Source organism: Homalodisca vitripennis, chromosome 1 (assembly GCF_021130785.1).
Source record: "Homalodisca vitripennis isolate AUS2020 chromosome 1, UT_GWSS_2.1, whole genome shotgun sequence".
Taxonomy (NCBI): domain Eukaryota; kingdom Metazoa; phylum Arthropoda; class Insecta; order Hemiptera; family Cicadellidae; genus Homalodisca; species Homalodisca vitripennis.
Window position 1 is genome coordinate 133,438,384 of NC_060207.1, and position 72,089 is coordinate 133,510,472.

General features: G+C 32.4%; 3 protein-coding genes across 4 annotated transcripts; 1 reads left to right on the forward strand and 2 right to left on the reverse strand.

The window, feature by feature from the left end:
- Window positions 1–238: 238 nt before the first annotated feature.
- On the reverse strand, window positions 239–18,578 carry LOC124371595 (phosphoglycerate kinase-like). Its single transcript, XM_046829945.1, has 8 exons — window positions 18,421–18,578; window positions 17,094–17,297; window positions 6,755–6,899; window positions 6,454–6,653; window positions 3,900–4,038; window positions 2,222–2,478; window positions 1,156–1,355; window positions 239–426 (listed from the first exon to the last, which is right to left on the reverse strand). The coding sequence occupies exons 1-8, from the start codon at window positions 18,480–18,482 to the stop codon at window positions 386–388; spliced, it is 1,248 nt and encodes a 415-aa protein (XP_046685901.1). The 5' UTR covers window positions 18,483–18,578; the 3' UTR covers window positions 239–385.
- A 2,782-nt stretch (window positions 18,579–21,360) lies between these two features.
- LOC124371604 (serine protease snake-like) lies at window positions 21,361–33,249 on the reverse strand. 2 transcript variants are annotated; one of them, XM_046829953.1, is made up of 5 exons: window positions 28,866–29,001; window positions 27,836–27,946; window positions 24,034–24,281; window positions 22,422–22,570; window positions 21,361–21,608 (listed from the first exon to the last, which is right to left on the reverse strand). In XM_046829953.1, the coding sequence occupies exons 2-5, from the start codon at window positions 27,874–27,876 to the stop codon at window positions 21,423–21,425; spliced, it is 624 nt and encodes a 207-aa protein (XP_046685909.1). In that variant the 5' UTR covers window positions 27,877–27,946; window positions 28,866–29,001; the 3' UTR covers window positions 21,361–21,422. The 2 variants fall into 2 exon arrangements, with proteins under 2 accessions (XP_046685909.1, XP_046685914.1); XM_046829958.1 differs by lacking the exons at window positions 21,361–21,608; window positions 22,422–22,570 and adding an exon at window positions 33,059–33,249 and having other exon boundaries at window positions 24,102–24,281; window positions 28,866–29,005.
- Window positions 33,250–52,056: 18,807 nt separating this feature from the next.
- On the forward strand, window positions 52,057–68,212 carry LOC124371617 (venom protease-like). Its single transcript, XM_046829967.1, has 7 exons — window positions 52,057–52,159; window positions 54,154–54,339; window positions 58,518–58,669; window positions 63,564–63,676; window positions 63,803–64,074; window positions 66,825–66,991; window positions 67,962–68,212. Exons 1-7 carry the CDS (start codon window positions 52,081–52,083, stop codon window positions 68,124–68,126), a joined length of 1,134 nt encoding a protein of 377 aa, XP_046685923.1. The 5' UTR covers window positions 52,057–52,080; the 3' UTR covers window positions 68,127–68,212.
- The last annotated feature ends 3,877 nt before the right edge of the window (window positions 68,213–72,089 follow it).

A 72,089-nucleotide genomic window follows, 5' to 3' on the forward strand; every position in this document is an offset into this window, starting at 1 on the left:
GTTTTTCGAATGTAAATGTTCTGTTTAGTGACTTTGTCAAAATATATGAACGTCTGTATGAGACACTTCAATTAAACTGACAGAAAAAAAAAACAATAACATTTTAAGTCTATATTCCTTTCCATATGTTATAAAATCTATTTTAGCACAAATATATTACGACGTACGAGATTATGTGCAGCACTCGAATGCTACACAATAGTGGAAAAGTTTGATTTAATAATAAAAAACACAATAGTCGATTTTAAAGATATAATATTCATTCAAATTTATATTCACAACTGAAAGAATAACTATTCTATTAAATATTACAAAAAATGTGATTTCAAATTTCCATTTCCTCGTTGTTAAGTATTTTGTAGATTACAGATTTAGCGTGGAAGAATCACTTATCCGAAAGAGCTGTTACACCTGGCAAATTCTTACCTGCAATAAAATAAGTAATAATTAAAAATATTACATAATGGTTTAACATAAACATCTTGATAGGAATTTTATTAGTTAAATCTACAGGTTGCATACGGCTAAAAGTATACCAAATAGTTTGTACGAGATGTTCCTGTCACACACAAGGTGCCAAATAAAATACAATTTCTGAGTGATGATCACACACTTGATACCAGACAAACTTCTAAACCAACCCGCCAGTAGTTACCTCTCTCTTGGGAATTATCATACACTTTGTAGCAGATTCTCTCAAATAAACCTGCGTACTAAAGTTGAAATCACACACTAGATACAAAAAAAACTCGTATCGTCAGATAATTAGTAATATTTATTTTCATATCCGTTTTTATCACACACTCTATAACAGACTATTAATCCAACAAACTTTGGAGAGTATAAGGCTCCCATCTTACACTTGGCATCGGAGTACTCAAAACTATAAACCTCCATCAGATGTTCTTCGAATATTTTCCTCCTCCATGGACACATTTCAGCCCTAGACAATAGAGATGCTCAACAAACCAACGCCAGAGAACACACTTTTTATCACTGCTTCAAGGTTAGTTTGCTCAGAGCATTATTGCAAAGACTCATTTGGCGTTGTTGAAAGCAATAATGATGCTTAGTTATAAAGTAATTGGTGTAATTGCCAGTGATCGAGGTGTATTTTATATCCACATGGCTATCATTGTCTGCCAGGGAACTTACCCTCTAGCAGTTCCAGGGCGGCGCCTCCTCCTGTAGATACATGACTGACCAGCGGCTCGGTGTTTAACTTGGCAGCGCACGTGGCCGTGTCACCTCCCCCGATGATGGTAACGGCTCCTCGTGCGGTAGCCTCCACCACGGCGGCCATCATGCATTTCGTGCCGTTAGCGAACTTCTCATATTCGAATACTCCTGGGGGTCTGTTACCATTGTAAAGTTATTAACCATGGATTAATGCTTACGTTAGTTTGAAAGCAAAATGAATATTAGCTAAGGCAATAATTAGAGAGTTTTCATGAGTCATGACATTTACTTTATTTGCGATATCTGTTTAGTCCCTGATATTTAACGCTTCTCGTCTATTCCTCACACGAATACCCCGAGTCGTAACATTATGCAAATAAGGTATCACGGGGTTCGTTTGTAAGTTACTTAGAATTTACTATTATTAAACTTAATTGGCATTGTGTATGCATAACTTAGTTCTCCATCTTACCATTATTGTGGAACAGTGGGATTACGAGCACACTTAAATTTGAAAACTATAAATAAATGTCATTTTCTAACCAAATCCCATCACCCTTAATTAAACATAGTTTGTACTAAATTTATTGTAACTCTGTGCAATAGATTACCAAACTATGTTATTTAATTAAAATCACAACAATTATTGTTACTTGCGCTTTCACCAAACATCTTCAGAATATCATATTGAATAAATTTTAAAGTAATATTTTTTTTCTTCAATGATTTCTAATGATGAAAAGTTGTTTATTTAATGATTTACAAGGCTGATCGATAAATGTGGGGTATTTTTACGGTCAACAGCTATTATAAGAACAACTGTCACAAAGACACTCCCCCCCCTTTATAAGAGATTTTTAAAGATATGGTTTCTTGGACATGAGAAAATTCAGTACACTATGAATATTAAAGAAAGGAAAATATTTACAATTATGTATGTATGATTTTCACTACAAATCGGAGCAGTAATAACATAGAAGATATTAATACGTCCCCCTTGTTTGGATTTAATGCGTCCGTTATTTAAATAACTCTTGCTTACCCATTCCAGACGATAAGTTTTGCCTTCTTGATTGGCTGCACGAACACGTCTACCGTGCCACTGCCGATGTCAACCCCCATCATGCCGTCCGGTATTCCCGCTTCCACAGTGCTCTCTCCGACCGCAGCGTCATCAGCTATCTTGCTCGCCGTCACAAAGTCCACTGGCAAGTACAAGTTAACTTTGTTCTTGTTGGCTTTGTTCACTAGGTCCTTCACTATCTTTGCACCTTCGGGGTCGAACAGAGAGTTCCCAATCTTTAAATAAAAACATCATTGAGTAGCTTAGTAGATAAATAAATATATTTGTAACAAATTAATTAAAGCTAGAGCATTAAATTTAATAGCAATTTGAAACTATAATTTTGGGCTCACAATTTGTTTTTCGTTAAAATGTAGCCACGCTAATTTAGTTAATACGTCAATGTCTCTTAAGACTAATACATTTTTAACAACAGCTTTATATAACTTATTTTAAACTTAAACTTTTATACTTTTAAAGTTATAAAGAAATAAACCAAGTTGGAAAATCTTTCGCATGTCCAAATTCCATTTCCATAATTAGGAAAACTTGTACAAGGGAGCGCCACCAGTTTACTTGACAAAGCGTTCTTCTTAGTTATACGCACCCTTCATTCAATTTCATGCTGTTCATGAATATTTAAGTAATATCAGGAAAGGTCTAAACTTAGTTTTAATTTCCTTGGCCCGGTAACTTATTGGGGTATTTAGGGTTATTATTAATTTGTAGTTAGGAAACAGTAATTAAATTCATAACCCATCAATAATGATGACGTCTACACTACAATATATATTCCGACGTAACCTCAGAGCCTGCAGTATAGTCACTTTTCAATTGTAATAATATTTTTTAATCTTCAAAGAATTGAATAATAATCTTCAATTATTGAAACACAAAAAACATAAAATATTATTTTGATTCTTTCACCAGGAGAGGGAAGCAACTTAATTTGTAATTAAATAAAAATAGTTAGAGATAAAATTGTAAGGTTTTATAGTGTAGAAAAGAAAGAAAACTGGAGTGAATTAAATTAGTTTTATTTGTAAGAAAATAATGTCATGATCTAAGCGTGTTTGTTATTTTCTTCAATTAGATTTCATTTATAAATGAAGTTATATATAAGTCACTATAAGTCATATATAAGCACTTAAGTCATATATAATTACTCATAAATATGTAACTCTCTGAAGGTATAAAACATACACATGCTGTAAATATTCACAATTTTATCTTTTGTAGTTCTTATTAGTGCCTGTTTAAAGATTGCCTACAGCTCTTATTCTAAACGCTAATAATATCTCTTGAAGTAATAAAATCCTGTTTCAACCCGTTCTCTCTTTTAATAAGTTATCTTTAAGTGGCTTTGTTATCTTAACGAAAAGCCGATGGCATCATCATGATTTGCAGGATCATATGGATCATATAGTAAAATTATGCTCAAAACTAAACACTGGTTCTATCTACGCCCTCTGGGTGTATGAATAGGAGTTAGCATTTAGGCAATATAGTATGTGATGCCCTGCTCATACCCGAGAAAGTTCTATGTTTTTTGGGGACAACAGGAGAGATTTATAAGTATAATAATTAGTCTACTCTATTCATAATAGTTTTAAGAATCAATAAGCAATATAAATGAAATACCACTGAAGCATCTTACCTTCATATTCTTCATCTCTTTGAGAAATGTAAAAGCCATTCCACCGCCAATAATCATGTCCGTTACTTTATCTAAGAGGTTTTCAATTAGGAGTATTTTGTCCGCAACTTTGGCACCTCCTAATATCGCCAAAAACGGTCTGTCAAAAAAATCATGTTGTGAGCGAAACACATTAATGCATTAAAGGAACGGGAAATCATCGATAATTATTTAAGCTGTGGTTTAGTAGTCTAATTCTACTTGAAATCTTGGAGAGAATTCAGACGAAGAGGCGAGGTCTGACTATTATATTTTTACTTTATCAATAAGCCTGCATGTTGTCCTCACGCTCGAGTTGATCGGATAGCGAAATATACAGAGTGTTTAGAAAAGAGGGACACAAACTTTTGTGGCACTCATAGTTTTAAACAAAAACATATACTATACTATAGGTTAAAAAATTTGTTGTATAGCCACTAGTCCCCATTTTGTAATTTTTACAAAAACATATTTTCTCTAGAACTAATAAAGCAACAGATAACAAACCTTGCACCTAGTTTGAGATTTGAGAATAAAAAAATTTAGAAAAAATTAGAATTGCAATAAAAATTATAAAATACTTGGTAGCCTATCTTGTAAAGTTCTATAACCATACTATTTGTTACTATTTAACTTTAAAGCTTTTGTTAAAGTTTTACCGTCCCCATTTCATAATATTAAAGCAAATTACACAGCTATTTTTTTGACGTTTCTATTTTCTTATTACAACGTATGTAAAAAGTTAAGCACCTGTAACTTGACTAATATTTATTAGAACGTGGTGGCTAGCGGCCTAGTGGCACATTTTTACCTATGTTTGTAAGAAACGTTTAGTTTCAAATAATGAGCACAAATAATCATCTACAAAAGTTTGTTACACCTTTTCTGAACACCCTAATAATGAATTATGCTGAATACACTAGTCTGGTTGTCGGCACAAACTCTCCTTCTACTCTCGAGTTTCACACTTCTCAAGTTTTAGAAATATAAGTAAATGAAATGATTTTGAAATTAATAACTGTTATCTAAACCTTGAGAAACCACAAAATTAAACTTAAGCCTGTAAGGATTGGTTTAACTTTGTTGCCATGCTTAATGCTAAAATTACGTATGCTTCTTGGCAAGTAAATTCTGTAAATTCAATTGTTTATTTTCCTTTTTTATATACGAGTATTGATGTTGAATTTAGTTGTAGTAAATGGTTTTACACACATAAGTTTCAAGTGTTGGTTGACTGATCTCTAGTTTTCTTAAACCTTTTGTAATTTATATATATATATATATATAATATATATATATAAAATTACAAAATATATATTATATATAAATATATTATTACAATATATATATATATATATATATATATATATATATATATATATATATATATAAAATGAAGTATTTAAATTAGTTTACTACTGTTACTTCAACCAGGTATTGACTTTAATTACTAATGATTTGGCACTTAGCAACAAGTATTTTAGTTTAAGGAGGATTTAACCTGACCCCCAGAGTTCAAAACCACCACACGCTCAAAATGATGATATGAATTGGTACAACAAATACCTTGTAAATAAGTTCGTTGACCAGCATAGTACGTATTTTCCATTTAATATACAAGAGAATATATTATTAAATAACAGAAAGTATTTTTGAATGCTTAGAGCATTAACTGAATATTTTGTATTTAAAAATGTTTTCTTTTCATCTCGAACAGTGTTATACAAATAGTACATGTAAATCCTATGAGAATAAATTAATATTTCAGCTATCCCAAAGGCTACTTACTTCTTTTGACATATCTAAAAAGGCAATTTATATTTACAATGTCACATTTACTAGAACAATTAGGTAGAACCAGTTCATGAAAATAATTTTGTTTCTTAATCCTGATTCATAACCTTTAAAAACAGATAGTGTTTTAAGATAGTTTTGTTTTATTTAACAGCATACCCTTATGTCATAAGTAATACAAAAGTTTAATTTTCTGTTTAATTACAAAGAACGATTGATATAATTAATGATGAAAACTTAACCACTATATAAACTACATTTTTAGTACCATATTATTATTTTTAACAAATTGCAATGTTTCAGAAACCTTTACAATTTAAAAGATTGAGAATAGTCATTCTTGTTTATCAATCGGACCTCAACCAACACGACACGAGGATTAAATCTGTCAATCAACCGATACTGATAAGTCAATGCGTAGATGGTTGCGAGCTCACGTTAAAAAAACTGTAGTTACCTTAGTTTTAGTGGTCCCACGTCATGGTTAGCTACTAATTTTTAGATAAATTTAACTAGACATTATTCACAATGAAGAGACAAATATTGGCGTTTTAAAGTAAGAAATAAAACAGTTGTTGGAACACAAGTTTAATTGTATTTTTTTTTAAATCAACGGCCCCTGCAACTTTTTAAGTACTAATTGATATTAGGTTGTAACAATACATACACAGATGTTGGACATGTGATGTTCAGACTATAACAGATTAAAATTGGCAAATTATTAGCGATCTGTAAAACTCACTTTTCTGGATTTTCAAGAGCCTTGGAGAAGTAATTCAATTCCTTCTTAAGAAGGAAGCCAGCAGTCCTCTGATCGAACCCTTCGCCCAACATTGAGCTATGTGCGCGGTGCGCCGTCCCAAAGGCGTCATTTACATACACGTCACCGAGCTTCCGTAAAGACTCTCTGAACTTCTTGACGTTCTCTGGGGAAGCCTTCACCTTTAACACGGGTTGCAGAAAGTTAATAGCATTAAATCCTGAAAACGGCCATACATAATTCAAGATTTATGGTAGTGTTTACGTGTATTGCCCAAGCGTACCTTTTCACCCTTCTCGTTCACACCCTTTCCTTCTTCTTCTATGTGAAATCTCAGATTCTCCAACAGAATAACTGAACCAGGTTTTGGATCAGCGCAGTAGGCTTCAACCTCTGAACCGACACAGTCGGACATAAAGTGCACGTACCTGAAACATATTTCTTATCTTGATGCAAGTAAAAATGAAATCAATAATTTAAAAGTGTTTTTCAAATGAATAATGTTTCCCTGTGAACAGCTTTTAAAACATTAACAGCGCTATAATTTTTGCTGTCCTTGCAATGTGAGAATAAGTGGTGTTCGAAAGAAATACACATAAACTTTGGCGATTCGAGTAGGACAAATGCCAATTTGACCAGCGAGAGACCTTTTAATTTATTACCAAGAAAGTCGTTTTCCACGCAATTTAAATTAAAGCTTTCCTTATTAGTTGTATGTATAAGTTGAGAAAGTATAGGAATATTAAAACGTCTCATTATTTTATCTCAGTCTATTGTGCGTTAAATTTGACATGACTTTTTATAGAAACCCAATTGTATTTTTTAACTATAATGTATTGAGTAAAAAGCCTATATATTTCGATTTTTTCAAAATTAAAAAACACTTATGAAAAAGTGAAACAAATATTCATTTAAAATAATACATTTTTCAAAACTTGACTTAAATTAAAAGAATAAATGGTATAAGAAATAGCATCCAACGTACAAATATAAAGTTAAGTAACGGTTTGGTAACGGTAAATGTGTTCAAATACATCATTTTCCCAAAGACTCGCCAAATATTATTATACGACCACTTTCTCGGTCCACAATTTCTCATGAGATTTTCGCCATAAGTAAAATAAGTATTTGGTAACATTAAATATGCTTATTACACCATCGGATCAAAAAAAGTTTTAAGAAAACTAATAAATTGATATGATAAAAATATACGATACATAATTTTATATAAGTCCTTATCAAATTGTATGTTTGACGTATTTGTAAACATAAAAAACAACGATATTTCATTGAGCCTTATATTTGAAGTTACTTCCACCAAACCACAGATACTTTAAATTAGTTTAAGCTGAGTTTGGTAGGGGGGAATAGCGAACCGAATATTTGGAAATCAGAGCAGTAGTTGGTTAGACTGCTATATTTGGTTATTCCGCCAAAACCGCCTTTATTTCACATATGACACATTTAGATTTACAGAGAAACCTGAAGGAATTAAATTCGAATGGATTCCTACCCTATAAAAACAACAGTGAATTGCTAATAGTTGTTAATATCTTTTTATTAATAAATCATGTGAGATTTTCAGTTCCATTTTAAATGTATAATTAATTGTATCACGAGCCCATATGAGAAAATAAAAATAAAAATATGCACTCAAACGTAATTTATTTACAAACATTGTTCGTAACTTTTCTATTATTTTACTAAAGAAAAACTCACAATTATCCAATAATTTGTGTATTTTATCACGAGGCCTTTCGACATCGAAGATGCCATCATCAGGTGTGAATAAACAATTGAAAATAAACATTAAAAAAACATTTAAAGAACACGAAAGATATTATAAATATGGGCAAACTGAAAAATCAGCTATTGCCAAACATGCATTTGAAACAAACCACACCTTTAAAAACTTTACATTATTAAAACAAGTCCATAAACAAGAAGAACTCGAAGCATATGAAACATTATACATAACAAAACATAAAGAAAAAATATTAAACAATGATTTTGGACCGATTCAAAATTCACCATTCCTTTAAAATATAACTAAATTCTTTTTTGACCAAAGATTTTATATATATATATATATATATATATATATATATATATATATATATACATATACTAATATTTACTTTATTTTATTTTACTTTTAACCATATAAATTTTGTATTAAGTTTGACTCAGCTGATATTTATTTTCAATTGTTTATTCACACCTGATGATGGCATCTTCGATGTCGAAAGGCCTCGTGATAAAATACACAAATTATTTGATAATTGTGACTTTTTCTTTAGTAAAATAATAGAAAATTTATATTCCAATAAGGAGAGCTCCTCCTCCTTCATTGTTCGTAACGTTTATAATTTTGTGTTTTTAAACAATAAATTGAAAAAGGTTCAACGTGTTATTGAATTTGTATAATATAAGATAAATATTAAACGTTTGGATTTGAATTAAATATATCTCATAACTGGGAGTAAAATGCTAATTCAGAGTCTTCACTAATGGCTTTACGCAATCTCATTGTATCTTGAGAGTACCGGACAATTAATCGCATATTACTCTTATATAATAAAACTCTTAAATTACAAAGGAATATATTTAATTATAATCAATATTGCGGTAAATTTACAGGAAATAAAACCCTGCTTAACAATCATTGATCGCAACATCTCAAACAAGAAAAATAAACAAAGATAAAATAGTTCTGTATGTTCGTAATATTTTATGTGAATTATTAAAAACTAATAACATCAACTTACAAATTTACTATAAAAAGTATCATAAACCCTAATAGTATTGTAAAAAAATTGTAAAAGAAACGTAAGACTTTGCATTGAAAATTACATCGCAACCAGCCGCCCCAACAAAGTCCAACTACAGGGGAAGCTGTTGATTGAGTTAAAAAAAAGAATAAATGCCAACCCATCCAGTTACAAAAAAAATAGGTGAATACTCAGAATAATATTATGCTTAGCTTTCCAAAAAGATAAAAACGAAGTATACGAGTGTAATGATGGATAAATAAAGAACAAAATATATCCATAATAAAATAAAACTGTGAAATTTAATAAATATTGAAGTTTTCTAATGAAAGTGATTTATTTTAGTAGTAGTAATCGAGTGTAGTATTAATGATAAAAAACACTCAATTACCAATTCCTGGGGAGGGGAAGACACTGGCCCGGCGGCCTTTAAGTCACGGGTATCAAATTCGCATTAATTATATATAACCATTAAGAGCAACGACACATTGCCTCCTGAACTAAGACAGACTCCATGTCACAACACTATCATCCGCTACTGAGTTATATAGCGTAATAGATGCCATGATGTGGGAGGAGGCGTGTGCTACAGACCTAACAACAGCCCAGAAACAACGCCCTGCTAGCTCTGCCACCACGTGTCGGCACGGGGACCAGCGTCTCCGTATCATCGATGCCCCAATCGTCACACATCTCAAGAAACACAGATGAGCCACTGTCCGCCTCAATTCTAAATAAATTTAGCAGAAAACTATATCTTAGAGGCGAAATGTGGTTCATGCAATTTCTAAACTTGATATATAAAGCTCTTCAAAATCGTTTTTGCACTTTCTCTATGAGTATACAGAAATATACTGAATATACTGTATAATGGAACCAAAAAACACTAGCAAACTCAAGTTTCGCTCAAATTAAGGCTTTGAACAACCTGACAAACGTGTTAGGATCGTTAAATAGTCTGTTTGTAAGCGTGATAAAGCCTAACGTCTTGTAAGCACTGTTGGAAATGGTCCTTACATGGTTTTTAAATTGCAATTCACTTATCTTCAATACGCCCGTATTATGAAACTTATCCACTCAAAGAAGATTAACTTTGTCAAAAGCCTTATAGAAATCCGTATAAATTGTGTCAACTTGAATGTTTTTGTCCAGCCAATGTAAAGTGGAGTTTATAAAATGCACTAAGTTTTTTACTATTGAACGAGTTGGTATAAACCCCATATTGCTTACGACTTTTGTAAAACTTCTTAGGAGATAAAACACCTTAGCCGTTGTTGATAGAACCGATACTGGCGTATAGTTCAAAATATCTAATGGATTTCCTTTCCTTAATAATGGCGTGATTTTTGTTATTTTCTAAATCTCCGGAAATTTACTTTATAAAATACACAAATTAAACATATCGCAAAGTGGTTTTGAAATTATGTCCTTGAAATAACATCCTTTAAACATATAAACTTGTATGAGATCGGGTCCAAATGAACGTCAAGAAAGAAGCCTCCAAACTGCAGCGATAACCTGCTTCACAGTAACATGGTTGATATCCAGATGCTGAACACCCAATATCAGCTGAACGCAGACCCAGCCACCATCATATCGAGGCTCTCCTGTTCGTCACCGAACCAAAATACAGCGCAAACGCCGACTCTACACGCAAGCCATTAGAAACTTTTTCAGCCGCCCAAGAAGGTCCATTTATCGAGTTCTATTTGCTGTGTTTTCCTTGACCCCTAAAAAGAGCCAGAATTTCCGCGAATCATATTTTAAAGATCTTCAGTTCTCGACAGATAATTAGCGTACGCTACCTTGATTCAGGTCATTACAGTTGCTCAAAGTCGCCGATATTTTTGTAAGATCTGTAATTGCCTAAAGCAAAATATTCTAATCTTGCCTTTTATTTTATTTGATTAATAATTTGAACACACCAACATAGATATTTAGACGATCCACTTGCACGTATCTTGGCATATTCATCGAAACACAAATAAAAAAGCGAATAAAAAGTTGTGACAGCATGATAAACGTTATTACAAAGCAGTACAATATTCCAGTTCCAATACAACCACCCAGTTGTGTCGTGACTCAAGTGTTTTCTAACCATTCCTAACTAATTTTCGTTCGTTTGAAGAATTAGTGGTAGTATTTATGAGCGGGTTGGTTAAAAGCACGTAAAAATATGCAAAATTCTGAGAGGAAATAAAGATTTTCTTCTTTTTTCTCTGCTCAAGTCCCGGCAAAATATCACATGATTTATCTTTGTTATGAAACGAAACATAAAAAAATTCTAACTGAACATTCAAGTTAAAGGTTAGTAGTTAAAAAAGTAAATATTGATGACTTATGTGTAGCTGCTACAGAGTTTCTTAGAAAACGGAACCAAACCAAATATTAACAGACCATAACTTTAAGTTTTATTGCAATTTAAAGAATAGAGGTTATAATAAAGTTTAATAATCAATATAAAGTTAATAATCTGTTAAGTTTACCGTTCAAAATGATCACAACATACTTTGCCATCCGATGGTTCATGAGCATACAGGATTATATATATGTGTTGGTGCAGTGTACAGTATATCCCGTACATGGCTCAGTACGTACAAATTATAGTTGATCACGCAAATAATAATAATAATTTGTACTGTAACAGAACTAAATGTTCAAAACGAACTATGTACTCGCAATGCAATGTGTTATTGCTGACTAACAACATCAAACCAGCGATAGGCAGGTAGATATGCTGACGTGTCATCGGTACAATGCCGTCCCAATTATCGTTCAGGAACACTGCTGCTGACACAATGTAACAGGTCAATCGATGAATCGTTATACTCATACAGCCGTTCCCGAGATTCTCCCTCTCTCTAGAATTCATTTCGAATATTCAAGACTTTTAAGTCAAAAATAAAATAATTTTACTATTACTACAGTACCTCCTGCAAGAAATAACCATGTACCAGTCATTTTTTTGCAGATAAAGATATTGTAAGCACGCATTGATCAGTCAGAAACAAGCCAGATTAACTGTACAGATTTGTATTTCTAAAGATTTGTGTTTCATAATAGTATAATTTTCTTGTTCCAAAATACTAAAGCCAATCAATGAAAAAGAAATGAGATATTATATAGACGTCTAAATCTGCATTACAAAATTCTCGTATGAAAGACTAATTGGAACTAGTGGTTGGAACGCCTTTCTCCTTCGTATAACAGCTGACTTGTAAACTATCTCTTTGAAACAGCGTAGTTATTCTAAACATTCCTGAAATATTTGTGATCAAAGAATATTCCCACCTCTGAACAGATTACAAAATCTATGTGATTGACAATGACAATGTGTGATTGCAGAGTAAAAATGGCCTTCTTAATGAGTTTAGCCTAATGTATTATCATGAATGAAATTGGGACTTTGAATGAAAGTCGGATTTAACTTCATTTGGTTCTAGCTTTAAAGGTTACCCGAAAATAGAACTTATGTCATAGTGTAACAATGTAGTGTGTGTATGTAATAATTTGAAAGATTCCAAACGGCTACAAAATCTCATGGTTTAGTTCTGAGACGGAATAGATAAAACGTAAATGCCTTTAGGAAGGAGGCATAAATTAGACATACAAAACTTTTTGTAACAATCAACAATAACAAAATTAACGACTACAATTTCGTGTGACGGGTTGAGATTTATATTTTATTTATAGTTTTTTTTATTGGTATTGTGTTTAGTGGTTTAATGGGTTGTCTACTGTAAATAGCAATGGCAAACATAGTTTATACGAAGTAAAATACATTAACCTGTAAACACATTATATAGTCCATTATTGAGTTCCTATAGTAATCTTTATGTTGTAAAAGACGCTAGTGTGACGAAATCTGTAAATAAAAATGTGTTAGTGTTAAACTAGGCTGAACAGTATGATGTTTTAAAATTATTTGAGAGCAAGCACTTATAACTCAAGAACTATTTCTACACTTATAACTACATTACACATTTCAATCCTTGCCATCCAATATTCATAGATATTCTGTGAGACGTAGATAAGTGGGTATAACCTCGATTATTTGCGGATTTCCGTGATCAGCTGGAAAAGATTTATCAAAATTATTGTAATGAAATTATATATCGGATTTGAAGACTAATCTTTGAAGTTTTAGGCTTTTAATGTAGGTTAGACCTAAGTTATCATTAAGAGTCTGGGTACAGCTTAATATTTTACAAACCATAGCAGATAACATCTATAAACTTTGCACAGTGTCATATGGCTATGTAAACTATTTTTCCTTGCTATTACCATGACATGCCAACCATGGGGGGATGGCCCACAGAGGAAAACATGGAAATCTTAAATTAATCTGTTGTAATGATAGGACACATTACAAACTTTTATAAACACATCTAAGAAAACTTAATTAAAATATGAGATCGAAAAGGTTTCCAGTTTTAACCAACACAATGCTGCAAATTCAAAACTTTGTTTATATAATTAATTTAACATAGCACTGTTTTATACAAAGCCTTAGATTTGTGCAATTAAGTGTAAATAATAATTGAAATAAAAATATTCAATATATATTGAAAATGTAACGGTTAAGAGAAGGTAAACGTGGTTTTAATGAAACGCGCTTGACACAGAACAAAAGGTATGAATCTGATTCCAAGCTGTACCTGTAATTACATTGCATTAGCTGTGTCTTGAGGTACAATCCTACCAATACATCAACCATATTACCTCCCTCACTACGCTCTGGTAGGTCATTTACATTCATTCCAATTTGAGTGTGAGTGTGGTGTATAATTGGTGTTATATTATACAATGGTAAGCATATTGGTGCCATATTTCGTATTATAATGTTCATGTATCGTGTATGGAACTGAATTGAATATTCACACAGTTGAACATAAGGTTTTTTGTGTACAATTTGTTCAATACATCAAACAATAAATAAATGAACATTAAAAAGACTTTCTTTAAATAATTTAAAATAAATAAAGTTTTTTTAAATTGTTATTGGTTTACAAAACAAAATTATTGTTTTATTATATAAAAAAATGTTGGTTTTTAAATAGATTGAAGAAAGAAATTCAATAATAAAAACGTTTATATAACAGAAAACGTTAAGAAAACAGCAAGAAAAAAAACAATAAAATTAAGTAACCACTGGTGAATCATATTGGGATCTCTTCGTGGGCCTCCTGTTTACTAAAGACAGCTCTGTAGCCAAGTGATCCTTTTAAATATCTTTAAACGATTTAAAAATATTATAATTTCTAACGGACTGATGAAGAGAATTAAATAATTTTGGTAGAGAGTAAAAAGAGAATTTAAGTCTGAATTTGTTAATTATAAGGTTTTTTATGTATTTTATTGTAACATTTTGTTTTTGTAACTGGTACTATGGTGGCTATGTAATTTTGTGCATTTATAACTTGTACTATGGATACTTAGTAATTTAAACTATTGTGTCGTAACTGTCGTAACTAATTTTTTTACTGATATGACGGCTATGACTCGATTTAACTGTGGCGTAATCTCAATACGGAAAAATAGCACAAGCCTGGTAAAGCAAAATTTGCTTTCAGTAACAATACTTAATACAATTAATTGCCCAATTTAAGGTAATAGTGACAGTAACTAGTATAATCGTCAGCCAAGCCAAGGTATTTACGGGGTTGTCAATGACCATTCATGCTAATATTTCAAGATATCAATTACATTCCTAACATAACATATGCACAGTGGCTAAATTATAAGTGCTTTGCTATGATTAATGAAAGTAATATAAATTATTACTCAAAGTTTTCATAATTTCTTTTATGTGTCTATTCAATTTTAAGCTTCATTCTCTTCAACTACAGTAATTGTAATAATCCACAAAGACGTAATGTTTCATCAGTTTATGTTCTATAGCGAAAGCAATTAATGCAATCTAATTCTCCCCCTCCTTCTCTGCATAGGAAGGCTCTTTGGCATCTTTATTTGTCTGTCACAGTTTTATTTAAACTATTTATTTATGATGATTTCTAAGACGTGGTTGTTAAATGAATACATGATTATGTGTAAGTATACCAACTAGGCAGTTGAAAATACGTGATAGGAACAGTAAAAACAAAAAATCTCAGTTGCACGTTCAAATTCATCCATTCGATGCAAAAATACGCAAAATATAACGCAACTCTTTGGATATCTTTCTACATGGTATTCATATTTTTGTTTAAATAATAAAAGTCTACACACTAAGTCACCAAAAGATGATGTTATATATTGTAGTAGTTACGCTACATGCGTTAATAGGTTAATAATAACTCAGGGTTGTATAACTAGAAATGATGCTTTATATAAAAATCAAGTTTGTAGTTAGTTCGTTTCGTAACGTCACGTCGTGCAGACTGGCAGACAGATAAACGGACATATACAAATGAATTTTTTCTAGCCCATAGGTGGATAAAAGTTGTGTCAAAATGTAAATAAGATCGAGAGTTGGTATGTATGACCATGTTTTAGATACTTAGAGTTTGCTATATGAATGTATTTTTTACTCCATAATACGTGAAAGATGTGCCTGTTAACTAGTGACTACATAATATCCGTGGATGAAGTTGGCTATTAAGTGAAAGGTATAGGTTTAACGCACTTGATTTGTAGGTACTTAACGAAGTTTCCACACGTAGCCCCTTAGTCACTTATTTAAAATAATTTAAGATATTTTGGATCTCAAATATTTACTAGACATGTAATTCCTAGAAGTATTGTTAAAGTGTTCAAACAAGAAGTGTTGTTGTACAGGTATTTCTACCTCAACGTACATATATAGAAAATATACGGTTTGTACCAGAAAACAATAGTTGGAGTTGGATGCGATAATTGCTGGACATGTGAATAATTATTCTTCTGTAGTTGATGCGAGATTATATGTTAGACATTTGTCACAGGAACACTTTTTCATATTTAGAAGATACATAAGTATTCCCTAGATATACATTAAACATACAGGCTAATGTTTAACACATTGATGATAAATAAGCATCAAGAATTTTGAAACATTGTCAATGTAACATTACTAACAAAATTAAAATCTTGGAATATTCGATTTCACTTTTGAGGGCCATCTTTCTGTAAACGTATGCGTTTAGCTAAAATCTCTGATACCAGGCACATAACCCCAAAATCCAAAATGTTTGAACCTAAATGTTAAAATGGGAAAATAAATAAATGCAAGAATATGACAAAAGAAATTCCTGGAAGTTAATTTTTGGAAGTTATTGAGTATAAAACACATTCAGTTTTTTTCTTTCTATAGGTACTTAAAATGTTTTAAAACTGAACTTATTGTTACTTTTCCGTTTTATCAGTTTACGAAATATAGTTTAAAATTAAAATGTTAGCGACAAGTTTATGAAATGTACTACTTTTTCTTAGTCACGAATAATATAGGGTTAGCAAACGAACAAAATGCATATTTTCGATTTTACAAAAGCTACTCCACATTACCCCATTTGGGTCTGTGACGTTAGCGAGCCAAATAGCTTACATAGTATTACTAGTATACCTAGAGTGGTTTTAATAAATAAAATCTTTGTGCCCAAAAGTGTAAAATGAAAACTATTTGATTATTTTATTTTGTAGTTTTATTGATATTTCTCTCTGGTATTCTGTCATTATCATTTTAATTCAAAGAGATGTAAACAGCATCATACGAGATATTAATTGTTAACTTCGTATTCTATAATTCTAATTTCACAAAAAATGTTAAAGAATGTTCAGACTATGAAGAATAATATTAAATGAGTAGTTCACCAGCAAGCACCTCTAGTAAATATTTTATACGTATATTATTCCTATTAAATAGTACTCTAATACCTTTTTAACAAGTTTGAAAGTTCCTCGGCGACCGGGGCCAGAGTGTACTTGGGGTTTTTACGACCATCTGGCCGCCCTAGGTGAGAGCAGAGGACCAAGGACTTGGCGTCGTGGCTGAGGACGTACTGGATGGTCTCCAAACTCGCTGCTATCCGCTGGTTGTTAGTGATCTTACCATCCTTCATTGGGACGTTGAAATCTGTCCTGAAAATTCATTATTTTGTTGAAATCGAAATGAATTTTAAAACAACGACTTCCTGATAATTAAGTTTAGTACATAAAGTTCATTATTCGTGTTCCAATTGTTAAGAAGTCAATATTTGTTAGTGAAAAATCAAAGGAAAACATTAAATACAGTAAGGTTCTATAACCAAACTGAAGTTTGTAGTTGGAAAACCACTTTTTGATAGTTAAGATAGTAAAGAACGTTATAAAGGTTTTATTTTGGGTTTAAAGTACAAGTTGTTGGGAGCTACTATTTATTGTTCTAACGGACCCAAAATCAAGCCAATATAGTGTTTTGCTTTAAAACACAGCTTTATCGTATCTATATTAACAATTTCAAATATTATTGTGTAACAAATATGTAATTAATTGTATTGAATGTATTACTATTTTTTGATGCTTTTAACTAGACTTCGTAAACAACAAAGAGTTTTTTGAAGACTCTTGGAGCAATTGGAAAAAGTTATAAATATTAATAATTGTAAATAATACATAACATTTTCAATTTATTTATTTTTCGTGCGAGGCCTTTCGAAAGCGAAGGTTTCCTCATTAAGCGACTTCACAAAAGTTGAATTTATTAATATTTATGACAAAGAGTTTAATTCTACACGTGCTCATTCGTATCTAATAATTAATACTCAAAATAGTATGTCTTTTGAATAAAAATTCAATTACTTTGTTATTACTTTGAAAATATCTCGATTCATACTGCCGCGTCCACCGCCACCGATTCGATATGGACTATCCATGAGTGGACCAGACATAAGTGTTCTGTCTGGTTTTGTGAATGTAACGACTGTGTAATCTATCTACAGTTTAGTATATTTGGTTTTGACATTTTAAAATGAAAGCGCATTGAGTGTACAATTTGATTTAATATTAAGGTTGTTAGTAAAATGTCAGACTATATTTTCATTGTTCTAAAACTGTTTGGATTTCGTGTGACCTCCACCTCAAAAAAGCATAATGCAGTGTATATCATTTTGCATCACTAGTTTTTTATATGGTCGTTCTATGGTTAACCTCAATAACCAATCATAAAACTAGATTTAAAACTAAAACACTTATTTCTATCCATTGGTAAAATACATAGAAGTACCTTATCAGAACCCTTTTTCCTGCCAAATTTATCATATCAACACTAATCTTACGTTGCATCATGTTTTTTCACAGTTTATAAAATTTAAAATACTTTTAAAACGAAGATATATTACATTTGTTTACGTAATATACAAATAATATTAAAGGCGGCAGTCAATATTCAACAGTAATCAACAAACAGCTGTTAGATAAATCAGCTGTCATCTCTTTTAGAATATATATTTATATAACTTTGAGCTCATTTATCACAGTAACGCAGGTTTTGTGACTTGTCGAGAGCATCAAACTCTTGATTGAAAATAAATAGCAAACACAATAAGTGGATCGTGTTGAACGTTCTGCCCATTTGTATCTTCATTTTTTCTTCTGCATGTTTATACAGATTGATCTAGTATTCACAGAGTCAGGGGAAAGCAAACATAGATTTCAAATAATACGAAGAATTATGAAAAATCGGAATTTACACATAATAAATATACTGTTAAGATATCATATAATCCTTATCGAGAGCTGTAGTAAATTATTTGAATTTTATTATTAGTGTTCTTACTTTATCCTTTTCCCAAAATGGTATTAAAGGATATAGAGCAACTCAAAACTTCTAATGTTTCCAAAAACAAAATTTGTATCCTTGCTGGCGTGGAGAAGCTAGATGGTAACATCTCATTACATCAATTCTTAACTTTTTGTATCTTTGGCAGAACCTATACTGCAGGAGTAGTGCAAACGTATAGAATTAGGGGATTCTATTTTTAGATCCACGGTGGGACAAATTGCAGCTTTCCAGGTGGTAGGAAAATGTGTTATCATGAAACCTGAACAAAACACACGCGTAAGTGCAATGATGTCTAATTTATCTTTATTTATTAACACATAAATAACATCAATCAGAAGCTGAGTGGAAAAGACGTCGGACACTGATAGTGCTTAGATTCAATTCTTAAATTTTTTTACAATGGAAGAATTTTGAAAGAAATAGGACTTTTTCTGACCATTTGTTATTGCTCAGTGATACAAAAATATCAGTATAGAAGTTAGTTTTACAGTATCCATAGGTCGCACATTGGCTCTAAACTTAACAAAATTATGTAAAATTAGACAGATATCAACTACTTATTTACGTAAAAATATTTGATATTCTTCAAAGATTTCTTCTGAATTTTGTACTTTGTGCAACTCATTACTTGTAATGGAATAGAAACAATACGGTTAAATTTCAACCCAGAATTCACCATGAGGACTTACTACATCCAACCACGAAAGACAGCTATTTACAATATTTAAAACAAACAACAATAAGCATAAATTAAACTTTAAACAAAACAAACCTAAGTCAACAATTATTAGTCTTTGAAATAAGATATTCCAGTAAATGTTGCTATTGAGATCCGAGATAGTAATAGATTTATGAAGCTTCAGTCACAAATTTTAGGCACTTCAGGGTTGTGAAATTTGGAACTTGGTGAACTCAAACTGTGGAAACAGTTTCGTTTTAAAAAATGACACAATACGACATTTCCTACATTTTCCATCAATAGTGTAGATGAAATAAAACTATTAGACCAGTTAATCATTTCAGTATAGTTTGAAGCATTGAAGATAAATTTTGGTACTAAAAAGTTTCTTGCAGATGTCTTATCTGATGGTACACCTAATGAAAATATTAAATACGGTCCTTACTCCACTGTTATTTTAGTACTGAAAATAAATTAAATCACTCCGTTTGCTCACTTCGGAGCTTTCTTCAATAATTCTAAAACATATTTAGGATATTATTGGATAAAACGTTGAATGGACAAATAAAAAAATCGCTTGACTTTATTGACTTTATGATACTCCCATCAGGTACAGATATGTTAAAACAATTGTGCTCCTAACTTTGGTCTGTAACCTGGTTATAGCAGCTAAAGACACGCCACATCCATCAACGTTGTAGTCATTCACACCAGACTCAAATCTAGTTACGAATAAACCATTTTAAATTTTACTGGCATTGTCCGTACATGTTCTACTACTCATTACGATATTTCAGTTGCTTCGTTTGTTTAGATTTAGCAATGTAGGATGATATTTTGTATAGAGATCTGATGGCCCTTCCTACTTGCATATTGAAAATGGCCTGTGGCCACTAGTTCAAAAGCCCCCCTATGAAAGTTTAAGTCCAGAGCATTTGTGGAAAATTTGATCTTGGCTATGCCATCGACGCTGACAATAATTTTTGAAAGGCCTCAAGAACAAAGCTTTCCAAACAACAACAATGGTTTCACTTGTAATAATATCTGGACTGAGATTGAGTAAGCCTGAAGAGTCAATGTAGGACAAACAGGTTCGGTTCATTATCTTGAGGTATCCCTCATCTTTAGCGAGTACTGCTACATCAGATTAAGCTTATTAACTCCTTAAACAACGTAGGATTTTAATAACATTTTAACAATAATACTGCATCTATAATATCATGAATGGTTAATTGAATGTTCAGATAACACATGTGCGGGATTACTTTAATAATCAGAACAGAGTGTTTGAGAAGGTTTTCAGCAAGCCAGAGGCCGTCATACTGTCTCGTCATTTGTAGACTACATGCTCTTAGGAAACTTTCTCTACTTACAAATGAAGGCGTAAAAAAGAATCATATTTAATCTTCATGAGATACGCATGATATTTATAATATCTATAAGCATTTTTTAACTACCACAAATCGTATCTTCATACTTAGCATTCACCTTGGCTAAAATTTATGTGCCAGCTAAAAAATATCAACATGGTCGTTGTCAATTAAAAAATCATTAATTACCAATATATAAAAATAAACTTTATAATTTTACACTAATTTGATTATTTTATTTGCACTCGGTACATTTTAGTCCATGTTTGTATGTTAAATGAACAAATGTACAAACATATGAAAATGATTTGGATGGGCAGGACAAAATAACAATTTTTCTTTCAGATTTTATTAATGTTAACCTAAAATCAACACACATTGCTAAGCCTTAAGCCCTATGGCCAGACTATACTCTGTATCCAAGGCAGGAAATGCGAGATGCGAGTGTAGACCACTAGATCGTCCTCTCCAACACAACCCTTGCCGAAGGAAGCGATGGAAGCGACGCCAACTTGACTGTACATGCAGTAGGGATTTTTAAGTTTTAACTGCAGAGGCGAACCGGGTACAATACTTGGTCTCTGTACACATATAACAAAGTAAGACTTAAACTTAAAATTCAACTATTAAAATTAAAGAATAAGGTATTTAAGGTTTTAAATACCTTATTCTTTAATTATGTGTAGGTATTTAAGGTTTTAAATACCTTATTCCACATAGTTAAAAATGGTTAGAACAACATTGTATATAGTTTGCATTTATATAGACTAACTCTAGTTTGTTCAATGTATCGATTCTTTAATTTGTCTTTAGATTAATATAATTTATGGAAAACGATTTTGTTAGAAAATTTGATCTTTAAAAAGATTATAATGAAAAATGAAATGTTTTTATTGGTGTGTAAATTTTTATTATAATAATCCTACAGAAACTATAAACGTGTACTTATATTTTATGCTATTACAGTTTGTTTATTGTATTACAGTTGTGATATTACTACTTAATGATGATGATGACTCTTATAAATGAGTAACATAAACGCCAATCATTGTTCAAGTTTGTCCTGTATGATTTGTGTAATTGAGTATCAAATACCAAACATTGCGACAAACTTTTCCATTTATAATATTAATACGATATATGACATTCAGGGAAACTATAAATGTATTCCATACTGACTGGTAGCAAAAACCCGATAAGGGGGTAGATTTTATTGCACAAAAATAGTCTGCATGTATACATTTATTATTTGTTTGGTTTCTTTTAAAAATTAACAGTTGTAACATTTTCAGAAATTATTGTAAACTACATTTTTATTAAGTACACAAAGAAGGAAACACGTGATAGAAATACATAATAAACAAAAACGAATTACAAATGACATATAAACTTACCGCACAATACCTTCTTGAAGCACAGACTATAAAATCCTCCATATCTCCATCCTTAAGCCGAAATTTCATGCTTGTTGATAGAGGAAGAGTCTCATTGCATTGTTTTATATCCATATGAAATTCATGCAGAGAATCTAGTAATTCTCCGTCTAGAACAAACGAGCCAGATGTTTACTGTATACTTGAATAACTAATTGTAAACGTTAAATATAAACATATCTTGAAAATTATATTTGTGATCTTTGGAGCCTGTTTAATAGAAGTACAAGTATTAAAGGTCTATAATCAAAATGTGTGAATTTATGTGTAATTATAGTTATTATTGAGAACTTTAGCAAATTAAAATTACATCTTGTACGAAACCCCATTGGCATTAAAATTATAACATAGTTATGAGGACCTACACATATAAGGAAAGATTCAAAATATAATAAAAGGAAATGGCAATGGCTCACTATTGCCTCACGGAAAACTTATTTATGACAAACTATGTGAATGTCTTACTGGAAGTAACGAAGAAGAAGTCGATGTTTCGAGTTTGCTTTGCAGGTGTTCGATGGGCACATTAACTGCATCATGTATGGTAGTTACACAGCTTAGATGAATTCTTCCATTCGATAGAACCATCTACCACAATTGTTGGAAAAACGGGTATGAAATGCCATATAATCTATTTATAGATATAATAAAACGCGTCAGCTCATTACTAAACACTGAATCATATGTAACACATGTGAGAAAGAAGACACTGTAAGGTGAGATATGACTCTGCACCAGCTTTACGGGTTGCCTAATGCTTTGCGAGCTCCATTGGATTATCAGATGGCTGCCTAAAACTACACCGACATATTTTGAAAATGTAAATTTAAAAAATGCTTCCACGTTGTCTGAAACAGAAAACCTAGATGATAAGAAAAAAAAGAAAAGAATGTCTTATTTTACCAGGTGAAGTTAGGGCTAAGAAGCCCTCTCTAACACTTAACCTGAGGACCAACGGCTTAAAGGTGACTTCCGAACCACCACCAATGGCGGTCACCTATCCAAGCAGCGGCCACGCTCGACGTTGCTTGATCTGGTTATCTTGCGATAACCGCCGTATCCGCTACACTGCGCCATTGGCCTTACCTCGATTGATAATCTAGGTAAGGTATATAAATAGTATAGAAAAATATAATATGAGGGAGGGTGAGGGGCGCTCTTCCTGGAAAACGTGGCATTCATGAACGATGTAGCCCCAGTAGCTCTTAAAATGCTACTCTACCCGGAAAAAAGTAATATAACTGTCTCAGAGAACCGTAAAGGTGATTCCCTTGAGGAACTGAAGCGAAAGAAGGAAAAAAACTATTGATTAAAAGAACTGCCTGTCTAGTTGCATACCGTGTTAGCTTTAAAAGAGGTTTCCTTATCAGAGTAGAAGAACGGATTTTAGACTATTGGACAAATAAGCAAGTAGCAATTTCCGTGTAATATACAACGCCCTGCGACCACCATGCGTCTTGTGGCAGCTTAGTATTATATGAATAACAGACTAAAATACATGGAAGTTGACCTTTAAATTCCTCATTTCCTTGTAAATACGTGTTTTAAACTATAAAGTACAATTTATACTTACCATAATTTATATCCCAGCTAGTAGCGATGGCACTAATGTTGGAGGACTGATGGTCCGGCTGGAGACATATGGGTCGTATGAAGGGGGAGAACTGCACATCTCTATCAAGTTTGTAGAGGGCAATGTCGTTGTAGACACTGGGCAGTTTGAAGTTGGGATGACTTATCTTTTCTACGATCTCGTAACGGACGAATGGTCTCTCAGGGCCCGTCCTTTGCTCTCCCAGGCGTGCCCATCTTGCCGGACCCCTGAGTGTGAAAATGTTGGTTTTATTGTTACCCCATTTGTATAAATTCATACGGTGTATAAATAATTCATTTCAAAATGTAGACTCATCTTGGACACATTCCAAAGCATGAAATACTAAATTTATTGCAGAAAAGTTTGAAAACAGCAGATATTACGAATTAAGAATTTACAAAGCTTTAATAGTGTATATATATATATATATATATATATATATATATATATATATCCATGATAGGTAACTCTGAAAGAAACGTATATTAATAACCATCGGATTTATTTTAAAATTTAGAATAAGTTTACAGGGCATGGGAAAGCAGTTGGTTTGATGTAAGAAGTAAATATTATCACTATCCTATTACGTAATGACTATATAGAGAGCTGAATATTCCTAAAGATAAATATTAGTTATGTAATAGAACATTTTGGTGTAGGGCAGCCAAACTAACAAACCCAGAAGAAACCTAAACTTAGACAGCAAAAACCGGTGATGTTGTAGGTATCTTGGTAACTCCACGGATGTTCAGGAGCGACATGTTACTAAATGAAAATATCGAAATATTGGAGTATAGCGTTAACAAATGTCTGCCTCACTGTGAAGAGCTATCTCAACGAATGTTACACCATTCCTACAATCGATGTTGGTCAATAAGTTTCAAATTGATTAGAGATAGTAGTAATATGTGTCAATATTTTAAAAGGAAAATACGGAATGGTCACGTCACCGGCCACATAGTCCTGGGAATTGAATTTTGTAATAGATTTTAAAACAATTTGCTGAAGAGATTTAAACAGAGCTCAGAACTAGATGACAAAGCTATAATATGCGGTAACAGAAATAAAAATGTACAGATATAAGATAATTCCAACACTTTACATTGAAATTATGGGTAACTATTATGATAACGATGAAAACACAAAATAAACACTGCAAACAAACTAAATCTTTTGTGATTAGCAATTAGTAATTAATTATATAGAAAGTTTCATTAATATATTACCAACTTATAGATGTTTTGTTTGAACGGTGCTTTTTTCAAAGTTTTCACTTATCTTGTAATGTCATTCATAAATTCGGGTTTATAACCGGAATATGCGCTCAACATGGGAAGGCAGACTCAATAAAGATACTTGCCTATTAAATAATAATCAAGCAAAGAATTTGTTTATCTAAATAATAAAAGTATTTTAACTTAAATCGTGGAACGATTGATCAATAATAAATTTAACAAGTATTTTTCTATCTATTAAAATCATTATTAACCATGTTTAGTACAAGATGAATGGCATTGCGAGTATGTCTGAATGCATGGGAAGTTATTTTACTATTTTTAGAATGAAATATTTCTGTTGTAGTGAGGACATATTACCCACGATTGTTTCAGTGGTAATTATATCGAATTAAAATTAAATCAGATTTGTATACCCGTGTGCCACCTATCGTAGCATCAATTTAATATGCCAGACACCTTTATGGACGTGTACTCAACATCTTCTTAAGTTTCTTGGTGATATTGTAAATGTTAGCAATGCATACAGGACAAAACGACATGAACTAATTGTTGTAGACGTTTGAAAATGATAAAGTTGTTTTTGTGAGACAAAAGGTCTGGAAGAGCAATAGCCTGCATTCAAAGCAGTATTTTTCAATATTTCAAAATATAATAAATGAGTTCTAGAGTGCAATTCGCAATGCGCCAATATTTAGAACGTGAGTCTAAATAAATCCGTTGAACGTCGATCATTAATCTTCCACACGCCTGATTTCGGTTTTAGCGGTGAGACTGAACACTCCTGGCGAGAATACTAATCGTTTATCACGCGTTATGTCTGTCAATTGCTACTGACGGAACTTTGAGAGAAATAAGGAATTAACACACTTGGATTGTTACCAAGAAATTATTGGAAATTCTATTTGTTTGTCGATATTTCATGACAAAACAAATTTATATTGTCAAAAAAGGTCTCATAAACCAGGAATACAGATTATTTAATCTAGATTAAATCAATCATGGATATAGATTAAATTCAAACGTGTTGTTTCGTGTTGAGGAATCCATCAATGAAGTTTGGGTACTTTGGTATTATCCGTAGGCCACTATTTTTGAAAGAGCTTAACTATATTACTAGAAAGAACAGACTTTATTTTTACTGTAAAAGTTACGTGTCATTATGACGATTAGTTCTTCTAGTCAACTAAAGGGAAGCGAGGTCGGCGGGAAGGAGCTACTCTTTCCCTATCTACTATTTGTTATTGGACTATACTCTATAAGTAGGTTATAATAGATATATACTACTAACTGCAAAGTTATAAAAAACCTTTATGAGCGCTCATGGTGACCGGAGATTTGCACCCCGCACTTCTGGCATAAACAACATTCCATCTTGATTGTAATTGTACCTATGCTCTTGATCACGTGAGTGCTCGTATACGTTTTTTATGTATAGTACAAATGCATATATTTACTTAGATATCCTAATAACAAATCTACTAATAACAAATAGTAGATGGGGACAGAGTGAGCTCACTACCGCCGATATCGCTTCTTCTGAGAAGCAGAACACAAGAACGTACAGTCTGTAATTTTCACATAAAGTTTGTTCTTTCTAATAATGTAGTGTTTTATTAGAAAAATTGTCCCTTAAGTAGTGGTCTCGGGATTATATCAAAGTATCGAAGTTTGTTAAATTAAGATTAATATAATTGTCAATAGCCATTTGGTTCGATTTGGTCAGTTCTACTCAGTTGACTGGTGAGTGCAGATCTCTTGTGACCTGTTTTTTGTAGCTCAGTTTTAATAGTTAATGTTTAGTTCTTATCAAGTGCATGTTCAGAGTTAATGTGAGTGTAATAGACACATAACATGGCTGTTGTGGTTTATGACTTATGCGTGTCAAGCTATGGCATGTTTTGTTTAATTTAACCTAGATTGTGATTATGTATTAAGTTAGTCATTTACCTGAGGAAGATATGAGATTGCAGATTTCGAAAAGTAGTGTTACTTATTGTATTGTATCACTGAACAATGGAAAGTGTCCGAAAACACATCATAAAAAATAAACTTCAAACAAAGAATCCTACCACATTATTCCAGTACTGAATCGAAGGCATTTCTGAAAGAGACATTACTCAGATATTGTTAAAAATTACGACAAGTCCATAAACTTCCTGCTATGAGTCTCAGGTGCTATAGTGCTTTGGAAAATTGCCTTTTCCTATGTCTCTTTTAATCAAAACCCTCCTTGGACATTAGCCAAATTCCTTCAACAGTTTTTGAGATCTTGAGCACCTGGCAAAAGATTTTGTGATTAATTTGTATTTGTAAGATTACATAACTTTTTTGTTTGAATTTGGATATACACAAAACAAAAAAAAAAACATAAAATAAAACCAGTCAAAACTATAACTTTTTTATTCTCTTACCCATGGCTATTATATAAAATATACCTGATATATGACTACTTCTGTTTGAAAAATATCACGTCTCAAGAATATTACATCATAAATGCTCTCACTAAGTAGGCTACGCCCTTCGATTTTGAGTATGAAACTTACATTTTTTTTAAAATCAGAGTTGTGGGCAAAGGTGAGGACATATCTTTCACTTATCAGAGTACCAATGCTCGCCCAGTGTATGGAGGACTCGTTGCCGTAGCCGATCTTCACCTGCGCAAAGTAGAGGCTATTTCATTAAGTTGTTTGCATCTGAAAATACAGAACTATGAAGAAGAAATTAACGTATATATGAAATTTCATTTTTGTTAAAACATAATCTATCCATATTTTTCAAACCTTCTTCTCTCAATTATCATGTTAAAAGTGACATATAAATAACATGACTTTACAAAATAAAAAGTACACGATACAACTTCGTAACTTCAAACCAATCCTTCACTAAAGAATTCAATAGCAGTAGTAATGCTTTCATCTTTTAATTTTTAAATTATCATAGAGAAAATGATTCATATTGGTGTAGTCAATAATTTGAGCGATTACTGAATATGCAAACATTAATATGTTAAATATTTTTATTCATACAAGTACAGCAGTTTTTCGCTGTGATGCGAAAATCTTCAATACTTATGCTTTATTTTATTATTAAGAGTGACTAAGGAGAAATGAGAATTACATACGAGACATTTTTGATAAAGAAGAAGTTTGTTACTTTTCAATGCCGAATTAAAATGACGCTGAACTGGAAAGTGGCTGAGTTTTATACACGTTGCAGAAACATGTATTATTTAGCTATATTTTAAATCAATTATTTATTTTAATATTGTTTCATTCAATCTTAGCTTCAACAAGTCATGCCGTCTTCAAAACACACTACTATATTTTTTAAGGAATGGAACTCCTGACCTCTCAATAAAAATGCTGTGGTCTCAATCATTGTGCACAAGATGATATCTTTAGTGATGGTGAGGAACTTATGAGTAGTTAAAACTTATACTACGATACAGTTACGATGATAATTCTAAACATAAAGATTAAAGAGAAGATCATCAGTTTCACACATTTTCGAATAACTTTTATCAGGCAGTCTCAGGCAAGTCTCATTGTCTTTTGGCGAGAGCAAACTACTCACCATGTGGGGATAACGTTCCGTTTCATCATTGTCAGTAATTAATTTCTCAATGTTTTGCAGGCACGTGTCGTATTTAATATCATCACCAGTCAAAACGTCAGTTGTCGTCTCGTACACTGACTCTGCATATTTCTCGCACACTGTTAACCAAACCAGTTTAAAAAAATAAATAATATATAACACTAACAACTAATATCAAAGTACTAATATCATAATAATATTTATTTAGAACTAGCAACTACCTGAGCATTGCGCGTGATTTCCTATAAGAAGGTATAAAAGGTACGTCATAGGCATATCCTATATAAAGGGCTTAATACACATTTCTGAATATAAGTATGGTCACTGAAACATATTCCAATCTCCTGATTTATTTCAGAAGGAAGGGTCTAAAAGTTAAAAGATTTATGCTTTGGAGCCCTGAAGGCGTAGAGTAAAGTAGTTTTTATCAATACAAATTAAGTATACAAATATCTCTACATAATTCCATAATATTTCAATGAAATTTACATTATTTATATAAATATATAAAAGTTAATATATATATATATATATATATGTGTGTATATGCATTTGTGACGATTTCAGTCACAAATGCATTACTTTAGGTAGGTCTGATGATGCATTATGTAGAGTTTGCAATGTTGCCCTAATTAACAAATTGGATACTAATTTTATTTGAAAAGTCTTCTTCGGTTAATAAGCAGCTACTTCCGATCATTGTAATTGAATGTCTAAAGAATTTTCGGAAATAGTAGTGATATCATTGATGTTGCGATGAAAAACATATTTTCTTGATTTATCATACACAGGAGTAAACAGTGTTCTTTAGTAGAAAAGTGTATATTTACATTTAAATAATTTTCTTCCGGTGTAAGATATTTTCGTAGTATCGTTTTCCGGACAGGAAAGTTTGTCTAAAAAGTCTACTTTGGTCACAAAGAAGCTACTTCCAACCATTATAATTTACTTCTTGTTCAAAGTATTTCGAGTACCGGTGGTCTGTCGAGTCCTTAATACGCAGATGTGTCAAATTTGACATGTCTAGAACACCCGGATGTTTAATATATATATATATACACACACATATATATATATATATATATATATATATATGTATATATATATATATATATATATATATATATATATATATATAACTTTTCTAGTATATATTTAACCCTACGGGTGGTTGATCTCCTGGAATATAATTTTGTTCTTCTATTTAGGTAATGAGGAACGTGTGTGTCAAATTTCATATTTATAGGATATGAAATAGTTGTAAAAACTAAAAATCCAGTTCATTTCGTGATTGTACCACATTTCAATTCCTAGGTTGTTGATCGAAATCGGAGAAGTGAAAAACAAAATATGGATCTTTTATGCGTTGCAACTCTATTGAAACCCCTTTTGCTATTCATAAAAATACTTTAGTTTTTATATTAAAGTCATAAGGCATATATATGCCAAATGTAAACTTTTTAGGATATTAGGAAGTTGGAGAATTAGTCATGAGTGAGTGTTTTACCTCTTAGACATAGCGATAATCAAGATAAAAAATGTGTGTTAAAGTGTAGAGCTTATAATTGATCATTAGGTAAGTTAATTTGACAGTGTTTCTTATGAAAATCTACAAGAAAAAAGGTTAATCCTAGACCCACCACGTTCAGCACTTTTGTAACGATCTCTCTCTTTTGTATTGCAGATTTTTTACTGTCTAATGTGTACTTTTCTGCCAATGTATTATGGTTTATAATAATAAAACATAAAATGGTAGCTGTAAAGTCAACACTGTTTCGTATCTATCTGTTTCGTAACAGACTTTCTCCACCACTACTTTTACGATGTTAGTAAACCTGTTGTAAATTTTAAGGTTTTAAAGCATCACTGCATAAAACAAATCGAATTTAGTAATAACTATAATGATGTAATATCGACATATATTACCATAAATATATTACTCACTCATATTAATCCCAAATCTCTTAACGCTTGAAATTCAATTCACCTATCAGCATGCTAATGCAAAATTATTATTAAAGTATTAATCATCATACAAAACGACATATTTAACCAATGGCAACTTCCAGTTTCTGTATGGGTGACACTGAAATTTCTATTATTTATGTGTCTAAAGGTTAGTTATAAGTATATAAAACATGAACAGTGAAACTCAGGTATCGTTTCGGTGACACCTGTGGTTTGGAGAGCTATTTCGGTATTCTTGACATGCATCCCAGAATTGGATGGAAGTTTGGATATAATAATATATTCTTGGACTGGTCGATAAAATCCTAATAATATTATAAATGCGAAAGTACCTTTGTTTGTTTGTTTTCCTTTCACGCGTAAACTACTTAACTTACTGTACTAAAATTGTACATGGACATTCTTATGGTGCCTGAGATAAATATAGGCCTACTTATATTTCTAGAATTCCTCCGGGCTACGCCCCACTGGTCTTTAAAGTAGCGAAAAATGCCATCTTGGTCTATAAAGTTGTGTAATATTAGTAGAATGAGCCTGTCAAATATAATCAACTGTTCTGTGAAAACATTGTTTATTATTTTCAATTTGTTTACATTTATAGTGAGTGAACGGAACTGAACCGTGGAAGACGGGGTGGTTCCCCTCAGAGCAGCTTCTGAAACAAATGTGTTAAAGACTGCTGGAGAGCAAAGCATCATTGTATTTCAGCATACACTTTAGTGCTGGGGAGAATGGACATACAGGTATACTGAAGTGATAAACAATAAAGAAGATGTACATGGTAGGCGAAGTTTGAGGATAGACGACAAGTCTAGATGAGTAAAGCGTCTAGAAAAGGTCACCCAGCAATGCCGTGGGGTGTCTTAGATTACATTTATAGTGAGTAAAATGTCTAAAGAAAAACCATAATTTTTCAGTTTTAGATTTCAGCAATCAGGTAAGTACTAAAATTCCTTATATAATGTCTTAAAACATAATAGGGTCAAAATTAGACCCTAAAGACTCCCTTTAAAACAGTCGACAAGAACTATGGAACATGAAATTTTGCTGTGCTGTTTTTTTTTAATTAATACAATTGGTATACAATTACAGCTCTAAACGTTCTAAGATGTAAAAAAACTTATTATAAATTTAAAGACTGATATAAAACTCATCTTAGTTCTCTTTTGACAGAAGTAAGACTCTCTGATCAGTGATATATATATTTTCTTGATAAAGAATGAAAACAAAATCAACTATGGAACAAAACATACTAAGAAATAAATAAATTATAATGGCCATAATTATAAGCTTTTCGACGTACTTTCTTTATTGTAGCAACAAGGCAAACTCAACATTAGTGTCAGAAGTATAATTCACCCAAACCAGCAGTGATCATAAAAATGCTACGCCTACTAAATTGCATGCAAAACAGCGGGTAACTGCTAGCAGCACAGATGTACGAGACAACGTTGTTAAAACTTTTACTATACATTTAAAGAGTGTTGTAACACTTATCTCAAAATGTAGACTTCTCAGAGCTGTGTATGTATATATATTTTCTTGATCGGAAGACAGACAAAATAAGGTTCGGAACAAAAATACTAAGATCGGAGCAAATTTAAATGACAATTCATATACACACTTTAACATATTTTCTTGATCGAGGGAATAAGATAACTACAACATTGGCGTCGAAAATATATTCATACATGTTCACAAACTGCGAACCCACGGATAATTCTGCTAATTATTGTTATAAGCCTAAAGTGAGTAAGACTTAAAGATAATCTAAAGTATGATGATATTTAGGCATTACAGTCTCACCTCATTTGAACCACTTTTTAGAATCTCTGCAAAATACCTATTAAACGTATAAGGACGTTTTTGATTATAGCTGTTTAAAAAGCCAAACATCTTTACGATATTTTAAATCATAGCAAACTCACTATACAAAGCAATTTTTTAGCGTATAAAAACCTACTTGAAATACTATTTTCTAATTTTGCTGTATCAAACTTTAGCATTATATTTAATACAGACCATAAATAAATTTTATTTTGAAGTTTAATAAATCCAGGGACAAGAAGATAAAGTTTTAACATTATTAATTAGATTCGTTTATTTGCGATTAAAAAAGAAGCACCTAAAGTTCAAGGATGTAATATTTTATTATCTGAGTTCTATATCTAATCATATATAAACATTCAGAACGGGCCACTCACCTTTATGGAGATCTGTCTCTTTGGTTGATGTCACGCCCCAGCAGATACTCACCAACACGAGCACTAATGCTGTTCCTTGTGTTCTCATCAGCATGGTGTACTAACAACTGATATTTCTGCAGCACACGATATACTGTATAACCAGTTGCAGTATATGAACTTGACTTTCCGGGTTCTGTAGCACTTGACTGGTCACGTGAATACTGGGCTCGCATTGCCTTCTGATACCGGTTTGGTTGCTCGGTCAAGGTCAGTACTATAGCTCTCATGATTTGCCATTTGGATACAAATTTTCCTTGTGGGGATTTTCTCTTAAAATTGTAACAAACTTATATACGGGAATAATGTCAGATCTCTGGATGTAAAATCATATATTTTAAATGAAAGCATAAATGTAAATAAATGTCTCGCGTAGTATATATGTTATATACATGAATATATATGTTTATATAATATATATATATATATATATATATATATATATATATATATATATATATATATATATATATATATATATATATATATATATATATATATAGAGAGAGAGAGAGAGAGAGAGAGAGAGAGAGAGGGGGGGGTGATGGTGGAGAGGGGGTAAGAGAGGGGTAGAGAGAGGTGGTAAAAAACTAACATTCATATTAACAGTTGTTTTACCGTTCTGTGTTTTTAGAAAGAATTGGGGTAGCTGGGTTGAGAAGTAGTAATGAAAGCATTCAAAGGAACATAAATTTAGTGGACCCTTCTTTTAGAATCGTTAAAAATAAAATCTAGGTCTACAAAACACTCCAAATTGATCTGAAAAGATGTCGAAAGAAAGGAAAAGAGTTGTTATATTTGCTAAGTCATGGGAAAAGTGTAGCATGGAATTTGTACAAAATAGAAACTGAATACAATGTATTTGGTTATTTTCAAGCTGATTCGGGGGGGGGGGGGGGTGGACAAAGTCTGGATAAACATGAAATGAAGGCGGTAAGACTGTGAGAGGGAAACCTTATGATTTTTCTGGTGGTTTTTTTTAGTGGTTTTGTTGGATATGCTGTAGAGACGTGACTTAGAGGAACGGCATTGTGTGAACAATGAGGTGATGAGGGCTAACTGTGCATTTAAAGAAATATTTAACCCGTTTTATAGAGGCCACTATAGCCGGGAGAAACCCATACACACATACACTGGAAAAAAAGGGAAATGGTAACTTTGCACACACACACACACACACACACACACACACACACACACACACACACACACACACACACACACACACACACACACACACACACACACACACACACACACACACACACACACACACACACACACACACACACACACACACACACACACACACACACACACACACACACACACACACACACACGCACGCACGCACGCACGCACGCACGCACGCGCACACACACACACACACATATATACAGAGTGTACATAAAGTCCTGCACGGGTATAATATTTTCTGAACGATAACAGATAAATAAATAAGGATTTTGGTACATCAATACTACACCTAAAAATCTACTTTTTGAAGGAACTATCAGTTTTCTGTAATATCATGGGGACGTCCCGCAAGGAGTCAGAAGGAAATCTTAAATAGGAGCATAGGTCAATATGGACATCATTTTAAAGGGCTTGTCTAGCAGAGTTTAATGCCGCAAACTGCACTCAAAAAGATTGATCCAGTACAAAATGGCGGCTGTTCAAAGATTTTACTTGGTTACATTTTATTAGTAGCCATAACCCCAGTAAAGCAAAACTGCAACCAAATAAATACTGCAGCTAACTACTACATGATGCTAGTCAGTTGTACAGAAGTGAATTATGACATTAGTTATCCTCAAGGGTTACAAATTTGGTCCTAATATATTGATAACGGGGAAAACCTGATAACAGTAACAATTAGAAATCTCAGCGACCTATAACGATCGGAAACACTTCCTGTTTTCATAAAGTGTTGAACAGTTCTCCCTACAGTTGTTCTAGAAATTGGCTGCCTCTCGTGAAAGTAGTTATTAAATAAATGGCATGCTTCTTCGTGTGATCGTCTGTTATTTCCCCAACCAACCATCATAAGAAGTGTTATACGTTCACGTTCGTCAAGCGACATAGTGTAGTTGAAGAACTACAAGCAATACGACAAACTCTTTTGTACTAAAGCGCACTGATAGAATGGATGGACAGCACTACTAAAACAAGAAAACTATATAGAATAGCCTACTATGAATAGACTGGCTAATAGGAAAGTCCTAACTGCGACCCAAAGATAAGAGATTTCTAATTGTTACTGTTATCAGGTTTTCCCCGTTATCAATATATTAGGACCAAATTTATAACCCTTGAGGATAACTAATGTCATAATTCACTTCTGTACAACTGACCAGCATAATGTAGTAGTTAGCTGCAGTATTTGTTTGGTTGCAGTTTTGCTTTACTGGGGTTATGGCTACTAATAAAATGTAACCAAGTAAAATCTTTGAACAGCCGCCATTTTGTACTGGATCAATCTTTTTGAGTGCAGTTTGCGGCATTAAACTCTGCTAGACAAGCCCTTTAAAATGATGTCCATATTGACCTATGCTCCTATTTAAGATTTCCTTCTGACTCCTTGCGGGACGTCCCCATGATATTACAGAAAACTGATAGTTCCTTCAAAAAATAGATTTTTAGGTGTAGTATTGATGTACAAAATCCTATTTATTTATCTGTTATCGTTCAGAAAATATTATACCCGTGCAGGACTTTATGTACACCCTGTATATATATACATACGAGTATATATATATATATATATATATATATATATATATATATATAATTAACAACCAGGGTAATGATACTTCAATGCTAGAGTTTCAAAAATTTTGTTTTGTATGGTTATAAAGAGATTATTAATACAGAAAATTAACTTGCACCAATTTTTTTATAATATATAAAACAGTATAAGGATCACAGCAAATTCAGGATCAAAGAAGAACAACTTAGCAATTAAATAGTATATTAAACTTTAAATCAATAAATGCAAAGTGGCATGAAATATTATTCAAACAGTAAATATACAAGTAATAAAAACAAAAATATAAAAAAGACTAAAGTTTCCAAACTTTTCAATAAGTTTAAATGTTTCTGATGACAATTTTACTGATGAAGCTTTTGTCATAAATAAAACACAACTATCTGATGACTAAAATTAAGGTTTATTAAGCTCTTTATTTTGACAAACGAAATTAGTATCTTAAACTTAGCTTACGAACTCAATTCAGTGAGTATTTATGTTGATTGTTTGCCTGTAGACAGTTTTATTGGAAAATAATTCACAAGAAAGATGTTTTTAAGTGTGTATCTGAATCAAACCTCTCTGGTGTTGACTACTATGACGTATCAATGACATTTTTACGGGAATCATTGATGTTATAGGTGATCAGTTTACCTACCTTTTAAAAGTTAAACGAAAGTATATTTTCCGATTGTTCAAATGTAGCCAAAGTAATTTCTATCTATAAGAAGATTGATAACATCCCCTATAGCTATCACCCCCTCTTCTTAGTATCAATTTAGACTCATAACCAAGCAGACTTGTCTATTCGAGTACTTTATTCCTATGTTTTAAGAAACGCTTATATTCATATTGTAATAACAATATTACAGTATAAATTAATGTATAATGATATTTTAATTTCTTTATTTTAACATAAATTAATTTTTGAATTCAACAAAAAACTGTGAAACGTGTATACATTATATTATAAACCAATTTCAATAATCGGTTACTTAATAAAACTTAGTGATAGTGAAAGTGTATGAGATGGTTATTCTTCTGTATCGGAATAAAACGTATAACCAGCTTATAATCTTTCGGGAAAAAACTGAACTTACTGCAATATAATTTGTATCATGTATTATATTTAACTAACCTCGTAGAACAGTTTGGTTTTAAGCAATTATCTTTCAAGACTAATAGAGATAGTTTACTAAACTTACTCTGTCGCTCAATAAAGTGAGTAATGAGAGTAATTTTACGAGAAAACGGATTAGTAAATGGAGAACGATCGCACCACATAAAATCTAAAGTTGCAGATTTACAGAGTTCCACATGGACTGAGCTAAATTACGGCACTTCGTAACTGATTGTCTTACAGCAAGCACTTACAGAGAGCGCTGCAACTGTTTTCTTATGGGCTGAGTAGTATAGGCGGGCGTTTCTTTCTTAGTCAGAGGAGAAAAGTAAAAATCCCTCAACTGTTAGTAACATAAACTCATATAATATTCGACATGTTTCTTCCTTATGTCGTTATACCAAAAGGCATATATAACTTATATGTTTTAGTGAAGATAGCTAGCGAAATAACTACATAATCTTCTAGCACGTACTTAATACAATTTAAAGCTGGGAATTAAAAAAAGTAGATTAGCCAAATGATAATAAAACCTTTTTTAAAATAATAAAACACAATACAATTGTAATTTCGTAATTAAGTATGATATTGACTCTTTGTTAAATATAGGCTAAATACTCTTAGATTAAATAGATTGTTATCACTTAACTTGTTTATAACTACCAACATACTATGCTTATGATTTAATTCATAGTAAAAACTTCAAAACTATATTACATTAACATTTAAGCATTGCAAAATTTATAGAAACGTAAAATAAATAAAATCATTAGTAATTATGATATTACAAATTCCAAAATTGACTTATTCTTCTGAAAATAAAATCCAAATAAAATATGATGTTTGATTTCTTTGGTGTCAAATTTTTTCCCACGCATATATAATACAGTTCTTGCTCTAATAATAATAGACTCTTAAATAATAATTCTTCTGTAAAAGACTAATTTTTGAAAAGTGCTGCTCCAACATAAAAGAAATTATTATATTAAAAACTACTATAGGGATACACCAGATGTCACATTATAATTGTTGGAGGAATTGAAATATTTTAGTGTAATAGTATAGGAAGTAATAAATGTTATTATTAATGCATTCCTTAACAATTGGTTATCAAAGAGATAAGGTTAGAAAGTCTTAGAAAACATTAATTTTTGAAAGGGTAGCCTAAAAAAGCACAACTTCATTGATAAATGGTTCAGCATGTTTACGACTGCTGAAAGAAAAAAAGAGTGATGGACACTAACATGGGGCATATTGATGACATTGCTCTATGAGATAACAAGTGAGATCAGCAAGTACTTGTTCATTCATTGCAATGGGCTTACAAAATATAATTATAACGGGCTATCGAAGGAACTAATAAAACGCATGAGTTATCACACACATACGGACGAATTACAATTTGATATTTTTATTCCGAAATATTAGCAACACACCTTCAACCAAGAGGAACATATGTACTAAGTTTCAAGTCCACATAATCTTATCATGAGTTATCGCGAAGAGAGACAGGGGTATGGCTAAATTCCTCTTTACCTCAAGGGATCTTCCTATGACCAGCATTAATCTATATATCAAGTTCTCTAAACTTATCTATCGCTTGTTATAGCGCAGAACGGGCAGACTGGAAAGAACAGTTAGACGGGCGGACAACCACAAAACTTTCAATGGACGTGGTTTCACTTATTGATTTTGAAGAAGAGCAGGTCAGCTTCTTAATAATGGACCAGAAATGGGACACGAGTGTTGCGAAGGCCGGGGAAACCATCGACTGAAGCAAGCAAATTTTACAATGAGATGAGTGCTGCGATACTGACAAGATGTAAATTAATATTGATCCTTACTATCTTTTTTTAAGGTATAAAATTAAACAAAATACTATGTATTCCGATGTATGTCTCACTGATGCTGGTAAAACATGTCTCGCTTTTAAATGTCAGGGCTTTGAAATATTGCCCTTAAACCTAATTATCAAATGATTCGATAGAAGGTTTGGAAAGGAAAATATATTCCGATAGCCATCACTTCATATGCAAATATCTTTTAAAGTATATGCTTAGACTACGACATCCTTGTTATACTACCGGAGACAACTATTTCTACAATTAAAACCGGAGTCTAATCCTTGGAAGCGTAGACAACATTTTTCAGATGTAACCCTTGGCAGTTTACCCTTTAACGCTCACTGGTCGATATTTCAAACCACCTCATTATTTGCTCTGTGCACGCTTTATTTTTTACTTGTAATCCCTAGAAGCACGGTGGTTGAAATTTAAACTACACCGAAATTTCTTTCTGTGCACACCCCTAAAAATTTGCAAATTTAACATGTTTTATTGATTTAACTTAATACTGGGGTTGTATCTAGACTTGGAAAAAATAATTTAAAAAAATCTTTTCTTTTATTTGATATATTTTTGGCTATGGTTGATATATTCGACCAGTGACCTTTCAGGTATATGCATAATACCTCATGCTCACTGGTTAAAATTTCAACCACTTATGGGATAGGGTTAAAAATGTACAAATAATAATGAATACCACATTATTTAAACAGAAAAAGTTAATCGCATTAAACAGAAACTTAGTTTCATCTTAAACATAATTGTTATAAAAAAAAAATCTATTATTAAAGCAAAACAGTAATCCAAACCAATATAAACCAAGATTATCATAAAATCTTAATTATTTAAAGCAAAAAAAGCAATATATATATATATATATAAAAACAGCTTAATTCAAACTAACTATGACAACGAAAAAGTATTTTAATTCAATGGTAAAAATTAAAAAATTTTAAATGTAAACAATGTTACATACTGTACATATTAAATCAAAACATATTTTGATTTAACCATATTCAGAAGAAAAAAAAAATATTTATAGGCCTAATCAATACGTAGTCATTTGGAAATGAAAAAAACATATTTAATCTAACCTAATTAAAAACCTAAAAAATATTAATCAAAAAAAGAAGTAATGAATATAAATTATAGCTCAGGGCTTGTGGAATGGGGCGAAGCAGGCTAGACACGGCGGCTGCATCACATTTCTCACAGGCCAATACTTGTGCGCTTACATTTTTTCGTATTACATCTTGCACATCTACGAGAAGAAGTGGAATTTGAAAATGTTCTCCAACATTATTAAGGTCTAAATTCATTACCTTTCTACCAGTTACTTTGTTTGCAGTTACTGAGGTATTAGCTTTTGGTGTTCTACTACGGAAATTCCCAATGAGTTCTGCTGCCAGCTTTTCACAAAAAAGTAGTTGTGTCATTGGTTTTTTTCTATTTTCAGTTGAAATATACTTATACAAAATAAATGAGTTGACTATGATAGATTCTAAAAGAAAAGAAAAGATTTTTAACCACTATTTTCTTGATTTCTGGGCCATTCCATAACATGATTTGTTTTATACTACAAAATCATCTCAAAATTGTCATGTAAACTTTCAAGCAGTCATTATTTTTTTGTTTATAACTTGCATGCCCAAAGATATTCGTCTTATCTGATAATTTTTGTCTTCTAGAGGAGAATATCCACATTAAAAGTGTTTAACACCAATTCAAATTCTATAAAGATAAACTTTTTATATTTATTATAAAAATTACCATAATTTAGGACAAAATTCATTTAGTGTGATATTTAATTTGTTTTAAGAGTCTACATGGCTAATATAATTTAAAAACAAAGCATAATGTAAAGTCTCATATATCACAACCAATGCTAAAATAATTTAAAATGTATTACAATCTCACCTTTACTCAGCTGCAGTTAAAAACGTAATGGCAAACAGGATTTTCTCTGATGTCACTATTCCTAGACGCACGCTTGGTCGCAGAATGAGCCCACTTTTTTTTGTTTATCTCGATAGAGTGCAGTACAAGTTCCGTTCATGTCTATTTCATATCCCAACATGTCAGGTGGAATTCCAAGAATGGCTAGTGCTGACAAGGACTATATTCGCCCATCCGTATGAGCCAAACTTACCTTAATTGAAAGTGGTTGAAATATCAACCACCGTGCGTAAACGAAACTGAATGCATTTTTGGGTGTGCACAAGGAAGTTTTCCAAGTGGTCGATATTTCGACCAGTGAGCGTTAAGGAAATTAAACATATTTTAGGCAACCTATAAAGGGTTAAGAATAAACTACATGAAAATTAAATGCTTTTAACGTTTAAAATTTATAACAGTTTTAATAAAAACTTTTCAAATAATACAATTTATTAAACATATTTACCATCAGCACTTTGATTAACTGTATGTGACCAAAAACCAGAATTAATGACATTTAAAGTGGTAATTCTTGAAGTAAGAGTCCCTAAACATGAATACGTATTTGGACGCAAAACTCCTTTAAAGTATTTAGCAATTTAAACAAACCTACTTGTGAAAAACGAACAAATGCACCACGAAGCGAGTGAAGACTTTGATTTTATTCTACCCTCACCCCACTAACTTTATTACGGTCGAACTGATTGTGAGGCCGTCGAACTCGTTCCGTGTTCTTAACTGGTTCCACTCTATTATGTCTGGCGAACATAACATTGAATAAAAATCAAATAGGGGTAGAAAAATTCATTATATTTGATTCAGTATTTGTTGTTGACGGAAACTGGTAAATTATTCAACTAAATGTTTTAGAATGTTTCTGGGACATTTATATTACATCATTGGTCTTAACTTCAAGACTTCACTTCACTGGCTGTAAATATTTGAGTAGGAATTACTGATATCATAATAACTGAAAATAAAATATTATGGAATTTTACATGATATTATATTGTATTTTAGGTTAAAATTTAATGATTAAAAAGCTATTTGATTTACTTGGGATGCCATTTGACGGCACAGTTTTGCCTATGGTGACAATGCTATACAGTGAAACAATTCGTGTGAAGCCGCAGAGAAGCCTGTATGTTTGCGAATCCATTTCAATCCCATAAGTGCTTCTTAACTGTGAGATGAGTTATTTAAATCGGAATTTAATGTTATCGTATTGTTGTCAGTATTATACTTTTAACCAAATTATGGTTTTACTTTTTGTTGCAGTTGTTGAATAAAACTAGTATCCTTAATTTAAATATTTTCCAATGTACATTCAATGTACACAAAGCAAACAGATAATCATAAAGTGCGTATTGAAGAGAGATGGACAGAATATATTTATTTAAAAGTATGAGAAGAAAACTTGAAGACGAAAGTTTAAATTAGAATCATATCTGAGACAGTGACAAGAATAATAGTCACGTTCACCTCGGCCATCTGACGTTTATTTGTAAGCTTATTCGGGTACAACTTTTACTAAACTTTTAGTTAGCTTTCACATCGCGACCGTGAAATGAATTATTAAAACCTTGCAAGAACCGGTCACCAGTATCCATTCAAGAGTTAAAACATACAACTATTTCACATACTGAAAGATGTTTTTTACTGAAGGATGTATTCCAAAATAAAATATTTTGACGTGACAACGTCTTAAATTAGGTTGCGGCTCGGAGTCACTCATGAAAAAGTGTAACGCCCGGTAACGTTACGATGCCCGTCCAGTGGGTCCGTCGCACGGGATCCGCACGGAATAAAGCAGATAACTGTGGGTCCGCCGCACGGGATAAAGCAGATAACTATGTTTATTCGTGAAAATGTGGAGTGCTTAGATTCGTCATTTACAACAACTACAACAATAAAGGTAAATAATTGTACACTGATATTTCATTATCGTAAACTATGATTGATTTATTAATTGTTAGATTGACACAAAAGTTGAGAAACTGAGTTTATAGGTTATGTCATACTATTGACAAATGTTGATAGTGTTAAGTAAATTATTAGTTTAAATCACTCTGCAATCAATCGTAATTCAGTCGATTGAGAAGAAACAGCGCGTATTGCTAGTCAAACATTTAAAATAACAAATTATAACCTCTAACCTGTCATAACAGTGCGACCAAACAAACGAACTAAACCGACCAATCACCACGCGCAGACTTAGAATTTAACTGTGTTTAGCAAGAATTTCAAATTCCAATTTTAGTAAATGTTTTATTCAACTTTACCATTTACAATAACAAATTTTAATTAATTTCAAATTATGTACAATGTTTTAGTAAACAAAATATATTTCTATAGTTAAAATTTGTGCAATTCTTATTTTCATTCAATTCCTTGTTCCTATTGTGCAATTTAATAATATTCATATCAATAAATATTCTACCGAAAAAAAGACGTTGTCACGTAAAACCTTCGCCCGTAAAACCGACTTTACAGGCAACCATAATTTTTTTTTTATAATTTAAGAAAATATAAGTTGGGTTGTGTTTTAGTATAAGAGAAACGGTTTCTATACATTTTGAATAAGATTTCCAATAATGTGTAAAGGATTTTGTTTAAAATAATATACACCGCTCATACCAGGCATTTTAAGAATAAGTAATTTAAACCGTAATTTTAAATATTGGAAGATCTTGCAATGCATACATGAAAAAAGCAACAACAGGTTTTACCAGGTTTTATTATGTATATTTAAACTGGTAGGCAAATGATTGCAAGAACAGAATCGCTAGGATGAAGGTAGTTAAGAGATGAGAAATTACCTGTTAAGGGGTTAGTATTAAGTAGTACTTAGCTCTCACAATATCTAATTAGAGACATTAGATGAAGTAAAAATTCTCTAATGTGACGTTTCAGATTCAGAATAAAGTAAGAGATTGAGGAGTGTAGAGTAACGGAAGTTTTGCATAAGTTATAAAATATTTGAGAGAACGGTCTATATAAAATATGCAGTTAAAAGGTCCATCTACACTATAAAAAGATGATTAGGAGTGTAAAATGTCAGTTTTAATGAATAATAAATTTTGGCTAGATTATTTTCTAGAACCTTATGAAAAGAACTGTCATCAAGTTTTATAGTGTATTGAACATAGTTGATGGTGGTAAAAGAAGAAAAATATCTAAGCAAATTAGCGTAAAGTAAGGAGTAGCCGTTTATTTAGTTCCCTACAGTTTGTCTGGACGTGAAAGGAGTTAAGCTACGTCTTGTCTGACAGGTACAAATTAACTTTTATTTACAGTATAGAGTCATAACATTTGAATTGAACTCCTTTACTTCTAAAACTTTTTAAAAAGGGTTGCTCACTTTATATTGCACAAATAATTGTTCAGGTATCTATGTTGTAACAGGAGATTTGCTGAGTTACTGGTTCATCGACGCCCAAAAAACCATGAAAGATAGAGACTTGAAGTTGGGTACATAGGTTTATCTTGTAACCTAAACGCAAACTAAGGAAGAATTTCTCTCTCAAACCTCAGAGGTCCCAAACCTTTACTGGCCTCTAAAGTTGCTAAAATTCTCGTATAAAAATGCATGCATTGTAGCAATTAACTGAATAGCGCTTACCCGTGACTTCTTACCCCAATTTCATGTTAAAATCCTGATAAATTTTATGTTTAAAGTACTTATGAAATAAATCATTTTTTTCCTGCAAAATTACTTGAATATTGATTGAATTCAGTAGCTACAACGATTTCAGCAACAAATGAACTACAGTAGTCGAAGTTCTTAGCTTTTCAGCTAAAGAGCTTATGGTTATTTGTGTAGTTAAGCGGAAGTAGGCATATTCTCGATACATGTTATTATAATGTAGAGCTTGAGATGTTACACGAAATCGCGAATGGGTTTTATGTTATGTTATGCACACTTACACTTCTGATTCTCATGAATTATATTTCTGACACCATGGTTGTGCTTTAATTGTTGGAATATATATGAGGAACCGAACTGAAATGCGTACTTAGCTCAGCGAGCATATACTTCTGACCCTTGCAGATTACTTCTGGTCGAAGGTATTTATAATTAATTGAAAGACTCAATACTATTACTCAATACTTCAAAATTAATTCTGCTTCAGAAAAGATAAACATTTAAATAGTGATTTATATTTGTTAACGAAAAGTGTTCATGAAATGATTAACCGTCTTAAAATAATTTTCAAGACTAGCTCTAAAAACTAAAGTGTTTCTAGACACTGTCTACTTTCTGTGGTAGTAGTGGCTTACAGTAGCATACACGGCTTTAGACCACTGCTTGTCTTCAATGTGAACACCCTCAAAAGTTGAGCACAGTTAATTGACATTTTAAACAAATTGTAATTCTTAGACACGTTACGAACTTTTTAATGTAGATAATAATAAACAATAAAGTAAAATATATTTATTCAGATATTATCCTTGGCTATGTTTAATTTTTAGCACAAAAAAAACTCAACTCAAGGACTTAGTCGATCATACCAATATGAATTGCCTTCGAATAACCGAAGATTAAATATTAGGGCATGCAAATTTCCAGTTGACTTTTATTTTAAGTTATGAATAGATTGCTTAAACAAAGACATAAAGTATTGGGACACTGTCATTTGTGAGAGTTTGACTTTTAAAGATGGATGATAAACTTTTCGGAGTCCAATAAAAGTGTTCTTCCTCTATTCAAAAGTTTGATAATTTACTGAATTAGTTCCCAAACATGATTATATGCTTAAAATAAAAAAGTTTAAGGTAAACTTTTCTGAGATTCAAATTATTTTGCATGGATGACAGTCTATTATGCAGGGTGAATCAGTCCACCCGGGTCACTGATTGTAGACATGTAACAAGTGAAGATAGAAACTCCATTTGAACTGTAACCTCCCTTCCCTATTTTGTGGTCAGATAATTCGATAAAATTATTTTGATCCCCTAAAACATCTGGAAGCAGGATATAGTCTTAGCGTGAGCATAAGACTATTGCTGCCCAAGGTTCTTGGTGATATGGATTACCGGGCTTGCGGGAACGGGATTGTTTTCATTTAAGCTTATAGAATACAGCATTGTAGCAAAGGGGGTGAAATAAAGTTAGAACTTATAACGTAGGATAAATAAAACAAGGCATAGCAGCATTGTTTATATAATTTAATACCTTTAAATAATAGTTTATATTCATCTTTCTTAGATTCTTTATATTTTAACCTAGATTGCAGACTAGTTTTAGGTTAGTTATGTACCTGAGGAAGATATCAGATTGCAGACCTTGAAACTTAGTGTTACAGATTTTTGTGACACTGTACAGTGGCAAATATATTTCCTTTAGTTACAAATAGTTCTAATATACAGTTTTAGTCATAACCATATACAAAAATAACACATCGATTATTTTACACGAAGAGCTAAAGCATAAAATATTGGTGAAATTTTTTATAAAGAAAAAGGAAATAAAGAAAAAAAAACTAAAACACAACGTTTTGAGGACTGTATGATTTTTTTCTTCAGGTGTAATGCCCTAAAAATAATATATTAATTAGGTAAAAAAGTTAATAAATTATGAAAATATGGTGCTTCTAGCATCATAATCAAATGTAAAAGAAGAAATTGATGCGCCATTCTCACCACGTGAAACAAAAAGTAAGACAATATAAAATATAAACGAAGCTATCTCAGTAACACCAAGGGTGCAATTTTTACTAGTAATGAAGTCTAATATTTCTCCTGATACTAAACACTTATAAACTCTGTTGGTGTGAACATTACAATGAGAAAAAGCTAATGTAATAGGAGTAATAGACACTATATGTTTTTAATATAGAGTTTCCATTTAATTATATATAACGTGAAAAATATAGTAACGAATTCTAAAGGAGTTAATGGTAAACTGCGGCTAGTTCCTATCCTAACTTATTATCACCAAGGGAAATCTTCTCCGATAGAGCCAAGGAGATATAGTAGTGTAGTATAAGTGTTTGCAAATGACTATTAAGTTAATTTAGGTTAGGTTGGCAGTATTGATCAAAATTAATCATTAGTGTAATGGACAATCAGTAAACGCCGTGGTGGAAGTAAATTGTTTTAGAGATGTATTCACTGGTCTTGCACCATGTACTTCGATACATGGTTTAAATTACATGGCTGCTGTTTTAAAAGCCTATTTCACTACAATCTGTAACCAACATTTCAGAAGAATCAAAAACCAAAGCAAGCCAAGATAATATTATAATACTATCCTTTACTACGACGGATGTAATAGCTGTGATAGTGTATTTTTGACATTGAGTTCATACGCGAACTCCATTAATTATACTTGCACAATGACCACAACCTCTTTGTATTAGTAGGCTGTCATCAAATATTTATAAAATATGTACCAAATATCCTTTTTGAAGCTAAATTTTTGTTAGTCAATAATTGTGGTTGCGTTAGTTTTCGTTAAATTTTAAAGCGATAAAAAACAGCATTGAAACTGTTGAACATTATTTTAACGTCTTTGTCAAGTAGTTGGAATTGGCCTAATTTAATCAAGCTGCAAAGTTATCTTTCATCTTATCCAAGCTAACGAAAAAATCCGAAGAATATGATTCCTGATTTTATGATTCCTGCTAACGAGAAAAGTAAAACTCCCTTCACCTTGGTACTCATAGGCTCTCGTAGCCGAAAAGCCTTTCAGTGTTTCAGTACGAGCCCCTATTGCAGCCGTAATTGGACCTTGGGATTAAAAAGTTGATACAGAAAATTAAATATATATACTTGTGGCCAGGGGGTGAGAAAACACTCCAAACTTTGCATTCGGAAGTTCTTGAGCTACCAAGCTCACTTAGTAGAATAGTTAAAGCAGCGGGTAAGACGTATTTCCGTCTACCGATAAGTCTGGGGTGTACGGTCTCTGCGGATGTTGTAGGACCACTCTCCCGGTCAGGGAAGGGATGCAAATTTTTACAGTATTAATGGTAGGGTTTTTACACAAGTGGGCCGAGCTGGTTCCCTTAACATTTTTTAAAATTTCCAAAATAGCTTCTAAATGTTTTAACAAGATTCTATTGTCCTACGGAGTATCAAAATCCGTTACCACTGGCAAGGGATCACAGTTCATGGCAAAATTCTAACGAGACCTACTGTACGGCACCATGCAGTTGAAGGCCCCTTACAGTTCCCAGAAAAATCTAGTAGGAAGATCAAATAGAACACAAAAAAACGACGGTTGCTCTATATATTAATCGCCAATCCTTATCAATCGGGTGCATACCTCAACAGGTTCTACGGCATATGTGTTTGAATAGCCAAATTAACTTATGATAGGAAGATCAAATATCTATCATAAGACGTAAATTAATTGGTGTATATAGCAATAGCCTAGTTTTATATTCAATTAAGATACTTGCTACGTCGGGACTCGAATTCGGATCCCTCACGAAATAATACAATAAATAAACCGCAATAATGATCAAATTGGCCGTTCCTTCAAATTAAAATTTAAAGAATCTCTAAAAGACAATAATGTTAGCAAATTTACATAGGCTGACGCCCATCTAAACGAATCTATCTTTACATATACAGAGACTGAAAAAAACTGAGAATTTCAATATAGGCAAAAAGAGTAATCTTGTGTAGCATTGAGAAAATATTGAAGTGTAACATGTGCTAAACTAAGTATAACAATAGTACTATAATACAAATGCCTTAATAAAAATGTTTTATTGTTCAATTATTTTACCAAAACTAATTACAGAAAACAATAAATACCAACATCTATTTAATCGTAATTTCTCATTTTAACTTATCATCAAATTGTTTACCTTTTTTAATGTGTTGTATGTCAATACATCTTACTTAATTATTATTATTTAATTTCCTATAACCTTATAATATATTTCAGACGTGGTTTTTTTGAAACTGAAATGTATACAATAAGTATTACAATGATTAAAAAAGGTTTCAATGTTTGAATACATTCATTAGTATTATACAAATGTTCAGTTTTAATCTATTTAATAACTCATAAAATGATAATATAAAACATGGTTACTTTCTTTCCTCACTCTAGAAAATACTAGTATCATTAAAGTGCATTCTTTATTGGAAAGTTAAGTATTTAATAAAACAGGCGCCCATCTCTCCACAAACACTTACCAAATTTAACTTTATAACAGGTACAGCTTTACTGCACGTAATACAAAGCACATGATATTAAATAAATATAATTTGAACGATTACGATTTGAATAAATAATTAGTACGTTTGTAGGGAAGGAAACACATTTAAAATAAACCTGATATCTGTTTCAGTTAGAGATTTTTTTTATAAAAAACGCTTTCTTTTGCATTGATATACAGTGATACACAGAGCCTCCTCTGAACACATACACACGCATACCTTGCCGAATGAGGAAAAGAATTACAGCAGACTGTTTCCCTCAGAACTAAAACAGGTCGGCGAGTATTGGTTCACTAAGAGAGAAGAGCAGGAAAGTCCGCCGATATTGTCGGTCTCTAAACTGGTTAGCTAACTCGTCTCTGACCTATCTATTACCTCGAGGTGTTCACTGAATAAGCTATTAGTAGTTCTGTCCAGGGTTTTTGTAATTATATGCATTTTTACTTCTGATCTTTATCTTTGCAGATTTTAGTAGTTGGGGTTGGAATCGAGTAGATAAAGGTATTTTACTAAATGTTAGCCTGGCGATATGATAAGGGTCATGTTTAAAATCGGCAATAAAAAAAAAAAAAATTATGGTTGCCTGTAAAGTCGGTTTTACGGGCGAAGATTTTACGTGACAACGTTTTTTTCTCGGTAGAATATTTATTGATATGAATATTATTAAATTGCACAATAGGAACAAGGAATTGAATGAAAATAAGAATTGCACAAATTTTAAGTATAGAAATATATTTTGTTTACTAAAACATTGTACATAATTTGAAATTAATTAAAATTTGTTATTGTAAAATGGTAAAGTTGAATAAAAACATTTACTAAAATTGGAATTTGAAATTTTTGCTAAACACAGTTAAATTCTAACTCCGCGCGTGGTGATTGGTCGGTTTAGTTCGTTTGTTTGGTCGCACTGTTATGACAGGTTAGAGGTTATAATTTGTTATTTTAAATGTTTGACTAGCAATACGCGCTGTTTCTTCTCAATCGACTGAATTACGATTGATTGCAGAGTGATTTAAACTAATAATTTACTTAACACTATCAACATTTGTCAATAGTATGACATAACCTATAAACTCAGTTTTCTCAACTTTTGTGTCAATCTAACAATTAATCAATCAATCATAGTTTACGATAATGAAATATCAGTGTACAATTATTTACCTTTATTGTTGTAGTTGTTGTAAATGACGAATCTAAGCACTCCACATTTTCACGAATAAACATAGTTATCTGCTTTATCCCGTGCGGCGGACCCACAGTTATCTGCTTTATCCCGTGCGGCGGACCCACTGGACGGGCATCGTAACGTTTACCGGGCGTTACACTTTTTCATGAGTGACTCCGAGCCGCAACCTAATTTAAGACGTTGTCACGTCAAAAAAGTAGTGGCTTCTACCTGTTCTATTTCTTAACGTTCCCAATGAGTTGGCTCTCAAGCTTGATATAGGTTACTTTATTCTGCCTCAAGTGTATTAAATAGAGTTTCAGTCAGAAAACTGGCATTCCCAATTTTCCAAGAAGTGGAATGATGATTGTTCCGACGGGAAATTAAAGTAAAAAAGATAACTATGAAAAATTTAAAACATTTTAATCTTGTCTATCCTCACGTGTTAATCTCTAACTAAAGTGGCATGGCTGATGATCGATTTATTTCATAGGAAAGCTCCATTTAAGATTTTACAATAAATACGTTGTGTTCTTATAGAAAGCCTTCCCGACTTTAATGACCCACTAATGTCGTAGTTATGTTATATCTATTTTATATCCAAATTTATTCTCATCATAAAAGTTTATTTCGTTAGACTAAATCGCCATGACCGCTTGATTTGCACAAGAGAAATATACTATAGACTACTTTATTACGCATGTTGTATCAAGAAAAGATTGTGGAGGCTTTTATTCGAATATTTATTGATTGATTTAACAAGTAATATTAAATAGACGCATACATTTTTGTTACAAAAGTTTTCAAATAAATGCATACATTATTATTCCGCATAACTATACAAATATTCACTATAGACAAAGTTTAAGTTGACATAACAGATATTGTTTCTGCTTTTTAAGTCTATTCAACTAACTTTCTAAATGGGTTGGATTGGAACATTTGCGATTCTCCTGAGCTATTTTTATTTGGGTTGTTGTAAACTGATTTAGTAATGATTTTGTTTAGTGTATTTTGACATCTATTTAGCATATCTTCTGTAGCATTGGAGTGAATATTTATGTATTAAAACATTATATTTTCTCCATTTCTTTCCGTTTCAGCGTGGGTGTCCATGCAGAAGTTGATTAAGTTTTTAAATAATTAATGCAAATGCTAATAATCCTTTACTGGTACTTTACTTCACACTTCCTCGGTATTTATGCCTTTATGTTTGTAATAATTTTCAAGTGTAAAACTGTCTTGAAGTCTCACATCTCACATTTATACTCCAGTTACAAACAGTAAGGACACAAAAAGACTAATATTCTGGGTTTACACCTTCTCTAACGCCAAATAAATTTGTTAAGTTGGGTTATACTGAACTTGATGATTTTACTATAGATCTAAATTCTTCTTTGTATAATAATCCTAAAGATTTTTAGATATCCTTTCATGAGCCTTTGAAATATCTATTCTATAAAATTAACATGAAAATTTAGCAATTTCTCAATTTACACTGATGACATCTACCTTAATTTCGTACCCATAGAAATTTATCACAATGTAAAAAAGAAAGTTACAAGTTAAGAGTGCAGACTTGCTACCTGATTATGTTAATTTTGGGCGATAACTAACCTATCAAATATTTTTAATTTTGTGATCAACTTCAGTGTAATATAAATTTTTAATATTATTTCTAATCTAAATTATTTATCTGGTTGCGTAAAAAACAGATTTACATTTGAAACAAGAAAACATTAAAGCGTAATTATGATCAAGAGTGGTTTGATCAATGTTTTCAAGAACTGTTCTAGGCGACTCTACGTTATAATTGATCTACTCTTCTGAGTATGCGTTTTGCCGTATAAAGCTGTAGAATTCATGAGAAACAGTAATTGGCAAACAATTATGCAAGTCCCAAAGATTACAGGCTGTTAGAACTTGAGAACGAGGAAAGTACGGACTAACCTTCTCGGTTGGCCGCGGGTGGCTAGGTCAGTTTCAGCCATGCTGCCGAGGGTACTGGTGTGTCTTGGTGCTTTCTGGAGCTTCAGCGTGGCCCAGCAACGACTAGACCTTTATGAAGGTTAGTGGCTCAAAATTTATGTTTATAACTAAGACATAAATGATAGAAACATGTATAAAGAGTTCGTCTTTCTCATAATATCATCAAACTTATAATATTTCTGTAACTACTATTCGATATTTGACAGGTTAGCTTAAGCAAAATATAAAAAAATCTTTCTTCTCATATATAATTCAACGTTGCTTAATTTTGCCTATAGAAAAACATATAATCGTAAAGAAAAATTATAATTTTAGAAATCAATAAAGACACCAATTTCATATGGAGTATTAAACAGGGTAAATAAATTTATACACGGATTTAAGTAAACAAATTTTGGATATAATTTACGATAAATAAAGTAAAAATAATACATTGACTAAGGAGCTTAGTTTTAAGTTCCCATCTCTAAATGGTATTTTAAATTGCTTTTTTTGGAACACTACTTGTGAGAAGTATGATTTGTCTGTAAATTTTTAATTAATTTTGAATAATATTTTTACAAACCTTGTTCATAAAACGATATGAACAGTTTCATATTCAGTGATAATATTTTAAGGTTTGTTCAAATACTTTTTTCTATTTAGCGTAGACATCTAAGTGTTTATAAACAAATTAACAAACAGACAATCTTTATTACCCACGTTATTAAACCGATATCATGTAGTGAGTACACAATGATCCGAATTTAACAATTAAACCGAATTCAACAAAAAGTCACACGATGAAATGGCACATCAATTTACTCACTTTAATTACAAATTTGTTTGTGCTGTGGATTTATCGTTGTCATCGCGGTACCCATAAAACCAATTTAAATCTTTTACATACTTAAAATTACATACGTGGACATATTGATCCCAAAATCAGTGCAGATATTCATAGGCCAAGTGGAACATGTGCGCAAGTTTCAAGTCTCTAAGACCTGTCTATTAGGAGTTATCGTTTGGACGGACAGACGGACAGCCAACGACAAGATTTTAAGAAGGCCCTGTCTGGTCTTTAATGATAGGACAACAGGGAAGTAAATACACTTTACAAACATAACCATCAGTCACAATGAACTAATGAAAGAAACCAGAGAGTCGTTAACTACGTGTATTTTATAGTTTAAATGCAAAATGCTTGAAACTATAAATCTAGTTTTAACAATCTGAATCAAGTTAAGCAACAAGTTATGAAAACTATTACTTTCGACAAAGCGAATAATCCATTATGTCTACAAAATTACTTGAATTCATGAGCTCATTATGATTATTATAATATTATGTTAAAATTTGAACAACAAAAATGTTAATACAGTTCAGAATTATTGGGTAAAGACATCACTGCACCTAGATTTTCAAGGTTGTATTTTCAGGTCTGCTACCTCGTTCATAGCTGTTGCCTTCCTCGATATCAATAACCTTTGTCCAATAATTTCTGATAATATTTTCAAGCTATGTGTCCTGACGTACATGTTTGCATAATGAAGAAAATCAATATTTTGTTTGGGGTATAATTATTAAACATTTTAGATCATTTTGAGGGCATAAATTTAGCTTAATTTAAAGTTCATTTCTTCATTGCTGAAATAACTAATTAGTAGAATAACTATTTTAGACAATCTGTATTCAAATTCACAATAAAGAAGAAAAATGTAATACAAAGAAAACTTAGAGTTTCAAGGTTAGAGAACATTTTTTACAGCCTGCAAAAGGTAGTACGGTAATTATCGTTTTATTCTGAATTTTAATTTTTTAAGCATTACATGTGCAGAGAATTGTAATAATTTTACCAAAAAGTAATGACAGATTCACTGTGATTAAATATTTAGCAGATAATGATGTGATATATAATATTTATTTCTATCTAAGTTATACATTACATGCCATCTTTTTCAAGTAACTTTTTTACCTCACAGATAAAGTTGTACAGTGTCCTAAAGTATCAGCTATTTTATGGAGTAGATATGATTAAAACCAGTGGCAAAGTTAGAAAATAAACCAGGTTTACTAACACTGTGAATTATTCAGGAGATATTTGCAAGGAGACGCCAGGAGCGTTGTGGACTTGTAAGGCAAGGAAAGATTGTCCTACTGCTGGAGGTTTGAGCGATGGCAATACAGTTCAAGAGTGTAACAGCCAAGGCTCGGAGCCTATAGTCTGCTGCGAACCTTCCCTGAAACAACATACGGATGTGGGAGCCAAGACGAGATTGAGTAAGTAAACGTTCAATGTTATTGAGCAAAATCACAGTTATTTGACAAAACAGATCTATAAATAGATTTATTTCAATCAATTCAAAGAGAAACATGTTTGTCAGCGAGCAGTTGAATTATAGATTTAGGCCTTCTCAAATCCAAATGTGTACATCAACTTCGTTACCTCAATTTAAAACAGGAGATAAGTTATTACATTTATTGAACTGTATGTACAAAACATAGATGTGAAGAGAACTATGAAAAAGCAAACAGTAACAATAATTTTAAACGTGGATTGTAATGTTCCACGTGGAGATGTCTTCAGAAGCCATTACAATATTTTGTTGCTATTAGTGACATTGTTTTCTCATTTTTTATAATTATAAATACTTTGGTTATATGCAGTTTTATTTTTGGATAGATTACAAATTTATTAAGTTATTTTTTTAACATTCCAAGTGTACCTAATTGGTATAGTGTGTAATGTTTTTTATTCTGGCTGGAGGTGTTACCCAGCTACTCCTTGGTCGAAACTGATCAATCAATGATCTTTAAAAGACGGCATATAAAGACTAATATGCATACCACTCTATAAGTTATGTTATAAATGAGGTCCCAAAAGCGAGCTGAATTTGCAACTTCGTTAACCCAGATATGCCTGAATTATTTTTTTTTAATTTTTTTTAATTCTACAGTTTTTTTTATACTATAAATGTATTCTTCAACACATTTTAACAATAATTGTAAAAAATTTCATCGTCGTTTAGTAAATAATGGGTGGCCTATATATAGGACAGTAGGAAAATATGAGTGAAATGCTAAAATATTCCAAAAATGCTTTTTATTTTTAGAAGGGTTACATTTACATTGGATATATATATGTTTTATGTACTTAATTCAACTGTGTTTTTAACAAAGATATATAAAACAAGCTTAAATAAAATTTTTTAGTAAGTGCATTTGTAGTTTATGGCTTTGTGTGGTAATCAATAAAACATTTAGTATGAAGACCAACATCACACTTTTGGCATCTGGTAGTGCACTTGGCATGGCAATGCCCACATCTCGTTTGCTTTTCCTGAGGAACAACAAGGTGGTCCAATCTGTCAAACCTGGAGTCCACTTTTGATTGTTTCGATGGCCGTCCAGCCTTTGACGCGCACCCTTTACCAAATGTTTCTAGCAGGTTACAGGCAAGTCTGCGTCTGAAAGACAAGTGGTCAAGGTTCCCTCCCGCATGGCGGTGAAGTTGCCAGGCATTTTGTTCTGCACTGTCAATGCAGTCACAGATCAGAGGGAAAATACCACTTCTTACCTCTGATTTGGATTCGGTACAGGCTCATATTTTGATCGCACCGGTCCACTCCGCCCATTTTTTTGTTGTACTGGTGTATGAGGTTTGGTTGAGGGATGAAAGCATGTTTCTTGGCTTTAAGTGAAAAGCGTTTTACCTGATGTATGGGTTGTACACCAACAGCATTTGAAACAACAGTGACAATACTGTTGTCATTCCATCTTGCAATAATTAAATTTTCATCACATACTTTTTCGTATTCAAAAGTTCCCCTTTCTTTCTTTTTCAAATCTTTACTATCAGTCAGTGGGCACTTTGCTATTCTGTTCTCTCTCACCGTACCAATAGCTCTTATATTCTTTTGGGACAGTTTTCTCAAACAAAGGTAGACCAGAAAAAAAATTATCAAAATACAAGAAGTACGGGAAATCACCATTCTTCTTCAGAACATCACAGTACTGCAAAACAACACTGGCACCAAGGCCCAAGTGTTCATACTGAGGGTCCAAGGTGTGGCTGCTCCCTTGGTAGGGGTCTTTCCAAACTACATAGCCATTGGGTGTAGCACCAACCCAAATTTTGTAACCATAGCGAATAGGTTTGTGTTCTCTATATCTTTCCAGAATTCCTGAATCTAGATGGCGGTGTCTAGTGTCCGTCAACGGAAAAAATGGTTTCGATTTTCTCAGTTCTTGAAGAGTCGCGTTTTCGCACATCACTCCTCATGCCGAATTAAAGCTACTACCGTACTCTTTCGGAGCTATCATGGTGCTATCTGCAATCGTAATTATGGTAATAACAGTAATAATATTGTTTGCTAACTGAGATCAACTTAAACTACCTCATGGCGTAGAATCTACAGCTTGGAATATTGTACTTGTCCGTTCCTGTAAGCTGTGGTACTGAACGCGTTACGATACACTGACTGCAATGGCATATAAGTTAATGTCATAGATTCGTAAAGTAGAAGTGAGAAATTATTTAAATTGATCTTGTTCATTTTCAGGGAGGTCAGTAAACCTGACAAGATCTGGTTGATTGAAAGGATGTATTATCCACTCATTGTTTGCATCTGGTGCAAGAAAGTACTTCCTCAATGTACTTGCTAAGTCGGTCATATGTTCAACAATAATGTCTTGAGCCTCAACAGGTAGACTTTCTTCAGATTTGGTTAGAAACTGTTGTAACACAGGCGATGCCTACAGCTTCAGTTTTTCAATCATTGCTTCGATTTTGCCTCTTACTACGAATATTTAGGTATTAGGTAATTTCATATTCAAGTTTGAAGTATTAAAATGTATAAATAAATCTACCAAAAACGTAATTTTACAAAGTAACGAAAAGTAGTAGAATTTTTCTCTTCAAATGAAATCTTAGTGTTTTAGATCAAAAAGAAATATTCTTACTTCATCAGCTAGTTCGAAAAACGCGGGAGAATGTTTCCCCAAGAGATCCAACGAACCTCTGTGTGTTAAAACAGGCGTTCATGCTCAATTTCAATTTCCTGACATAGTTGGGGAAACAATTCGAGAGTTTAAGGGTCATGATTTCATATAGTTGACAATTTTTACGATTTTGTACAATACATTTTTAAACTCAGTTGACATTTTCTTCATTGCCAACGCTTCTCTATGTATTGAACATCGTATTTACACGTTTGGCGCTTATGGCATCACCCGAGTCATTAATCCAGTTTCGTGACCCGCCGCCGCTCCTGCTCATCAGTAGCTAATCCTACACATTTATTCCAATTTACAAAATAACATTACCAGCAGTCTATATATTTTGCCACGTTTAGCAGGGTAGCTCTGCGGACCCCTTGGTATGGCCTCGCGGACCGATGGGGGTCCGCGGATTACACTTTGAGAAAGTATGGTCTAACAACACAGGAAATAAGAACCTTCTCACTCGGACTTCTCACTGAGGGTAATAACTAGGATCAGTCAACAGTATCCGATAGTGTCCTCCAGACTCTGCATTTAGTACTTCGTATTATACCTGACCGTGCGATCGTGCTTTGAACAGTGTTCTAGGGAGACATCGTATGCAGTTAAATTTAAGCGTTCTTAATTTTTGGAGCGTACTTTTGTATTGTAAGCGTAATGTTCATTACGTTTCATTTAATTACAAAATTGTGAAGGTTCGAACCTGACAATGTTCTACCATTTTCCTCTAATCCAACATTGAATTATTTATAATAATTTATGAGAGTGAAAAAGTTACTATATATGATGTTACAGAAATGTGAAGAAAATCAACCAAGTCTGCATTTGCAACATCACCACACATTCTAGTCTGCTCATTAGTCCTCACCCACCAAGCCACAAACACAACCAGGATGCTGTTTATTGGCAAGCATGTTCCAGGCATAGTAATGTCACGACAGCCTCGTTGATACGTCAAACGTCATTTCCTTCACCTTAATTTTGATTATACGACCGACAACAAGTTATTGTAGATTGTTACTTAGGTAATAAGACGTAAGATTGAATGATAAATTATGTATCTAATATTAGTCTAAGCAAGAATATATCACGTGTTTGATAAATTATTTTTTACATTGGAAGCAATCATACATTTTTTACAATAATATTTTTTTAGTGATAAAGTAAATAATTATTTTTGCATATAAGATATTGGTTGTTTACAATTTGCAAGCAAAGGTTGAGTTTGTTTTCATGAGCCTTACCGGTTGTTAGGTATGAAGTCAACATAATAAAACTACTCAAATTAATGTAAATGGTTGTTTTTATGTGATATATTTTTGCAGTGTGCTAGATATACGTTTAATATTATATTAGAGCTATACTTCTACCCTCTGTATGTTAGATATATAATAATTAACCAATGGTGATTAATTCATGTAAACGATTGAGCTTTTGATTTGTTTATTTGTTTGTAGTGTGCAAGAAGTACGCAGAGTATGTATACGTTTCTGGCACTCTGGATGACGGAGATGTGGTGAAGTTAGACACATGTGGGTTTATAGAGCCTTTCAAAAGGAGCGTTAGAAGTGTTGGTATGAATACTTCGCCAATGGAATTCCCTCACATGGCAAGTAATCTGTGTTTTTTTTCAATATTTAAGTGTATACAGAACAGTTAAGTGTTTATGAGTTTGAGTTGTAACAGTACATTTTATGGTTTTAAAATATTCCTGAGTATATTGAAAACGTTGACTCAAGATTTGATATAAAGGGGATTTAGTTAAATTTCATATGGAGTTGTTTCTGCATCTGGCAAGAATGTACTAGACGAGTTAAAAACTAAGTGTGAAAGGTCTAAACCACAGATCGCGGAACTACACGCAATTAAACTATTTAGACGTGGGGAAGAAAGGCACACAAATGTTAGCAACACAAACACAAGCAAAGTATATGGATGAAACCTATCTGAAGCTAGAGTATACTCTAGAAATGTTAGATTCCAACAATCTTGAACACAACAGCACCAGAGTAATGTACTGGCACTGAAACTTCTCTTCTTTCACGAATACTCTCGTAAAGAGGATATTAAGAGTAGATTACTCGTATATAATTTGCTATAACACGTCTGACGACATTCACCTTTTAAAAGTATAAAATGTCATATGGTAAACAATTTGTTCACTCTAGAGAGTGTCCTATAAAATGTACAGAAAAGTTTAAATGATAGACTTCAACCTTAGTAGTGTTGATTCAAAATATTAGTTTAGAATTACACACTTTTAACAATTTATAACATAGTATTAACAATTTGATGAAAACCATTTTTTTGTTTTTGGACATAATGCATATAGGCATTCCTTTCTCAAACTTTGTATGGCCACCTTCTTGAAACCTTAAGTAAGATATATTGAAAAACTGAAAGAATAAAGATTGTTTACAATTACGGGATATACGTAAAAAAATCTGTTTCATTCTATATTGTGAACTAGTCGATTTAAAGTTTTGCTCGACTGTGAATGGACGCCACCTTGAAAGTTTTCTTGAGTTAAGACTGACTAACGAAATCATTCAAGCCGTGTGCAAGAACTAACTTTGACCTAAGTAAGTCTGGTTATTTTAAAAACTACGGCCGTAATTGTGTTCACAAGTTTGCTTTATATTATATATATATATATATATATATATATATATATATATATATATATATATATATAAACACACACACACACACAGTCAATAACTTACAGGGCGGTAGATGTAAGTTCTAAGTTAGCAACATGGTAGTTGTACAATCGCTGGATTGGATATTTCTTTATTTCTATTGTTTTACTCGCATTGTGTAATTACTATACTGTTAAATCTTGTTTATTGTATACATATATTTTTTAATATTGGTTATCTACTCTTTTAAAATTAGTTTAAAATTGGATGTTCCGTTGCGCACAAACCTCTATCAACGTGATGAATACACGACACGGTCAGATACACTGATTAATAATTGCTGTTTTTATTTTATTGTTTTGTAAATAAATAGAAATTAGATTTAACTGAAAGAAAACAAATGTAATGTTTGGAAACGTTTTAAATAGGGAGTGACACAGATTTTACTAATTACCTTTTGTAAGGTCACCGATCCAATCCATCACACATATACTAATAAAAGATACTTTCTTCGTATGCCACTGTCAGTTGGGTCAATCACGCCTCTAAAAGTGTACAGTAAAGGAAATAACTTATCCCTCCAAACAAAACAAATAAAAATTATCTTTTCAAGGATAGATACATACTCGTGTAGAAAATAATCATAAAATTGTTGTTATCAAATTATAAACACATTTTAGCTAAATCACGTATGTTGAAATATAATTTTCCAATACATTGATTGTTATTTGCATAAAATAGTGTCAATACAATTTTAAAATCAGTTTCAAGTTAAGTATTATTTTGTGAAGTGCCTTTTGATAACTCATTCATGGAATAAAAAGCAGCTTTTTCGAATACGGTTTTACATTTTTTTTAGATTCAGTCGAACAGTTCTTTAAAGTATGCAACAAAGAATTGAATGTTTTTGGGCCAACATATGGCATAGACATTTTGAAGGTATTGTTGTGGTGATTCGGAGATATGTGTGTGTCGCTTTTGTTTGAATATGAGTGATCGTGGGTTGGGAAAGACTTCAGGTTGTTGAAGGTAAACATGACAGAAAATATATATTGAAAGAAAATAAAGTGTCAAGGTTTTCATCGGTGAACTCTCCTTGATAACTTTTACGTCTACCTAGGCACCATAAGAACTTTTTTACAGTTCTAAAACTCTCCATAACGAGTTTTACTCCTTAGTGAGGCTGAAGATGAGACCATATATAATTAAGAAACAAAATACCAAAATAAATCAGCCTAAGAGGATTTTCACTTATAAAATTGCGCAAGCATTGGACTATTGTGGTTTTCCATTGTTGTAATAATAAATAACACAAAAAGTGAGTTGAGATTTTTTAAACGTTAAAGCAGGCTATCCAACAGCGTTTTTGAAAAGTTGATTAAAGAATTCTAGGAGGTCTTCGCTGATAAATCCACCTCCGTCAAAGCCACAGGCAATGCAGGAAAGGAATTCTACCGAAACCCCAACCACCAGAATTCCTTTTTTTGGAAGAGGACCCAACCTTAGCAAAGAAGCCTACAAGGTCTTAACTTGGAAAGTTAAAGAAAATCTTCAAGGAGTACCACACCCCTGTTGTACGTCGAATTAACGATTTAGAAGAAACATCGAACCTTGTTCTGATCAATCTCTAGCTTCCACTCCAACAGGGCTGGTGTACAGTCTAAGGTAGATTTTCAAACTTTCACCTTTTTAAAAGAAGTTACAACCTCAGGAGAAAAGTTTCTGCGACTCATCGAAATCTTCATCTTTTTGAGCTCAACTCCGAAAAGCGCTCCTCAACTATTTTCTAAACTATCTGCAACCAATCGGCCATTGCATATACTAGTAAGGCGATGTGGGGCGGAGTCTTGGTGTAACAACCATGGGAGCGGTAATAAAGTGAATGACCGCTACACTATGTCGCGATGGTCGGGGCGGCATAGACACCGGGGGGAGGACACCCCCAACACTCCCCCTGGCTTGTTTCTCAACACTAGTATGGAAACAAGAGAAACTGAAGAAAAATCAAGGATTTCTGAATAAAGTTTTCCTGTAAGGTATAAATGATAGATAGTTGAGAGTTAAATCACATCTGTTCCTCTTTTGTAATTCTGAGTTAATTTTGTAAAAATGTATTTGCAACCCGTTTTTTGCAATCTGGTACCAATTTTGAATAATTGAATATTAAGGTTTGAAGAAAAGTACATCAAAGCATATAAGTCAGAACGAATTTATTTCAATAAGCAACAAAGAGGAAATTTGAATTTTTAAGAAAATTGTAAGGAATTTGGTTAAATAACGTTTAGAATTCCAGTAGTCGCTATTCGCACATTCACTGGAGGTCAGTATACTCAGAAAGACGGAGTACTATCAATGACCTTCTGTACCGTAATGCGCCTGCCACCATGAAAATGTTAAACTATACTAACTGTCTGACTATAACACATTAGTTAAGTGAGGTGGAACCCAGAAGTCGGAAATTATACCGTTTAAGTGTACTTTTATGTAATATGAAGGAGAGCTAAAATAATTTGAAATACAAATAGCATTCAACGTAAACATTTTAGATTTTGAATAATTTTATGACCAAATAATTGTATGTAATGGGTTCTGTTTGAGAGAAGTACAGTTATTACAAGTTTTATATTATTATTATTATTTAGGATTAGAATATTTATATTAATAGACTCTGGGTCAGGTCCTTCGATACTCCATTGTATTAGTTTTTTTTTAGTCTAGTTTGCACATCGTCCTGAGCGCTTTCTGACTGATTAAAGTTTTTAAATTTTCTATAGCTCGACGTAATCGTGCTCTGTATAACAAAATATAGTATTTTAAATCTAACAGATGTTTGTATGTATACTTTTCAGAACCACATACGTTGATGTGAGTGTTTATATCTTCCAGGAAATGAATAGAATCTCGGCCACCACAACCCCCACACTTGTTACTGACGTCGTCACGTGATATACGCTGGGGTCAGGTGACGAGACGTCTGTGTACACTTATTTACGCGTAATTGGTGACACCTCTGGGGGTCGCTCAAAAGGAATCCGAGACGGTGCGGCGTGGCGCGGCCCCTAGGAAACTACGATCTGTTAATCATCCTTCAAGGATTCATAACAGTACTATAGTGGAATTCACAGGAACATATCCAGAATAACGCAACATTGTATAGGACCCTGGTTGAGAAGGATCACGAGAAGATGGAGGGCTTAGGCTCGGATAGGGCAACGGCGTATGAGGAGCCGGTTCCGGTACCGGAAACACCAGTAATAGAACAGGATTCACCGGTTAAGAAGTCGTCTAAAGGAGGAGGCACCGGAGCAGAATTCGCGGAACAAACGCAGATGGCGGTAGTGAGGAAAATGCAGGAGACCATGGTGCTGCAGATGACGTTGTAAGCAGGGATGGCGGAGGATAAGGGAAGAGCTCTTGTTGGCCACGCAGACAGGGGTTGAGCATATCCACCACATTGAATACCCCACAGATGACTCCTTGTCTCACAACTTATTAGGGAGTCGGTGCGTCACGCGCCGAACCCACTTTGCTATCCTTTAGGCAGGGCAAAGCTGCCAGGGGTGCGTCCCACCATACCCCGGAATCTCCTTGGATACAGGCCGAGCCTGGCGAGTGTACTCGGAATTACCTGCGTATTTGGGTAGACCTACCCTTTATTTTGATTTGTAATTTTTATTTGGCTTACTTTGATCTCATCCAAAACGCCGAGAAAGGATGAGGACAACATGGTTCAAATAGTTAAGACTATCTTAGTTTTAATTTTGTAATAATGGGTTTATTATGCTATTCAAATAAGAACCAAAGGATTTATTACAGACTACTGTCACATTGATTTATTCCAATACAGTTTTATTTTTATAGGCCTTGATTGGATATGGAGAAAATAATGCTATCACATGGCTTTGTGGTGGAAGCTTGATCAGCGAGAGATATGTCCTTAGTGCCGCTCATTGCAATGACGCTGGTCCAAAAAGGTATGAAGAAAAGTCTGATTAGCCTAGTAATTATTTTCAGTCCAAACAGTTTTTGTTTTTTTAGTGTATTTCGTTTACGTGAGTAATAAGTTATTAAAACACCAACACGAACTTATATATTTACAGAGGACTTGCAAGATGGGTGAGACTGGGAGATTATAACGCTAAGAACACCGACGATGACGAGATGGGGCTTGCGAAGACAATGAAGTACGAGATCATAGAGAGGATCATCCATCCGGAATACCTTCGGCGCAGTGTGTACAACGACATCGCGTTGTACAAGCTGGAGAAGAATGTAGAGTTCAACGAGTACGTCAGACCGATCTGCTTGCAGACTAAACATCAGTTTGCCAAATCCTATGTCATTGGTGCAGGATGGGATCCTAACGAACGCTGTAAGTATTGACCATTTTCCTGGTCCTCAGAAGGGTTCTTTTCTGGTTGGTTCATTCCTGTCAATAAAACTAACACAAGGTACAGCGAAAACCGCAGTGCTAATTTCTCCAGTGGGTACCAGGAGTCGCACACCACTAACCAAAAATAGTGAAGCAAATGATTGCCCTACAGTTTTAGTACACTCTGGAGGATGATTGTTGGAGTAGGTAGGTTTCCCTTTCTTTTAAATATATTTGCAAAGCATAATCGTAAGCAAAAGCCTTTTACTGCCCGCCATGATTGGTGAATGAATTGATGGTGATGAAAAGAGATGACCCATTTTCTTCCAAGGTAACGAACCAGAATTAATGCCCACCATCACGTCCTACTGTGGATGTAACGTAGGACATAGACAGAAAAAAGGAGAGCTAGCCTATATCCTCAATCTTATCCAAACCTTATATCCCTCCACACTAGAACCAATGCAGACGTCAAGAAAGTGCAATGAATTGTACCCTCAGTTTTTTATCCTGTGTAATATAATTAATTGTTTGATATTTATTACTTTATAGTTTCACTCACTCAAATCTCGTAAACATTTTGTAACATTATTTAAAAATTCAATGCTTACAACAAGTGTAATGCCTAAAAGTGGTTTGAATTTTAAAAATGTAAGGATTTTCAACCTATATACACAGCATAATATTTGAAAAGGTGTAGATTGTAAAAAACCAGATTTTACACTTGTATACTGTAAAAAAACAGATTAATGGCTAGGTTGTTACGTCTAATGACTAAACCCGGATCAATACTTATTGGTTATACAAATTCTTTAAATATTTTAAATATAGACCCATTCTAGTCTGACGCTCTCTGGTAACAATATAAAAAAACTATTGTCTTCGTAACAGAAAAGTAATTGAATGTACTTTTCAGTCTCTATTTTCTGATGTGGTGAGGCATCGTGTTTTCCTCCATTGGCGTTGGGGTTCTGTTTTAAATACTGACACAAAATTAACTATTGCACGTAAACTAACTATGTTTTCGAACAATTTCGAGCTTATAGGGATTCAACTTAGACGTCAATTTGATACGAGTAGATGCAGTAAAAATTCCATAATCCTTGTTTATTCTGGAATAAAAATAATTAAGTAAAACCATTTGCTAAGTGGTAACTTCAGTTCTAGTGGTTTAGCCGTATGTCAATAAATGGAATTGATTTATATAAAAGATATTATAAATCCGATATTGGCATTTCTGACTATTTAAAGGTTTTATTTACTAGCTTTTGTATATGTGGTGAGCTGTGCAAGTATAAATATCAAACCAAGCAGCGTTAAAAAGCAAAATTTAAAGGTTTTTCTAACTAAATTTATCCGGTGCATTTAAAAATATAACTGAAATTTGTAAAACAGAATTATTTTTTCAGAATGAAAACCAAATTTATATTAAAATAGACTAAAATTGCACGCGATTGGATAGTAATATTTCTTATTCTCCTCAATATTACTTCAAAGTTGGAAATAATGAAAGCGGTATTGTTATAACGTATTCTATAAATTAGGAAAATTATTCATCCCAACAATATAAAGTGCCTTAAAAGTCGTACACACCCTCCATTAACTTTCTTATGAATAGAAATAAAGTGAATTGCTTTTGGGAATGTTTATATAACTAACTGAGGGTTGTTCTAATACACGAAAATCTTTTACCGCCCAAAATGAGGTTCTTTGGAAGTAAGTAAAAATGTTTAGATAGGAATACCTAGCAAGTCCCAAAGAATATTATAAAAAGAAGAAGAATAAAAAAGTAGGGTTCTTTAATGTTATTCTATCAGACCTGGTGGCAAATTAAAGTTTCCATTGTTTTATAAAACCCTATTACTTATAGATATTTGTTATGACAAAGAAAATTTGGATTCAAAACTGCGTCTGACTTTTGTTGGGCTTTCAGTTGTGGTGAGGTGGCAAGGATGCTTGTTCTGAATTCATCGAGTTGGGCTATTCTTTATTGATGGAACTTAACTAATGTTAAATACATGTAACAAAAAGTTGAGTTATCAAAAAACTATCCTATTTGTGGGGGAGGAGGAGAGCAAAATGTTTATACATAAAAAACTCCTCAGTTGGTCATATCAGCTCTCCTTCATATTACATAAAAGTACCCTTAAACGGTATAATTTCCGACTTCTGGGTTTCACCTCACTTAACTAATGTGTTATAGTCAGACAGTTAGTATAGTTTAACATTTTCATGGTGGCAGGCGCATTACGGTACAGAAGGTCATTGATAGTACTCCGTCTTTCTGAGTATACTGACCTCCAGTGAATGTGCGAATAGTAAATAACTTTATTTCTGTTTATAAGAAAGTTAAAAGGGATTGGTTTTGGGAGTTAAAAAAAAATTTATTCATAACATCAGGCAAGTCTAATAAAGCGAATGAAACGCTAAATTTCAGAAAATTATATAGCATTTGATACGGATAGACTGAATCGGAATAACCTTCTAATAGATAATATTACATAATGTGTGTATATGTAAGCGTTAACTTCTAAATGTATAAAATGTCATTCCTTATTCCTTTTTACTGCATTTAAATGGATTATTAGTTAAAAAATATAATCAAGAGAAGTCAAATCAGAATCAAAAGTATTTATAGGTTTTTTTAAACTAATCATTACTTCACAGGTTTCTTCCCACAGTTTGATATCCTTAAGTATTTTTTCAGTACCCAAACTAACATTATTTCACCAACTGTTTAATTTTTTTAGTGGGCAAAAATAATGGTGTCCTGCAAAAAGTAAATTTGACAATTACTCCAAGAAAACAATGCAGTGAAGCCTATGAAAGTGTTAAAGCAACAGAAAAGCTGAAGAGTGGAATAGACGATGCTTCAATGGTCTGTGCTGTAGACAAAGAAAATGCAGACCCTTGCTTGGTAATTTATAGCTTTTTATTGAAGTTTATTATTCTTTATATAGAATGTAATGTAAAATGTATGACAATGTATCATAGTTTTTAGAACTTTTAGATAAATTAATGTAACTTACCCCAAGAGTGCCAACATTTTGTTATATGATTACAATTAACAATAATATTTTTTTATCAAATTTTGAGAAATTATAGCAAACAGTACATTTTGGGAATAATCGTCACAATATTTTGGAACCATACGGAGTATTTGGGATTTGAGAAATAAACAATTTATAGATAAGTATATCTATTAAAATGGAAGCCAAAACTATTACAAAACTAGGGCTGATTGAGATTTGAGCTCAGTTAGCTATTAATTAATTGTCACTGATTACAGACTCATCACATTTTTTAGAAAATTTTGAACTGTTGGGATTAAAACTATAGATGATGTATTTGATAAACCGGACACAGCTATGTCGTTGATAAGTCGTTTCTTTAAAATTATACTAAATCTCATACTAAAAAGCGATTTAAAATATTAACTACAGATTTCTTAGTATCCCATGAAAGACAAGGTTGAATTTATTAGGAATTCTTTTTTTAATTAAAAGTTATTAAATAGCAAATCATTTGGACTTTCCAATGAAACATAAACTGTATTATCAAATATCAAACTATAATACTCGTATCTATCACGGTTAAAATTTGTATTGAAACTGTAATATTATATTTTACAGCTTTTGAATCATAAATATTGGATGATTTCAATAAGAGCAGCACTTTATTAACAATCTAATAGGGCAAGAATTTCAGAAAACCTTACTAATTCTATCTAGAGTAGAAAAACGTTTCACAATAATAGTTAAAAATAAAGTTTGGAAGAATTCAATTCTCGTAGAACACTTTTATATTAAAACTTACAGTAGTATTGTAAAGCTGAGTGTGGAGTAAATTAACATCAATATATAAACTGCACATTTATTATTCCACAGGTTGACGCAGGAGGACCTATTATGATACGGTTGACGACGCCTTACTGCATGTACAGTCAAGTTGGTATCGCCTCTTTTGGGACTCAATGCTCTGGTAACAGACCAGGGGTCTATACGCGAGTGTCCCGTTATGTGCCTTGGATAGAGAGCATTGTATGGCCTTGACGAGGACTTTTCTTCACCCTTGTATAGAGGACAGGGGGATATAAGGATAATATTGTTTAATGTTATATACAAACATTACTGAAGAATTCGATTTACTTTCCTTTTATATCCTTTTTCATCTATTTGCAACCAGCCAGTTCCAAAGCATGTTTAGCGAGGCTTACATCTCTACAGTTCCTTGAAGTGACTCAAGAACTCCAAACATTAAAAATTGTAGTTTTAAAACGGTTCTAGGGGTATCAAGCGACACGTGTTGAATGACTTTATTATATTGTGGTAACCAATGTTCAAATCAGTTTACATTTATTACTATAACCACACATCTAATGACCTGATTACATTTTATAAATTAATGACACTATAGTAAGTCTCTGAAGCAAAATTTATTTCCGGAATTGACATACATTTTCTACTGGCGCATCGTAAACACGCAGATATGTGCAGAAAAATAACTAAACAAATAACTAAAAAAATAAGTAAACAACAGCAAGACTAGCAGAACAGCAAGAAAACTAAGGGCATTTATAAAGTCTACTCTAACATTTTAGAAGTTTTTCTGCAATAGTTCTCCTGCACGGACTAAATAAATTGTTTTATCTGTATCGCTTGGACCTCCAAACTATGGTGACGTGCTCAAGGTAGATTCGGTCCTAGAGTCTGCAGAGAGCTACAGAGGAATTCTTGTTGGGAAACAGGAGGATCCATATATCAACACATAATGCCGTCCTTGGTCTCGATATATTCATCGAAATCGCTGACTTTTAGTAATTATCAAATCCTTGCTTTTTAGGAATTATTATAGGATTCTCAGAGTTCACAATAGCTAGTCATAGATTTATAATAATAATAATAATAATTAACTAATCATAAATTTTGCTATATTTATTATTAGGTATATGCGTTGTTTACTACAAGTTTGTTACAAAGTTTTCCCTTATCTATCTTTCAAACTGTTAGGTTACTCCAATGAGTGAAGCAGTATTGTGATACAAATACTCCGAGATTATTGTTTATTCTTGTTATACTGTATAGGAGTGATACGAGTATAAATTACCATTTAATTATTTGTTGAGCGCTGAAAGATGCATCTCCAGCCAATTGCTGATGATTAAATCCGATTTATGTCTGTCTGTAAGCACTATGAGAGGAGAATAAGTTAACTGAAAGCGTTGAAACCAAGTGAAACTCTATCTCTATTGCTTCTAAATCGGTAATGAGTGTGATATACATTGGTTTATTGAAAGTTTCAAATTCTATCAGTTCAAAAGTGAATACAAGTAAATTGGTCTTAGGGGCAACTATGTTGGCAACGAGAGAAACTCAGAATATTTTACAACACAAACTAGCAACCAGCGTACATTGCAAACATTAATTATGATTTGGAATTTTCCAGTAGTTTATCAACACAGTATGTGATACTTAGTCAAGTAAATTTATTCCTAGTTAGAATGGTTGACTTCATACAGAGCTTGAACGTTTTAGTCTGAAATTTCATCTACATAGCAAGATTTCGTATGGGATTTTTTTACTGTCTTTTGTTGACTAAAATTTTAAACTGAAATTGAAATGGACAGAGAATGTATATAGTGGTGATTTAAACGTTTCAATTAATTACATTTCTTGTCTTTCTGCTAAGCACAAATAATAACTTCATAATAACTTTACGAAGACATTCGCAACAATACGCAATGTTAAATCTTTATATAATGAACGCTTGTATTAACTCATAAGAGAATTTGCATATACCTTAGATAGTGCTCTTGTATCTTCTGCTAGTCTTTGTTTATTGGCATGGTTTTGCAGATGCAGGAGAACTCATTTTTTATTTACTTGTATATAGGAGTTGCGCAAATAAATGTTACAGTAAATGGAATTAATTGTAAAATCTAGGTCTGTCATGACAGAAATTGGCTTAGTGTTTAGCGTAGTCTGTCCCACCAGCTGATGTGGAAAGCAGACTTCTGTCATTTTGCGTTTCCGCTTGTGTACATAGTGACTTTCAAATTAGCTAATTTATAAAGTTATAATATGATATGAAAATCCACATACATTAAGTCTACATTGGCATTAAAAATTTTAATTCTTCCGTTTATTTAAAGTTGGTCTCCGGGCGAGGGTGATGTCCGCTGTGGGGTGAACGCCAAGTTTGTTTATAGCATTGCTATAATAAAATGTTAGATTGTAAATGTTATTCATAATATTTTTTGAAATTACAGCATAATAATAACAAAAATCGTGTTTTTGAAAGCACAAAAACTAATAGGTATATATTATTTTTTTGAGCTTATAATTGTAAACAGGACATTTGTTACTTTGATCTTTTATGTCCTTGAAACAAACATTAATTGTGGTCGACATGGATAGTTTGCATGGTGAAAACTATGTAATGGAAGTAAACATCACTCTCAACAAGTATATTAAAAAATTTTTTATCCTCAAAAGTTAAAGAAATATATATTTTTACACAAAAATTTGTAAACAAGTTTATTTTGATGAGTTGCAGATGGGTTAAAAAATATTTTACTGGCATGTGCTATTTCAAAATATAACAACAATAATATTAGTTGCACTGTTCTTAGTAATGATTAATTCTTGTGTCACTATATTATTTCTGTTAGTTTCAAACTACTAAGCTTATGAACACAATATAGTGAATATTGTCAAAGGATCATTTAGTGATTTAATGGCACCTATTCCTATTGGACAATGTAGCCAAGCTCGGCCCCTGATTGGTAGATTAGTCTGTGATGGATGTTATGCTGTTGCGAAACGATAGAGCGATATGCGTCCCTCATTTTATATACCGTTTATAGGGAATTATTAAATAAACTGAATATAAACTGCGATATACTACAAGGTTGAAACGATATAAAAATATGTCACGTGGTTATTTCCGGAAAATTCAGCAGATGAACCAGAAGAACGTGTGTATTATGTTTAGTTTAATACATTGGCCCTAAGAGAATTGATAGGTCTGAATAAATAAAATAGAATAATAATTTGGTAAGGGGTTATTGTAATACTTTAATACATGCGTTCATTATCAGCTAGTATCCTTGAGCAAGTCACACCAAATCCGTCTCTTTACTCATGTAAATTGGAAAAATATATTTTTATATTAAATATTAATAAATATTTATTTTACAGACACGGGAAATATGATTTTTTCATCCGAAAATAGAAGAATTAACATTGTAAAATAGTTTCATAGACGTTCAATCGTTATATAATCCCGTATACTGTCCTGTACGACAGTATTAATGTAACAGGCAAACAAATACCATTTATACAATCTGGTTTCACGTAACGTATAGTATGTTAAAGTTGTAGTTATAGACTTATTGCATGCCACTATACAGTGACCAATGAAGACCTTGACGAAGATCCAGAAGTCAGATAAAAACTAAAATGTTGGAAAATAATCTTTTCTGTTTATTTCAAAGAAATATGCGGATTTTTACAACCGAAATACGAGTATAATTTATTTTAGAAATACAGGATTCTAACAAAATTTATATGAGCGCCATAAATAACCTAGTTGTGAGACTTCAAAATGGTAACGGACGCCATATTGGACCGAATGGCACCAAGCTGGTAAATGACAGCCAAGATATTTATAAGATCGATTTTTCTACTAATGTTTAACGCGTTGGAGCACTTTTCCTTCCATTAGCTCGTGGTGATCAGACAATCTTATGAGATTTACATATATCCGATAGTTAAAAACCTGTTAAATGTACAAACATGTTTATAACAAACATACATTGCCCATTTATTGAAAACGTGGTTTAAAAAGCTAGCTAATGAACTTATACAGGTTAATAAGATAAGACAAATTATTTTACCATAGTTGAACTTGCTTCAGAATTTCATTCGCCAGTTCGTGGTGGTAAAAATGTCTTGTGAAATTTACAAGTGCATCAATTACAAGTAATTGACACACAAAGAATCGTTCGAGAAACA

Bases quoted from the DNA above. Each gene is read 5' to 3' on its own strand.
- LOC124371604 (XM_046829953.1), bottom strand. From the start codon at position 27,876: ATGTCCTCACCTTTGCCCACAACTCTGATTTTAAAAAAAAT. The intron at 24,282-27,835 runs GTAAGTTTCATA...TTTCACACTCAG, and splicing joins ACTCTGATTTTAAAAAAAAT to GGGTCCGGCAAGATGGGCAC. The intron at 22,571-24,033 runs GTAAGTATAAAT...CGTTTGTTCTAG, and splicing joins TAGCTGGGATATAAATTATG to ACGGAGAATTACTAGATTCT.
- LOC124371617 (XM_046829967.1), top strand. From the start codon at position 52,081: ATGCTGCCGAGGGTACTGGTGTGTCTTGGTGCTTTCTGGAGCTTCAGC. The intron at 54,340-58,517 runs GTAAGTAAACGT...ATTTGTTTGTAG, and splicing joins GGGAGCCAAGACGAGATTGA to TGTGCAAGAAGTACGCAGAG. The intron at 58,670-63,563 runs GCAAGTAATCTG...TTATTTTTATAG, and splicing joins CAATGGAATTCCCTCACATG to GCCTTGATTGGATATGGAGA.
- LOC124371595 (XM_046829945.1), bottom strand. From the start codon at position 18,482: ATGATGCAACGTAAGATTAGTGTTGATATGATAAATTTGGCAGGAAAA. The intron at 6,654-6,754 runs GTACGCTTGGGC...CCCGTGTTAAAG, and splicing joins TGAACGAGAAGGGTGAAAAG to GTGAAGGCTTCCCCAGAGAA. The intron at 1,356-2,221 runs GTAAGCAAGAGT...CAATGGTAACAG, and splicing joins AAACTTATCGTCTGGAATGG to ACCCCCAGGAGTATTCGAAT.